This window comes from Triturus cristatus, chromosome 3_2, assembly GCF_964204655.1.
Source record: "Triturus cristatus chromosome 3_2, aTriCri1.1, whole genome shotgun sequence".
NCBI classification, from domain to species: domain Eukaryota; kingdom Metazoa; phylum Chordata; class Amphibia; order Caudata; family Salamandridae; genus Triturus; species Triturus cristatus.
Window position 1 is genome coordinate 347,331,453 of NC_140584.1, and position 72,089 is coordinate 347,403,541.

The window sequence follows — 72,089 nt, forward strand, 5'->3', positions numbered from 1 at the left end:
ATAAAGAGTCTTGCAGAACCCATGAGACATAAATGGGACATCTTACTACCATGCCTGTTGTTTGCCTATATGGACATACTGCAGAAATCCTTAGAGTTCATCCCTTTCAATTACTGTATGGGCACCCTGTGAGCGGATCTGGTGAAGGAGGGCTGGGAGAAAACTCCTTGTAAGACTCCCAAGATGTGTTCAGCTACATGTTGGCCTTCAGAAACCAGACTCAGTGCTTCGGGGAAACCTGGAAGCCAGCCAGGAGGAGATGAAACAATGGTACGACCAGAACACTACTCTGGTTGAGTTTCAGCCTGGCCAAAAAGTGTGGGTGATGGCACCAGTGGAGCATTATGCACTCCAAGAGAAGTGGACTGGTCCATTCGATGTGGTGGAGTGGGGAGAGGAGTTGGCCTAATGGTTAGGGTAGTCGACCTCGAATCTCGGGAACCGGGGTTGAGTCTCAGCAATGGCACTGAACATCCTGTGATTCTGGGCAAATCACTTAATCTCCCCGTGCCTAACAAAAATGAATGTGTCCTCATGTAATGCAACTGGTGCTATGTAAAGCGCTCTGATACCCGATACCTTCGGGTCAAGAAGTTGAGTATACGATTAAGCGGTTGCTGAAGAAGGGGCAGAACACGAGTATGTGTATCACACATACACGTTTACACCGGTGCCGCAAGGATGCGCGTTCTCTTCTCTTTCGAAATATGAGGAATACACACACTCGTGTTCTGCCCCTTCTTCAGCAATCGCTTAATCGTATACTCAACTTCGGCTCTCTTGACCTTGATGGTTTTAGTGTTACTCTACATTGTGGATCAGTATTCTTCCTCCTCTTGCGGCACCAGTCGTTCATACTTTGATGACTAAGCTTACCTACAGATATCCGTATTATTGACTGATGTTATGTGCTGATTGCTGTTTTGGATTTCTTCACCGGTTTTCCGATTACTTCACTTCCATGTGATTTCCTTTATACTCCAATTTTTATCTCTTCTATTGTGCACGTCACGCACCCAGCCGGGTCGGAATTATCACCGGTTTTGGGCCGTTTATGTCATCCACGCTACTAGCTTCAGCCCTGAAGAGTCGTGGGATTACCTTCCCTGACAAAATACGTGTCGGCTGGTTGTGTTTCCGAAAGGAATAAAGAACATCCATTATCACTGAAGATTTTGGTTTATCTTGTTTTCTCCACTACAGTAGCTACTTGATTCAACATATATGTGTGCACAGGATTATATTGTACTGTTTTGTTGTAGGGTTCGCCCTACACACATTAAGGGGTTATAAGGGTCTCCCCTTCCTGTTCAGCACCATATTTATTTGTCTAGTCAAAACACCCTACACGCACACTTGCTGAGCGCCACTACTTCTTACATACTTAATACCCTTTTCGCGATTTTGCAGACAGATGCCTCAGGGCACCGTGTGGGAGCAGTACTCTCACAGTTGAATGACGAGGGCTTGGATCAACCCTTTATTTTCATTAATAGGAGGCTACTTCCTAGGGAATAGAAGTGGAGTGCAATTGAAAGAGAAGCTTTTGCTGTGGTCTGTGTGATGAAGAAGCTAAGACTCTACTTGTTTGTGACTCAAGTCCGAGTTCAGACAGACCGCAGGCCCCACAGATGGCAAATGAGGGGTGAGAACCCAAAACTGTTGAGTTTGATCCATCTCCCTACAGAGAATGGACTTTACAGTGGAACACCACCCTGGTACAGAACATGACAATGCTGATGGTCTGTCCAGATTCTCCCACCCTAATGATGAGAACTCCCAAGAGGCTGGTTATTTCTCCCCAATTTTTCAGCTGGAGGAGACACGTGTTAGACTTGGCATCTTTGGCGTGGTTTCCCCTGACTGTTTGTCTCTACCTCCTGAATTTTTGATGCTGTTTTGGATTTCGTTTTTGCTGGCTTAGATGCTTTGTGCACTTTGCCACTGCTGCTCAGTGTCAAAGTGGAAGTTTTCCCTTTGTAAATAGTTGTTACAATTGGTTCTCCCTGATTGGCATATTTGATTTACGAGTAAGTCACTAGTAAATTACACTGACGGCGCCAGGGCTTGTAAATCAAATGCTACTAGTGGGCCTGCAGCACTGATTGCGTCACACCCTGAAAGGTACCTCAGACCTGCCGCTGCATTGTCTGTGTACAGTTGCACCCACGTGCCAAGCTCTAATCTTCCATTTTCTTACATGTAAGGCACCCCTATGTTAGGTCCAAGGTATCCCAATGGGTAGGGTGCAGTGTATGAAAATTTCAGAACATGTACTGGTGTGTGTGACATGTCCTGATAGCGAAATACTGCCAATGTTGTTTTCACTATTGAAAGGCTACCTGTCCCATAGGCTAGAATGGGAGAAACTTGGTAACATCTTACAAGTATAAATTCCCATTAGGGCAAGATGAAGAAATAAAGTTTAGGCTCTCTGAACTCAGAATTTAATAATACATCTTTTTAGTAAAGATGGTTTTTAAATTGTGTGTTCAAAAATGACACTTTTAGAAAGTAGGCATTTTCTTGTTTAACCATTCTGTGTGCCTCTGCCTGTTTGTGGATTGACTGTCTGGTTTGGAGTGATAGGGGCTGGGCATGCACATTCACTGTAGACAGCCACTGGGGGGTTGAGGTGTGCCTGGCCCTGCCTGGATGACTCAGAGCTGAGCTGAATAGACCTTGGCTGCATTTAGAGTGGTGGGAGGAGTTTTCCTTGCACCTGAATAGGGTCTGTCTCCCTTGCACAATGCTGCCTCCACCCACTGTGGTCATACTGCACCAGGACATAACTGGTTTGGACTGGGCTCAGAGGCTGTTGCACAAAGAGAACAAAGACAAAATTGTGTATACGTAGTAGACCTTAAACCCCAGAACTTTAGATTACTTCTGGACTCGAGGAACCTTTGCCAAGGAGAAGAGCAGGAGAGCTGTGACGAGGAGTACTGCCCCTCTGCTGTGTGCTGTGTGGGGTAGCCTGCAGTTGCTGCTTCTATCAAGGAAAGGACAACGACTAGAACTTTGCTGTGAACCTGCTTGAAGAAGACTCTTCAAGGGCCTGTGTGTGCTGGCCTCTTGTTCTGAGGGACACAAAGACTTCATCCTCAGCTCCCCTGAACTCTATTGCTGAGAGTTCTGACCTGCCAGGAGGTGCCTATTACAGTTTGGGGCATCTGGAGGTTGTTCCTGCTGTTGGGAGTTAGAACCAACTTGAAAGAAGCAAGAAAACCTGTCTCCAATACCCTCAGCCATGCTGCTGTGACGCCGCGATCTGCACCGAGGCCAGGGCCACTGCTATTGAAGTGCGCGATGCACCTCCCGGCCTGCACCGCATCACCGAGGCCCATCGATGCCTGCAATTATTGGCGTTCCCAACACCAGTACTAACACCAACTCCTTCATCGCCAGCACCTGTATCCTGTTATCATGGCACCGATAACCACCGATGGTGACTCCACGAACTTGCCATCTACGTATTGCCTCACCGGAACAGACGCTTCACCTCTGACGCAACCGACTTTCCATGTACTGAACTCAATATGTCGCCTCCTCACAAGCAGAAAGCCTCACCTCCCCCGTGGCAGCCAGGAAGCCAGCCGCGACCTCAGCACTGATGCCTCACCTCCCCGATGCTGTGCATTGTCAGAGAAATTAATTAACTAAAGGTACTGTTTGTTTAGGTGTTCGTGTGACCATGTGCCCGACGCTGGGCACCTCGCGGTCGGCACCGTACTTTAGATTTATTGCTGTCACGACCTTGTAATAGTGCTAGGTGGAGCTATTTGTTTTCTACAAGCTGTATTTTGGAAGTAACAGTTTTTAAGTGCTGTTTTAATGCATGTATGCTGGATGTTTGACGTTTTGGTCTTGTTGAGTTTAGATAAAGATACTTTATTTTTCTTAACTGGTGTGGTGTCCATTTGTGGTGTTATCACAGTATTACTGTGTGTTTTGAGTACAAATACTTTACACATTGCCTCTGGGATAAGCCTGTCTGCTCATGTCAAGCTACCAAGGGGGTGAGCAGGGGTTATCTGAAGTGTGTATCCCCTTACCCTGACTAGAAACAAGCGTCCCTATTTGGACAAAAGTGCATACCTCTGACAACTAGAGACCCCCATTTCCAGCAACATATTTGTATCCTTACAATTACACCAAAACAAAGAAAATACCCCTGTAGGGAACCAGAGATATGAATGTCTAAAGATTACACACTTTCTAGTGCTAAGAAACAAATAGTGCCACTTCTAGATGTTTGGTGCCTTTGACCGGGACATGGTCAAACCTGATCAGATACACTAAGCATGAGGCATCGGTCAAGGTTTTACCTTCACACTTAAAAACTTTTCTGGAGGATTTCTCATCAGACATCGTGCACCCTCCTCCAGCCTGCTGGATTCGGTGACGGTTCTCCGGATTGCCTTTCCGTGAGAATCGTTCACCCTCTGGAGCTTTTTCACAAAAGTTCACCAAACTTTCCCAAACTTCTTGAACTTCTTCCTGAAGTTCTTTTTGAGGGTACAAAGTGTCCAAAACACAACCCAAGAGTCTGGAATCTCCAATATGGTCCTTGATAGATTGGGACCCCAATTCCCACAATGCACTTGGACAACACCCTTAAAAGACCACTGGAGACACTCCAGGTAGGGAACTCTTGGTGGAGTTGATGCAGGTGAGCTCTGTTAACCTGTAGCTTGCAGGGAGCCCACTCTTTATTCCTCTTGAAACACAATACATCCAAAAGGCTGTAGTTACAGATAATTCAGCAGGCGCAGTCAGTCAGAATGCAGGGCCTGATGGTGCAAATTATGTTTCTAGCTTGGCAATCCTTCTTCTTCTCTAAGTTTCAAGTAGCAGCCCTGCGAGGCACTGCCTCTCTCAGATACTTATTCAGAGTCCTTTGGGGTCCCTCAGGAGGGTACTCCTGTCCAATGAGGTGCCGGACAACATCCCCGAGCATGACCATTTTGTCCAAAGTATGGCACAATGGTCTTCCAGAAAGCATTATTTCTCCAAAATTCAATATGGCTGAAGTCTCGGCAGAGAGGCAAGAGCTGGCTATATCAACCTCTCCCTGGCATCTGAACATTCCTTCCTTAAGCCTGCCATCTGGCTGTGTTCAAAGAGTAGGGGTGTATATGAAACTGGCTTCCCTTGCCTGTCTCCTCCCTCATAGGAAGATCGTTGTTTACGACCCTTCCCTCTTGCTCTGGCATTCCTATGTAACAGAACCCTCTCCTTCCAGAATGGCTCTTCCACCCCAGGGGCTACTTATCACCTCATCAAAGCAGTCTGGCTAATCCACTTAACTCTTACCAATCGGCAGATCACTGAAAGGGTGAACTTTGGCTTACAGACAAGAAAGTCTTATAGCTTATCCGTACATTTTAGGATACATTCAACAATAGCATAATGTTGGATTTAGCAATACCAATCTAGCTAGCCCTTGAATTATATTTTCTGGATTTTCCTGGTGGGAATTATTAATGAATACCTTCTGGCCAGTTAATCTATGTGGCTGGGGATCTGCAATAGGGAAATGCACTGGGCAATTTCTCCATCACCAGGGCGTATAAAACACCTTTTATAAGGACCCTGCCTGTATCTACAGGACCCCCCACCCCTGAAACACCTAGTGGAGACTTTAGGGGTTCTGAATATGTAAAGATATTGCAAAACCTCACTCCACAGTGCTCCTAGCACAAAAGTCAATTTTGGGAAGCACTTTACTGCAATGTGGGAAGTGAAATGTGCAATTTCACCAAACATAAAGCATATAAAACCTGCTTTATAAGGGTCCTCCTTATAAGTACCAGACCCCCCACCACTGGGACACCCAGGGGAGACCCTGGGGGTACCTAATATCTCAAAATATTGTAGTTTAATAATTAAATTAAACACAGGGCTGCTTTTAAACTGACCTCAGGCCTTAGCAGTGCACACATGCGAGTGCAGAAAGGGGTGCTGGCCTCTAAACTACCAAGCCCTATTATATACCAGGAACTTGAAGATAGTTTTGATCCCCTTGCCCTATTATGTACTAGGGCCTTTTAAGGGACGCCATGCCAATCATAGGGGTACCCTAACCCACAGTGTACCCTAGCGTATGTAAGTGTTTGAACTGTATTCTAAGAGTGTTTTCAGCATAGCACTGGCCCTGGGCCTGGTTAGGCAGAGCCCAGGGTCAGTCAGAGTCAGTTACCACCAGTACCAGTCAGCAAAAATGGGGGTTCCCAAGGCACAAGGATGACTTTGCAACATATATATATATTACCTACTGGCGGAAGCCAGTAGGTAGATATAGTTAGGACCTATTTTCCATAGGTAATCCGCAACATTCTATTTGGAATAACGTTGGCGCCGATTGACGAATCTTTGCGAAATTTTCCAAACTTTTGGCCAGCTCTGGTCCGCTCCTATCCTGAAAATTTCACGGTGATTCGTCAAGCGGGGGCTGAGAAAAAAGGGGACCTGTTGACGCAGCTACAGCCCGAACTGCTGAACGGAATTACACCAAATTTGGCAAAGAGGTAGTCCACAGTTCAGACTCGTGCCTTTTGCTTAAATGGTGTAAATCCGTTCAGTAGTTCCTGAGAAAATTAGAGTTAAAAAGATCGATATATCTATGGCCTCGGAGGATCCGCGCCCCCTCCCCGCACCCTCCCCGCACCCTCCCCGCACCCTCACGAGCACGAGCTGAATGCTAATTGGCTGCCAACACTCTGAATCAGGAAGTGTTGGCAGCCATCTTGTGCCTCGGTAGAACTTTTTTTATTTATTCTTTTAAATCGCGGGATGCGCTTAGGATCTGCATTCCCACTGCCGAAAAAAAACCGAAGCGCGGACTCCCGCGCTTCTATTTATTTAGCCCCTGGGGGGGCCATATGTATATTACAATGGGGGGCCCAGAGGGGCCCCCCAGCTCTGGGGACCGCCATCCCCCGGGGCTTTATTATAGATGGGTGGGGGGGCTCAAAGGCCCCCCAAGCCCCGGGGACCTCCACTCCCAGGGCTATAAGTCAATGTATGCGGGGGGCTCATGGCCCCCCTGCAGCCCCGGGGACCGCCACCCCGGGACTTGTTATAAAAAAAAACCTGTGTGGGGGGGGCTTGAGCCCCCCCACACGCCCCGGGGACCGCCACCTCCCCGGGGCACTAATTATTTAACATAGGGGGTCCGTTACGGCCCCCCAAGCCCCGGGGACCACCACCCCCCAGGGCTTTAAATTAAGTGGGATGGGGGGCCGCGCGGCCCTCCCCTGGAGCCAATGATGGCCCTGGGGACCACCACCCCCCCCAGGGCCGGCTCCTGCAGTGTCCCGGGGTGCCCACCCCCAGGACACTGCTGTTTGCAATGGCAGGGCGGGAGCCTCGCGGCTCCCACCCTGCCATTGCAAACTGCTTTGCTTCATTGAAGCGAGAGCAGGGAAACCTGCTCTCGCTTCAATGAAGCAAAGCAGATTGCTTTTCCACATGGGGAGCAGCATGTTAGGTGCTCCCCATGTGGAAAAGCAATGCCGGCTCCCGCAGGAAGCGGGAGCCGGCTGGGACTGTGGGGGGATTGGGACCCCCCCACGGTCCCCAATGAGGTGGCCAGGCTCAGGGGGATGGGGTCCCCGGGGCCAGTAGCGGCCCGGGAGGGGGGCCACGCGGCCTCACTCCTAAAAATAAAATACTTTTTTTTTTTAAACGGCCCCGGGGATGGGGTCCTGGGGGCCAAAAGGTGCCACAGGAGGGGGGCAAGGAACCCCCCTCCAAAAACAAACAATAATAAAAAGGGCCATGCCCTGGGGATGGGGTCCCCGGGGCAAATTATGGCCTCGGGAGGGGGGCCACGCGGCCCCCTTCCCGTTTTTTTTAAAAAGTTGGTGGCAGGCCCTGGGGGATGGGGACCCCAGGGCCAATAAATTGGAAAAAGAAGGGGGGCTACACAGCCCCCCTTCAAAAAATAGAAAAAAAAAAAAGAAGGGATTGGGCTGGAGGCCACGCCCCCTCCTTGCACCACTCTGCAAACGCGCCCCCTGGCGCGTTTGCAGAGGGGGATCTAATTCCCCTTGAATACTGGGGGTTCCTGGGGGCCAACTAGCCCACCAGGAACCTCCAGTATGCACCAGGGGGCTGCGTTGCAGAGAGGTGTAATGAGGCCACGCCCCTTTTTACACCTCTCTGCTACGCAGCTCCGTGGAGCTTACTGGAGGTACCTGGTGGGCTAGTTGGCCGCCAGGGGACCTCAGGATTCAAGGGGACTTAATCTCCCAACTTAAAACGTGCCACGGGGCGCGTTTGCACAGTGGTCAAGGTAGGGGCGGGGCCTGAGGTGATACTGTGCAAACACGCCATGTGGAGCGTTTTAACTTGGGGAATTCATTCCTCTTCAATCCAGAGGTCCCCTAGGGGCCAACTAGCCCACCAGGTACCTCCACTAAGCGCCACGGAGCTGCGTTGCAGAGTGTTGTAAAAAGGGGCGTGGCCTCTGAACACCTCTCTGCAACACAGCTCCCTGGCGCATACTGGAGGTACCTGGTGGGCTAGTTGGCCGCCAGGGGACCTCAGGATTCAAGGGGACTTAATCGCCCAACTTAAAACACCCCATGGGGCGTGTTTGCACAGTGGTGAAGGTAGGGGGTGGGGCCTGAGGTGATATGTGTGCAAACACGCCCTGTGGCACGTTTTAAGTTGGGGAATTAATTCCTCTTCAATCCAGAGGTCCCCTAGGGGCCAACTAGCCCACCAGGTACCTCCAGTAAGCGCCACGGAGTTGCGTTGCAGAGTGTTGTAAAAAGGGGCATGGCCTCTGAACACCTCTCTGCAATGCAGCTCCCTGGCGCATACTGTAGGTACCTGGTGGGCTAGTTGGCCCCCAGGGGACCTCAGGATTGAAGAGGAATTAATTCCCCAACTTAAAACGCGCCACAGGGCGTGTTTGCACATGTCACCTCAGGCCCCGCCCCCTTCCTTTACCCTTGTACAAATATTCCTCTAAAATCAGCCGAACTACGAATTCCGATTTACTCACCTGTTATCAGGAGAGAACCCAGGGCTGCATCTTTTAAACCAGCAGTGACCCTGAAAAGTAATTCTAAGCGTACTTACCAGTAACTTGTATTTCCTTCCATAGGAATCCATTGTGTGGTTTTCAGCAGAAAATTTTCTGTGTCCATTTTTGAAACGTACAAATATTCCTCGAAAATCCGCCGAACTACGAATTCCGATTTACTCACCTGTTATCAGGAGAGAACCCAGGGCTGCATCTTTTAGCCCAGCACTGACTCTGAAAAGTAAGTCTAAGCGTACTTACCAGTAACTTGTATTTCCTTCCATAGGAATTCATTGTGTGGTTTTCACCAGAAAAGTTTCCAAGTGTCCATTTTTGAAACGTACAAATATTCCTCTAAAATCAGCCGAACTACGAATTCCGATTTACTCACCTGTTATCAGGAGAGAACCCAGTGCTGCATCTTTTAGCCCAGCACTGACTCTGAAAAGTCATTCTAAGTGTACTTACCAGTAACTTGTATTTCCTTCCATAGGAATCCATTGTGTAGTTTTCACCAGAAAAGTTTCTAAGTGTCTATTTTCACAAACTAAAAATATTTCTAAAAAATCGTCTGTATGACTTACACACATTCTTTCAACTGTTTACAGGAGGTTGGGCAGTGCTGGATCCAGGTTCCACCACTGAGTAAGAAAAAGTAACGATAACACTACTTACCTGCTAAGTGAATTTTCTGCCATAGGATAACATTGGTGATTCTATGTGAAATGTTTTCCAAGTGTCAACTTTTAAAATACAATAATATTCCTTAAAAATAAAGACTGAATCTAGGATCCAGTCCTGTGGTTAGAAAAGTAATCTATAAAGCAACTAATTGCATTTGACTAGAAATTCACATTGAGCTCCATATTGCATTGTGTTTGAAATTATGTTGCCCATTGCAACAACTGTAACTACTGTACTTAAAAGTCTATTGCCTATTTGCAAAGTATTTAAACTAAAGTAATTCATTCTGAGAAAGTATATTTTGTATTGTAATGTATAATGTAATTATAATGTAATTAAAAAAAATATCTAAAAATAAATAGTTTAAAAAATGTTGTAAATCAGTATCAACAAAATCAGTATAACAATTAATACAGTAAAAATTGTCATTTACAAAACCTTTGAAATTCACTGAAAAAACCATAGGTTTCAGGCCTGATATAGTTAGGAATTAGCGTTTAAAAATCCTTTGAAATTCACTGAAAAAACCATAGGTTTCAGGCCTGATATAGTTAGGAATTAGCATTTAAAAAACCTTTGAAATTCACTGAAAAAACCATAGGTTTCAGGCCTGATATAGTTAGGAATTAGCATTTAAAAAACCTTAGAAATTCACTGAAAAAACAATAGGTTTGAGGGGTGTTATAGTTAGCTGGACATTTCACTCAAACAAAACCATTGAAATTCCTCCGATATAGTTAGTTGTACTAACTACATCTCGCGTGCCCGCAATCCACTGCTGATGATGTCACATATTACATAATTCATGACATGGTCAGTGACATCACTGAGGACATCTCAAATGACATATATATTATATATATATATATATATTATCTACTGGCGGTCGCCAGTAGATTTTTATAGTTAGGACCGTGTTTCCATAGGAAATCCGCAACATTCTATTTGGAATACCTTTGGCGCCGGTTGACGAATCCTCGCGAAATTTTCAAAATAGGTGGGGCGCTCCGCTCCGCTCCACTCCTACCCTGAAAGTCTCGGGGGGATTCGTCAAGCGGGGGCTGAGAAAAAAGGGGGGTCCCAAAATGCGTTTTCCCCATGCAATTTTCCATAGGGACATTTAGTCCAAGGTACAGCCCGAACGGCTGAACAGAATTACTTGAAATTTGGCAAGAGAGGTAGTCCTCAGCTCAGGGATGTGCCTTTTGCATATATGGAGTCAATCTGTTCAGTAGTTCCTGAGAAAATTGCAGTTAAAAGCACATACATATCTATAGCCGTGCACCGTGCGCGCACCATGCGCGCACCCTAACTTGCCTGAGCGTAATTCTGATTGGTGGTTACATGTTAGTCAACGTTCGAATCGGTCGAAATCAGGAAGTGTCGGCCGTCATTTTGTTTGTTTTCAGTGCGAGAGTGAAAAAGGAAGGTGGCGAACGTGAAAAGGGGGCAGGGTAGAGAGTTCCTGACCCCCTAGCCTTTGTCAGGGGGTCCCTGAAGGACCCCGAAGGCAGAAAGAAACATTTTAATTTTTTTATTTTTTAAATCGCGGGGGTGCGCGCACTCCCGCGATTGAAAAACGGTGAAATCCCCCCCCAAAAAAAAAAAATTAAAATTTTGTTTTTAATACATAGTTTATTGTAAAATAAATATATAAAAAAAATAATAATACATACATAACTTAGCATTTAAAAAACCGTACAAATTCACTGAAAAAACCATAGGTTTCACACACGTTATAGTTAGGAATTAGCATTTAAAAAACCTTGCAAATTCACTTAAAAAACCATAGGTTTCACACATGTTATAGTTAGGTGGATATTTCACTCGTAAAAAACCAATGAAATTCCCCCGTTATAGTTAGTTCAGATAACTATAACTCACGCGGCCGCCACTCTATCACAAGGATGATGTCATCAGTGATGTCATGAGTGATGCCACTGACCAGGTCATGAGTGATGTAATATGTGACGTCATCAGCAGTGCATTGCGGGCGCGCGAGTTATAGTTATCTGAACTAACTATAACGGGGGAATTTCATTATTTTTTTACGAGTGAAATATCCACCTAACTATAACATGTGTGAAACCTATGGTTTTTTAAGTGAATTTGCAAGGTTTTTTAAATGCTAATTCCTAACTATAACGTGTGTGAAACCTATGGTTTTTTCAGTGAATATATATATATATATAGTCACTGAAAAAAACATAGGTTTCACAGACGTTATAGTTAGAAATTAGCATTTAAAAAAGCTTTGAAATTCACTGAAAAAACCATAGGTGTCAGAGACGTTATAGTTAGAAATTAGCATTTAAAAAACCTTAAAAATTCACAGAAAAAAACATAGGTTTCAGAGGTGTTATAGTTAGCTGGCCATTTCACTCGTACAAAACCATAGAAATCCCTCTGTTATAGTTAGTTCTGCTAACTATAACTCCCGCGCCCGCAATGCACTGCTGATGATGTCACATATTGCATCTTTCATGACTGACGGTGTGCGACGGCTGCGTGTTTTTCAGTTACATCTTATACATTTAATATTACTTGATGTGCGCGGTTGGTATGCGACCAGTCCGCGACTCCTGCTCCCGCGCATTCGTGACACATGCGCATTCCGGTACGAGATGCTTGCGCGGTGGCGGGTCCCGCGTGACGTCATATGCATGCTGGGGCACGCTGGGTGCGCGACTCCCGCAAAAAACTTTTATGTTCCAAAATGATAGGTATGTGTCTTTAATATACATATTAGTGCAAGAGATTATCTAAGATATTCATAAAAATAATATATTTGTACTTATAATAAACGTATATTCTTTTTAAATATATTTTTGCGAAGTCGGGTGCGTGCATCGTGAGCGCAGAGAACCAGGTCAGCAGAGCTGCTGTAGAATCAGAGAAACCAGGTCAGCAGAGCGGCTCTAGAGCCTAAGAAGCAGGTCAGCATAGCTGCTCTAGAACCAGAGACCCAGGTCAGCAGAGCTGCTCTAGAGCCATAGAACCAGGTCAGCAGAGCTGCTCTAGAGGCAGAGAACCAGGTAAGCAGAGCTGCTCTAGAGGCAGAGAACCAGGTCAGCAGAGCTGCTCTAGAGCCAGAGAACCAAGTCAACAGAGCTGCTTTAAAGCCATAGAACCAGGTCAGCAGTAGAGTTAGAGAAACCAGGTCAGTAGAGCTGCTGTAGAGGGAGAGAACCAGGTCAGCAGAGCTGCTCTAGAGGGAGAGAACCAGGTCAGCAGAGCTGCTCTAGAGCCAGAGAAACCAGGTCAGCAGAGCTGATTTAGAGGGATAGAACCAGGTCAGCAGAGCTGCTCTAGAGCCAGAGAACCAGGTCAGCAGAGCTGCTCTAGAGCCAGAGAACCAGGTCAGCAGAGCTGTTCTAGAGCCTAAGAACTAGGCCAGCAGAACTGCTCTAGAGCCAGAGAACTAGGTCAGCAGAACTGCTTTAGAGCCAGAGAACCAGGTCAGCAGAGCTCTTTAGAGGGAGAGAACCAGGTCAGCAGAGCTGCTTTAGAGCCAGAGAACCAGGTCAGCAGAGCTGCTCTAGCGCCAGAGAACCAGGCTAGCAGAGCTGCTTTAGAGCCATTGAGCCAGGTCAGCAGAGCTGCTTTACAGCCAGAGAACCAGGTCAGCAGAGCTGCTCTAGAGGCAGAGAACCAGGTCAGCAGAGCTGCTTTAGAGGGAGAGAACCAGGTCAGCAGAGCTGCTTTAGAGCCTGAGAAACCAGGTCAGCAGAGCTGCTTTAGAGCCAGTGAACCAGGTCAGCAGAGCTGCTCTAGAGGCAGAGAACCAGGTCAGCAGAGCTGCTCTAGAGCCTAAGAACTAGGCCAGCAGAACTGCTCTAGAGCCAGAGATCCAGGTCAGCAGAGCTGCTGTAGAGCCAGAGAAACCAGGTCAGCAGAGCTGCTTTAGAGGGAGATAACCAGGTCAGCAGAGGTGCTTTAGAGCCAGAGAACCAGGCCAGCAGAGCTGCTTTAGAGCCAGAGAACCAGGTCAGCAGAGCTGCTTTAGAGCCAGAGAACCAGGTCAGCAGAGCTGCTCTAGAGCCAGAGAACCAAGTCAACAGAGCTGCTTTAGAGCCATAGAACCAGGTCAGCAGAGCTGCTTTATAGCCAGAGAACCAGGTCAGCAGAGCTGCTCTAGAGCCAGAGAACCAGGTCAGCAGAGCTGCGTTAGAGGCAGAGAAACCAGGTCAGTAGAGCTGCTTTAGAGGGAGAGAACAAGGTCAGCAGAGCTGCTCTAGAGGTAGAGAACCAGGTCAGCAGAGCCGCTCTAGAGCCAGAGAACCAGGTCAGCAGAGCTGTTGTAGAGCCAGAGAACCAGGTCAGCAGAGCTGCTCTGTAGCCTAAGAACTAGGTCAGCAGAGCAGCTCTAGAGCCAGAGAACCAGGTCAGCAGACCTTCTGTAGAGCCAGAGAAACCAGGTCAGCAGAGCTGCTTTAGAGGGAGAGAACCAGGTAAGTAGAGTTGTTTTAGAGCCAGAGAACCAGGTCAGCAGAGCTGCTCTAGAGCCAGAGAACCAGGTCAGGAGAGCTGCTTTAGAGGCAGAGAAACCAGGTCAGTAGAGCTGCTTTAGAGGGAGAGAACAAGGTTAGCAGAGCTGCTCTAGAGGTAGAGAACCAGGTCAGCAGAGCCGCTCTAGAGCCAGAGAACCAGGTCAGCAGAGCTGTTGTAGAGCCAGAGAACCAGGTCAGCAGAGCTGCTCTGTAGCCTAAGAACTAGGTCAGCAGAGCAGCTCTAGAGCCAGAGAACCAGGTCAGCAGACCTTCTGTAGAGCCAGAGAAACCAGGTCAGCAGAGCTGCTTTAGAGCCAGAGAACCAGGTCAGCAGAGTTGCTCTAGCTGACACTGCCTGACTGACACTGACTGACTGACACTGACTGATTGACACTGACTGACACTGATTGACACTAACACTGACTGAGACTGACTGACACTGATTGACTGACACTGACTGACACTGACTGACTGACACTGACTGACTGACTGACTGACACTGACTGACACTGATTGACTGACACTGACTGACTGGCACTGACACTGATTGACTGACACTGATTGACACTGATTGACTGACACTGACTGACTGACTGACAGTGACTGACTGACACTGACTGACTGACACTGACTGACACAGATTGACACTGACTGACTACTCTCTACTTCTCTACTACTCACTCTCTACTACTCTCTACTACTCTCTCTTTAGAGAGAGAGAACCAGGTCAGCAGAGCTGCTTTAGAGCCAGCGAACCAGGTCAGCAGAGCTGCTCTAGAGGCAGAGAACCAGGTCAGCAGAGCTGCTCTAGAGCCTAAGAACTAGGCCAGCAGAACTGCTCTAGAGCCAGAGATCCAGGTCAGCAGAGCTGCTGTAGAGCCAGAGAAACCAGGTCAGCAGAGCTGCTTTAGAGGGAGATAACCAGGTCAGCAGAGGTACTTTAGAGCCAGAGAACCAGGCCAGCAGAGCTGCTTTAGAGCCAGAGAACCAGGTCAGCAGAGCTGCTTTAGAGCCAGAGAACCAGGTCAGCAGAGCTGCTCTAGAGCCAGAGAACCAAGTCAACAGAGCTGCTTTAGAGCCATAGAACCAGGTCAGCAGAGCTGCTTTATAGCCAGAGAACCAGGTCAGCAGAGCTGCTCTAGAGCCAGAGAACCAGGTCAGCAGAGCTGCGTTAGAGGCAGAGAAACCAGGTCAGTAGAGCTGCTTTAGAGGGAGAGAACAAGGTCAGCAGAGCTGCTCTAGAGGTAGAGAACCAGGTCAGCAGAGCCGCTCTAGAGCCAGAGAACCAGGTCAGCAGAGCTGTTGTAGAGCCAGAGAACCAGGTCAGCAGAGCTGCTCTGTAGCCTAAGAACTAGGTCAGCAGAGCAGCTCTAGAGCCAGAGAACCAGGTCAGCAGACCTTCTGTAGAGCCAGAGAAACCAGGTCAGCAGAGCTGCTTTAGAGGGAGAGAACCAGGTAAGTAGAGTTGTTTTAGAGCCAGAGAACCAGGTCAGCAGAGCTGCTCTAGAGCCAGAGAACCAGGTCAGGAGAGCTGCTTTAGAGGCAGAGAAACCAGGTCAGTAGAGCTGCTTTAGAGGGAGAGAACAAGGTCAGCAGAGCTGCTCTAGAGGTAGAGAACCAGGTCAGCAGAGCCGCTCTAGAGCCAGAGAACCAGGTCAGCAGAGCTGTTGTAGAGCCAGAGAACCAGGTCAGCAGAGCTGCTCTGTAGCCTAAGAACTAGGTCAGCAGAGCAGCTCTAGAGCCAGAGAACCAGGTCAGCAGACCTTCTGTAGAGCCAGAGAAACCAGGTCAGCAGAGCTGCTTTAGAGCCAGAGAACCAGGTCAGCAGAGTTGCTCTAGCTGACACTGCCTGACTGACACTGACTGACTGACACTGACTGATTGACACTGACTGACACTGATTGACACTAACACTGACTGAGACTGACTGACACTGATTGACTGACACTGACTGACACTGACTGACTGACACTGACTGACACTGACTGACTGACACTGACTGACTGACTGACTGACACTGACTGACACTGATTGACTGACACTGACTGACTGGCACTGACACTGATTGACTGACACTGATTGACACTGATTGACTGACACTGACTGACTGACTGACAGTGACTGACTGACACTGACTGACTGACACTGACTGACACAGATTGACACTGACTGACTACTCTCTACTTCTCTACTACTCACTCTCTACTACTCTCTACTACTCTCTCTCTACTACTCACTCTCTACTACTCACTCTCTACTACTCACTCTCTACTACTCTCTACTACTCACTCTCTACTACTCTACTACTCACTCTCTACTATTCACTCTCTACTACTCTCTACTACTCTCTACTACTCACTCTCTTCTACTCTCTGCTACTCACTCTCTACTACTCACTCTCTGCTACTCTCTACTACTCACTCTCTACTACTCTCTACTATTCACTCTCTACTACTCACTCTCTTCTACTCTCTCTACTACTCACTCTCTACTACTCACTCGCTACTACTCTCTACTACTCACTCTCTACTACTCTCTACTACTCTCTCCTACTACTCTCTACTACTCACTCTCTACTACTCTCTACTACTCACTCTACTACTCTCTACTACTCACTCTCTACTACACACTCTCTACTACTTGTTCTCTACTACTCACATCTCTACTACTCTCTACTACTCACTCTACTACTCACTCTCTGCTACTCTCTACTACTCACTCTCTACTGCTCCACTTTTTTCTACTACTCTCTACTACTCACTCTCTACTACACACTCTCTACTACTTGCTCTCTACTACTCTCTCTACTACTCTCTACTACTCTCTCTACTACTCACTCTCTACTACTCTCTACTACTCACTCTCTATTACTCTCTGCTACTCACTCTCTACTACTCACTCTCTACTACTCACTTTCTACTACTCTTTACTACTCACTCTCTACTACTCTCTACTACTCACTCTACTACTCACGCTACTACTCTCTACTACTCCCTACTACTCACTCTCTACTACTCACTCTTTACTACTCTCTACTACTCACTCTCTACTACTACTCTCTGCTACTCTCTCTACTACTCATTCTCTACTCTCTACCTCTCTACCTCTCTCTACCTCTCTCTCTACTACTCTCTACCTCTCTACACCTCTAACTCTCTACACCTCTACCTCTCTACCTCTACCTCTCTACCTCTACCTCTACCTCTACCTCTCTACCTCTACCTCTACACCTCTACCTCTCTCTACACGCACACATATGCATATATATATATATATATTTAGCCCTTGGGGGGCCATATGTATATTACAATGGGGGGCCCAGAGGGGCCCCCCAGCCCTGGGGACCGGCATCCCCCGGGGCTTTATTATAGATGGGTGGGGGGCTCAAAGGCCCCCCAAGCCCCGGGGACCGCCACTCCCAGGGCTATAAGTCAATGTATGCGGGGGGGCTCATGGCCCCCCTGCAGCCCCGGGGACCGCCAACCCCGGGACTTGTTTTAAAAAAAAAACCTGTGTGGGGGGGGCTTGAGCCCCCCCCACATGCCCCGGGGACCGCCACCTCCCCGGGGCACTAATTATTTAACATAGGGGGTCCGTTACGGACCCCCAAGCCCCGGGGACCGCCACCCCCCAGGGCTTTAAATTAAGTGGGATGGGGGCCGCGCGGCCCTCCCCTGGAGCCAATGATGGCCCTGGGGACCACCACCCCCCCAGGGCCGGCTCCTGCAGTGTCCCGGGGTGCCCACCCCCGGGACACTGCTGTTTGCAATGGCAGGGCGGGAGCCTCGCGGCTCCCACCCTGCCATTGCAAACTGCTTTGCTTCATTGAAGCGAGAGCAGGGAAACCTGCTCTCGCTTCAATGAAGCAAAGCAGATTGCTTTTCCACATGGGGAGCAGCATGTTAGGTGCTCCCCATTTGGAAAAGCAATGCCGGCTCCCGCAGGAAGCGGGAGCCGGCTGGGACCGTGGGGGGATTGGGACCCCCCCACGGTCCCCAATGAGGTGGCCAGGCTCAGGGGGATGGGGTCCCCGGGGCCAGTAGCGGCCCGGGAGGGGGGCCACGCGGCCCCACTCCTAAAAATAAAATACTTTTATTTTTAAAATGGCCCCGGGGATGGGGTCCTGGGGGCCAAAAGGTGCCACAGGAGGGGGGCAAGGAACCCCCCCTCCAAAAACAAACAATAATAAAAAGGGCCATGCCCCGGGGATGGGGTCCCCGGGGCAAATTATGGCCTCGGGAGGGGGGCCACGCGGCCCCCTTCCCGATTTCATTTTTTTTTATTAAAAAAAAAGTTGGTGGCAGGCCCTGGGGGATGGGGTCCCCAGGGCCACTAAATTGGAAAAAGAAGGGGGGCTACACAGCCCCCCTTCAAAAAAAAGAAAAAAAAAAAGAAGGGATCGGGCTGGAGGCCACGCCCCCTCCTTGCACCACTCTGCAAACGCGCCCCCTGGCGCGTTTGCAGAGGGGGATCTAATTCCCCTTGAATACTGGGGGTTCCTGGGGGCCAACTAGCCCACCAGGAACCTCCAGTATGCACCAGGGGGCTGCGTTGCAGAGAGGTGTAATGAGGCCACGCCCCTTATTACAACTCTCTGCAACGCAGCTCCGTGGTGCTTACTGGAGGTACCTGGTGGGCTAGTTGGCCGCCAGGGGACCTCAGGATTCAAGGGGACTTAATCTCCCAACTTAAAATGTGCCACGGGGCGCGTTTGCACAGTGGTCAAGGTAGGGGCGGGGCCTGAGGTGATACTGTTCAAACACGCCATGTGGAGCATTTTAACTTGGGGAATTCATTCCTCTTCAAACCAGAGGTCCCCTAGGGGCCAACTAGCCCACCAGGTACCTCCACTAAGCGCCACGGAGCTGCGTTGCAGAGTGTTGTAAAAAGGGGCGTGGCCTCTGAACACCTCTCTGCAACACAGCTCCCTGGCGCATACTGGAGGTACCTGGTGGGCTAGTTGGCCGCCAGGGGACCTCAGGATTCAAGGGGACTTAATCGCCCAACTTAAAACACCCCATGGGGCGTGTTTGCACAGTGGTGAAGGTAGGGGGCGGGGCCTGAGGTGATATGTGTGCAAACACACACTGTGGCACGTTTTAAGTTGGGGAATTAATTCCTCTTCAATCCAGAGGTCCCCTAGGGGCCAACTAGCCCACCAGGTACCTCCAGTAAGCGCCACGGAGTTGCATTGCAGAGTGTTGTAAAAACGGGCATGGCCTCTGAACACCTCTCTGCAATGCAGCTCCCTGGTGCATACTGTAGGTACCTGGTGGGCTAGTTGGCCCCCAGGGGACCTCAGGATTGAAGAGGAATTAATTCCCCAACTTAAAACGCGCCACAGGGCGTGTTTGCACATGTCACCTCAGGCCCCGCCCCCTTCCTTTACCCTTGTACAAATATTCCTCTAAAATCAGCCGAACTACGAATTCCGAATTACTCACCTGTTATCAGGAGAGAACCCAGGGCTGCATCTTTTAAACCAGCAGTGACCCTAAAAAGTAATTCTAAGCGTACTTACCAGTAACTTGTATTTCCTTCCATAGGAATCCATTGTGTGGTTTTCAGCAGAAAATGTTCTGTGTCCATTTTTGAAACTTACAAATATTCCTCGAAAATCAGCCGAACTACGTATTCCGATTTACTCACCTGTTATCAGGAGAGAACCCAGGGCTGCATCTTTTAGCCCAGCACTGACTCTGAAAAGTAAGTCTAAGCGTACTTACCAGTAACTTGTATTTCCTTCCATAGGAATCCATTGTGTGGTTTTCACCAGAAAAGTTTCCAAGTGTCCATTTTTGAAACGTACAAATATTCCTCTAAAATCAGCCGAACTACGAATTCCGATTTACTCACCTGTTATCAGGAGAGAACCCAGTGCTGCATCTTTTAGCCCAGCACTGACTCTGAAAAGTAATTCTAAGCGTACTTACCAGTAACTTGCTTGTATTTCCTTCCATAGGAATCCATTGTGTAGTTTTCACCAGAAAAGTTTCTAAGTGTCTATTTTCACAAACTAAAAATATTTCTAAAAAATCGTCTGTATGACTTACACACATTCTTTCAACTGTTTACAGGAGGTTGGCCAGTGCTGGATCCAGGTTCCACCACTGAGTAAGAAAAAGTAACGATAACACTACTTACCTGCTAAGTGAATTTCTGCCATAGGATAACATTGGTGATTCTATGTGAAATTTTTTCCAAGTGTCAACTTTTAAAATACAATAATATTCCTTAAAAATAACAACTGCAACAAAAACGCTTCTCCTCAACTGTTTACAGGAGATGTCCAAGGACTGAATCTAGGATCCAGTCCTGTGGTTAGAAAAGTAATCCATAAAGCAACTAATTGCATTTGACTAGAAATTCACATTGAGCTCCATATTGCATTGTGTTTGAAATTGTGTTGCCCATTGCAACAACTGTAACTACTTTACTTAAAAGTCTATTGCCTATTTGCAAAGTATTTAAACTAAAGTAATTCATTCTGAGAAAGTATATTTTGTATTGTAATGTATAATGTAATTATAATGTAATTAAAAAAAATATCTAAAAATAAATAGTTTAAAAAATGTTGTAAATCAGTATCAACAAAATCAGTATAACAATTAATACAGTAAAAATTGTCATTTACAAAACCTTTGAAATTCACTGAAAAAACCATAGGTTTCAGGCCTGATATAGTTAGGAATTAGCATTTAAAAATCCTTTGAAATTCACTGAAAAAACCATAGGTTTCAGGCCTGATATAGTTAGGAATTAGCATTTAAAAAACCTTTGAAATTCACTGAAAAAACCATAGATTTCAGGCCTGATATAGTTAGGAATTAGCATTTAAAAAACCTTAGAAATTCACTGAAAAAACAATAGGTTTTAGGGGTGTTATAGTTAGCTGGACATTTCACTCAAACAAAACCATTGAAATTCCTCCGATATAGTTAGTTGTACTAACTACATCTCGTGTGCCCGCAATCCACTGCTGATGATGTCACATAGATATTACATAATTCATGACATGGTCAGTGACATCACTGAGGACATCTCAAATGACATATATATTATATATTATCTACTGGCGGTCGCCAGTAGATAGTTATAGTTAGGACCGTGTTTCCATAGGAAATCCGCAACATTCTATTTGGAATAACTTTGGCGCCGGTCGACGAATCCTCGCGAAATTTTCAAAACTAATGGGGCGCTCCGCTCCGCTCCTACCCTGAAAGTCTCGGGGGGATTCGTCAAGCGGGGGCTGAGAAAAAAGGGGGGTCCCAAAACGCGTTTGCCCCATGCATTTTTCCATAGGACCTTTAGACACAGCTACAGCCCGAACGGCTGAACAGAATTACTTGAAATTTGGCAGAGAGGTAGTCCTCAGGTCAAGGATGTGCCTTTTGTAGGTCTGGTGTAAATCTGTTCAGTAGGTCCTGAGAAAATAGCATTTAAATCAATATATATATCTGTAAGCGAGCTCCGTGCGCTTACCGTAAGCTTACCGTACGCGTACGGTGCCGTGTGCGAGCTCAATTCTGATTGGTGGTTACATGACTGTAAACATTCGAATCGGTCGAAATCAGGAAGTGTCGCCCGCCATTTTCTGTCTCTCGCACTGAGAAACAAAGGTGGGGAACGTGAAACGGGGGCAACGAAGAGAGTTGCAGACCCCCTAGTGTTTGTCAGGGGGTCCAAGAAGGACCCAAAAGTACGAAAAATAAATTTAATAATTTTTAAAAAAAATCACGGGGTACGCGTACGGTAAGCTTACCATACGCGCACGGCAAAAAAAATTACAAAAATAAAATAAAGAAGTAACAATCACATTTATTAAATAAATTAAAGGACCCACAAGGGAGAAAAAAACAAATGTTACTGCGTAAAAAAAGGCGAGGCGCGCACGGCATGGACTGCGCAACGTGGGCGCTCGGTGCGCGAAGCGCACCGAGCGCCCACAGCGCGCGCACGGTGCGAGAAGCGCAGCGTGCGCGCAGGGTGTGCGCATAGTGAAAAACCAGAAAAAGAAATAAAAAATAAATACATAACTTAGCATTTAAAAAACCGTACAAATTCACTGAAAAAACCATAGGTTTCACACACGTTATAGTTAGGAATTATCATTTACAAAACCTTGCAAATTCACTTAAAAAACCATAGGTTTCACACATGTTATAGTTAGCTGTACATTTCACTCGTAAAAAACCAATGAAATTCCACGTTATAGTTAGATCAGGTAACTATAACTTGCGCGACCGCAATCCACAATGTGTAATTTCAGATGTCATCATTGATGTCATGAGTGATGTCACTGACCATGTCATGAGTGATGTACTATGTGACGTCATCAGCAGTTTATTGTGGGCGCGCAAGTTATAGTTACCTGATCTAACTATAACGTGGAATTTCAATGGTTTTTTACGAGTGAAATGTACAGCTAACTATAACATGTGTGAAACCTATGTTTTTTTAAGTGAATTATATATATATATATTATCTACTGGCGGTCGCCAGTAGATATTTATAGTTAGGACCGTGTTTCCATAGGAAATCCGCAACATTCTATTTGGAATAACTTTGGTGCCGGTTGACGAATCCTCGCGAAATTTTCAAGATAGGTGGGGCGCTCCGCTCCGCTCCGCACCGCTCCTACCCTGAAAGTCTCGGAGGGATTCATCAAGCGGGGGCTGAGAAAAAAGGGGGTCCCAAAACGCGTTTTTCCCATGCAATTTTCAAAAGGGACATTTAGTCCAAGGTACAGCCCGAACAGCTGAACAGAATTACTTGAAATTTGGCAGAGAGGTAATCCTCAGCTCAGGGATGTGCCTTTTGCATATATGGAGTCAATCTGTTCAGTAGTTCCTGAGAAAATTGCAGTTAAAAGCACATACATATCTATAGCCGCGCACCGTGCGTGCTCCATGCGCGCACCCTAATGTGCGTGAGCGTAATTCTGATTGGTGGTTACATGTTAGTCAACGTTCGAATCGGTCGAAATCAGGAAGTGTCGGCCGCCATTTTGTTTGTTTTCAGTGCAAGAGTGAAAAAGGAAGGTGGCGAACGTGAAAAGGGGGCAGGGTAGAGAGTTCCTGACCCCCTAGCCTTTGTCAGGGGGTCCCTGAAGGACCCCGAAGGCAGAAAGAAACATTTTAATTTATTTTTTTTTAAATCGCGGGGGTGCGCGCACCCCCGCAATTGAAAAACCGTGAAAACCCCCCCCAAAAAAAAAAAAAAATTGTTTTTTATACGTAGTTTATTGTAAAATAAATATATAAAAAAATAATAATACATACATAACTTAGCATTTAAAAACCCGTGCAAATTCACTGAAAAAACCATAGGTTTCACACACGTTATAGTTAGGAATTAGCATTTAAAAAACCTTGCAAATTCACTTAAAAAACCATAGGTTTCACACATGTTATAGTTAGGTGGATATTTCACTCGTAAAAAACCAATGAAATTCCCCCGTTATAGTTAGTTCAGATAACTATAACTCACGCGGCCGCCACTCTATCACAAGGATGATGTCATCAGTGATGTCATGAGTGATGCCACTGACCATGTCATGAGTGATGTAATATGTGACGTCATCAGCAGTGCATTGCGGGCGCGCGAGTTCTAGTTATCTGAACTAACTATAATGGGGGAATTTCATTGTTTTTTTACGAGTGAAATATCCACCTAACTATAACATGTGTGAAACCTATGGTTTTTTAAGTGAATTTGCAAGGTTTTTTAAATGCTAATTCCTAACTATAACGTGTGTGAAACCTATGGTTTTTTCAGTGAATATATATATATATATAGTCACTGAAAAAAACATAGGTTTCACAGACGTTATAGTTAGAAATTAGCATTTAAAAAAGCTTTGAAATTCACTGAAAAAACCATAGGTGTCAGAGACGTTATAGTTAGAAATTAGCATTTAAAAAACCTTAGAAATTCACATAAAAAACCATAGGTTTCAGAGGTGTTATAGTTAGCTGGCCATTTCACTCGTACAAAACCATAGAAATTCCTCTGTTATAGTTAGTTCTGCTAACTATAACTCCCGCGCCCGCAATGCACTGCTGATGATGTCACATATTGCATCTTTCATGACTGACGGTGTGCAACGGCTGCGTGTTTTTCAGTTACATCTTATACATTTAATATTACTTGATGTGCGCGGTTGGTATGCGACCAGTCCGCGACTCCTGCTCCCGCGCATTCGCGACACATGCGCATTCCGGTACGAGATGCTTGCGCGGTGGCGGGTCCCGCGTGATGTCATATGCATGCTGGGGCACGCTGGGTGCGCGACTCCCGCAAAAAACTTTTATGTTCCAAAATGATAGGTATGTGTCTTTAATATACATATTAGGGCAAGAGATTATCTAAGATATTCATAAAAATAATATATTTGTACTTATAATAAACTTATATTCTTTTTAAATATATTTTTGCGAAGTCGGGTGCGTGCATCGTGAGCGCAGAGAACCAGGTCAGCAGAGCTGCTGTAGAATCAGAGAAACCAGGTCAGCAGAGCGGCTCTAGAGCCTAAGAAGCAGGTCAGCATAGCTGCTCTAGAACCTGAGACCCAGGTCAGCAGAGCTGCTCTAGAGCCATAGAACCAGGTCAGCAGAGCTTCTCTAGAGGCAGAGAACCAGGTCAGGAGAACTGCTTTAGAGCCAGAGAACCAGGTCAGCAGAGCTGCTTTAGAGTCAGAGAACCAGGTCAGCAGAGCTGCTCTAGAGGCAGAGAACCAGGTCAGCAGAGCTGCTCTAGAGCCAGAGAACCAAGTCAACAGAGCTGCTTTAAAGCCATAGAACCAGGTCAGCAGTAGAGTCAGAGAAACCAGGTCAGTAGAGCTGCTGTAGAGGGAGAGAACCAGGTCAGCAGAGCTGCTCTAGAGGGAGAGAACCAGGTCAGCAGTGCTGCTCTAGAGCCAGAGAAACCAGGTCAGCAGAGCTGCTTTAGAGGGAGAGAACCAGGTCAGCAGAGCTGCTCTAGAGCCAGAGAACCAGGTCAGCAGAGCTGCTCTAGAGCCAGAGAACCAGGTAAGCAGAGCTGTTCTAGAGCCTAAGAACTAGGCCAGCAGAACTGCTCTAGAGCCAGAGAACTAGGTCAGCAGAACTGCTTTAGAGCCAGAGAACCAGGTCATCAGAGCTCTTTAGAGGGAGAGAACCAGGTCAGCAGAGCTGCTCTCGAGCCAGAGAACCAGGTCAGCAGAGCTGCTTTAGAGCCATAGAGCCAGGTCAGCAGAGCTGCTTTACAGCCAGAGAACCAGGTCAGCAGAGTTGCTCTAGAGGCAGAGAACCAGGTCAGCAGAGCTGCTTTAGAGGGAGAGAACCAGGTCAGCAGAGCTGCTTTAGAGCCTGAGAAACCAGGTCAGCAGAGCTGCTTTAGAGAGAGAGAGAACCAGGTCAGCAGAGCTGCTTTAGAGCCAAAGAACCAGGTCAGCAGAGCTGCTCTAGAGGCAGAGAACCAGGTCAGCAGAGCTGCTCTAGAGCCTAAGAACTAGGCCAGCAGAACTGCTCTAGAGCCAGAGATCCAGGTCAGCAGAGCTGCTGTAGAGCCAGAGAAACCAGGTCAGCAGAGCTGCTTTAGAGGGAGAGAACCAGGTCAGCAGAGGTGCTTTAGAGCCAGAGAACCAGGCCAGCAGGGCTGCTTTAGAGCCAGAGAACCAGGTCAGCAGAGCTGCTTTAGAGCCAGAGAACCAGGTCAGCAGAGCTGCTCTAGAGCCAGAGAACCAAGTCAACAGAGCTGCTTTAGAGCCATAGAACCAGGTCAGCAGAGCTGCTTTATAGCCAGAGAACCAGGTCAGCAGAGCTGCTCTAGAGCCAGAGAACCAGGTCAGCAGAGCTGCTTTAGAGGCAGAGAGACCAGGTCAGTAGAGCTGCTTTAGAGGGAGAGAACAAGGTCAGCAGAGCTGCTCTCGAGGTAGAGAACCAGGTCAGCAGAGCCGCTCTAGAGCCAGAGAACCAGGTCAGCAGAGCTGTTGTAGAGCCAGAGAACCAGGTCAGCAGAGCTGCTCTGTAGCCTAAGAACTAGGTCAGCAGAGCAGCTCTAGAGCCAGAGAACCAGGTCAGCAGACCTTCTGTAGAGCCAGAGAAACCAGGTCAGCAGAGCTGCTTTAGAGGGAGAGAACCAGGTAAGTAGAGTTGTTTTAGAGCCAGAGAACCAGGTCAGCAGAGCTGCTCTAGAGCCAGAGAACCAGGTCAGCAGAGCTGCTTTAGAGGCAGAAAAACCAGGTCAGTAGAGCTGCTTTAGAGGGAGAGAACAAGGTCAGCAGAGCTGCTCTAGAGGTAGAGAACCAGGTCAGCAGAGCCGCTCTAGAGCCAGAGAACCAGGTCAGCAGAGCTGTTGTAGAGCCAGAGAACCAGGTCAGCAGAGCTGCTCTGTAGCCTAAGAACTAGGTCAGCAGAGCAGCTCTAGAGCCAGAGAACCAGGTCAGCAGACCTTCTGTAGAGCCAGAGAAACCAGGTCAGCAGAGCTGCGTTAGAGGGAGAGAACGAGGTAAGTAGAGTTGTTTTAGAGCCAGAGAACCAGGTCAGCAGAGCTGCTTTAGAGCCAGAGAACCAGGTCAGCAGAGCTGCTCTAGCTGACACTGCCTGACTGACACTGACTGACTGACACTGACTGATTGACACTGACTGACACTGATTGACACTGACACTGACTGAGACTGACTGACACTGATTGACTGACACTGACTGACACTGACTGACTGACACTGACTGACTGACTGACTGACACTGACTGACACTGATTGACTGACACTGACTGACTGGCACTGACACTGATTGACTGACACTGATTGACACTGATTGACTGACACTGACTGACTGACTGACAGTGACTGACTGACAGTGACTGACTGACTGACACTGACTGACACAGACTGACACTGACTGACTACTCTCTACTTCTCTACTACTCACTCTCTACTACTCTCTACTACTCTCTCTCTACTACTCACTCTCTACTACTCACTCTCTACTACTCACTCTCTACTACTCTCTACTACTCACTCTCTACTACTCTACTACTCACTCTCTACTATTCACTCTCTACTACTCTCTACTACTCTCTACTACTCACTCTCTACTACTCTCTGCTACTCACTCTCTACTACTCACTCTCTGCTACTCTCTACTACTCACTCTCTACTACTCTCTACTATTCACTCTCTACTACTCACTCTCTTCTACTCTCTCTCTACTACTCACTCTCTACTACTCACTCGCTACTACTCTCTACTACTCACTCTACTACTCTCTACTACTCTCTCCTACTACTCTCTACTACTCACTCTCTACTACTCTCTACTACTCACTCTACTACTCTCTACCACTCCTCTCTACTACTCTACTACTCACTCTCTACTACACACTCTCTACTACTTGCTCTCTACTACTCACATCTCTACTACTCTCTACTACTCACTCTACTACTCACTCTCTGCTACTCTCTACTACTCACTCTCTACTGCTCCACTTTTTTCTACTACTCTCTACTACTCACTCTCTACTACACACTCTCTACTACTTGCTCTCTACTACTCTCTCTACTACTCTCTACTACTCTCTCTACTACTCACTCTCTACTACTCTCTACTACTCACTCTCTATTACTCTCTGCTACTCACTCTCTACTACTCACTCTCTACTACTCACTTTCTACTACTCTTTACTACTCACTCTCTACTACTCTCTACTACTCACTCTACTACTCACGCTACTACTCTCTACTACTCCCTACTACTCACTCTCTACTACTCACTCTTTACTACTCTCTACTACTCACTCTCTACTACTCACTCTTTACTACTCAATCTACTACTCTCTACTACTCTCTGCTACTCTCTCTACTACTCTCTACTACTCTCTACTACTCATTCTCTACTCTCTACCTCTCTACCTCTCTCTACCTCTCTCTCTCTACTACTCTCTACCTCTCTACACCTCTACCTCTCTACACCTCTACCTCTCTACCTCTACCTCTACCTCTACCTCTCTACCTCTACCTCTCTACCTCTCTACCTCTACCTCTACACCTCTACCTCTCTCTACACGCACACATATGCACATATATATATATGCATATGCATTTATATATATGTATGTGTATATATATACATACATATATAAACATCCAAACCATGCTCCTTTGCTGTGGGCACAGAAGTCAAGCACACATGGGTTCGCAGGAAAGCAGCGCTTTATTGAAATCACTCGGCATGACGCGTTTCGTTCAATTGAACTTCCTCAGATGCCGTAATTACGTGAGTTACTCCAGCCCACACTTAAAACTACAATGTCCATCTACGATTGGCTGGGAACATTGCAGGCATTGCTGTAGGGAAAACCTGGCTCGGACTCAGACATGTAAGTCCGTGCGGAGCAGAAACCAGACGTAAGTACTTGCCCCAGTGGGCGGTGTCTGCTCCATTCCCCCAGATTGCCTAAGGTCTTTTGCGGGCGCGATTTTTCACTGGCAGCAGCTCACCCGATCCCTCACCTCACCTCACCGCTACCATCCCGGAGCAGGACCAGCAGGCACTTCCCAAGTGAGGAGCCACCTCCCACGAAGTCGTAGTCCATCAATAATGGCAAAATACACTGCTCCAGGTAAGCGGGGATTCGGCGTTTTTGAAAAGTTTTCAAATTGTCAACACTTTGCCACCTATTCCGCCGAATCACTTTCGAGGTTGGTACTCACAGGGTGCTAGTGGCTGCACCCAAAACATCCAAACCATGCTCCTTTGCTGTAGGCACAGAAGTCAAGTACACATGGGTTCGCAGGAAAGCAGCGCTTTATTGAAATCACTCGGCATGACGTGTTTCGTTCGATTGAACTTCCTCAGATGCCGTAATTACGTGAGTTACTCCAGCCCACACTTAAAACTACAATGTCCATCTACGATTGGCTGGGAACTTTGCAGGCATTGCTGTAGGGAAAACCTGGCTCGGACTTAGACATGTAAGTCGTGCGGAGCAGAAACCAGACGTAAGTACTTGCCCCAGTGGGCGGTGTCTGCTCCATTCCCCCAGCTTGCCTAAGGTCTTTTGCGGGCGCGATTTTTCACTGGCAGCAGCTCACCCGATCCCTCACCTCACGGCTACCATAAACATATATATAATCTGCATTTCTAGATCAATACAAATATAAATGCATGCATACATATACATATACATATATGCACACATATGCATGTTATGTACATGAAAGTTTGAAAAACACTAATACAAGCAAAGCTAAAAAGCCACCTAATTAGAAACAGAATTGCTTTAACTTAAACGAGGGCGAGACCTATTGCATTTTCAATGCTTGTTTACTTTGGTTCCATCAAGAAGGCATTCAGATGTGTCACACATGCCATAAATTCTGAATGTTAGCACTCTAGTTGTTCATTAGATCACTGTCGTAAAGCTACTGCTCACCAGGGAAGTCTACTGCTGGTATTCAAAGTGCATGTTTCAGTCTGCATGTCAGAATTTTTTAATGAAATAGAAGAGGATTTGAGAAGTCAAAATGTGCCCTAATTTTTCTTTCTGCAGCACTGATCATAATTTCTATGGCAAAATGACCCCCTCATTTTGTTCCTTTGCAAATTAAATGTTTTAAGTGTTACCACTTTATTCCAATCAAGATGGCTTCAAGTGTGCCATACTTTTGACATAAGTAAGACTGTTAGCGCTCTAGTTGTTCTTTAGAACACTCTGGGACATTCTGTCATTGGGCTATACTTGGGCTACATCTGGGTGATATTTGTGCTACATTTGGGCTCCTTTGTCTCTGGTGGCCATCTTGGTATCTCTATAACTTTAGTTTGTATTTTTCAATGTGTGTATCAAAGTTTATATTAGGATAAGAGGAGGTCTGCCACTCTTACACAGAGATGATGTCATCAGTGATGTCATCAGTGATGTCATTTGAGATGTCATCAGTGATGTCATGAGTGATGTCACTGACCATGTCATGAGTGATGTAATATGTGACGTCATCAGCAGTGGATTGCGGTCGCGCGAGTTATAGTTAGCTGAACTAACTATAACGGGGGAATTTCAATGGTTTTGTACGAGTGAAATGTCCAGCTAACTATAACATGTGTGAAACCTATGTTTTTTTCAGTGAATTTGCAAGGTTTTTTAAGTGCTAATTCCTAACTATAACGTGTGTGAAACCTATGGTTTTTTCAGTGAATTTGCAAGGTTTTTTAAATGCTAATTCCTAACTATAACGTGTGTGAAACCTATGGTTTTTTCAGTGAATTTGTAAGGTTTTTTAATTGCTAATTCCTAACTATAACGTGTGTGAAACCTAAGTTTTTTTTAGTGAATTTGCAAGGTTTTTTAAATGCTAATTTATAACTATAACGTGTGTGAAACCTATGTTTTTTTTTTGTGAATTTGTAAGGTTTTTTAAATGCTAATTTATGTATGTATTATTATATTTTTATATATTTATTTTACAATAAACTATCTATGTATATAGTTATAGATTGACTGTATCCTGTAATATGGAATGGCTCAGCTCTTTTTTTTTGAATTTGGATAAAGTTGAACAGCATAGTTAATATCTTCTATAAACTTATAAACAGTTTAAAATGTTTTTGTTTTTTTTAAGGGTTTTTCACGGTGCGCGCACCGGCAATTTTTTTTATTAAATGAAATGCTTTTTTTTTTATTTATGAGGTCCTTTAGGGACCCCCTGAGAAGGTCTAGGGGGTCAGGGAGTGTCTTCCCTGCCTCCTTTTCATGTTTTAGAAATCGGGTTAAAAGTAATTCATTTCTGATGCGTGCGCGCACCACGCAATATTTGTAACATTTTTTTTTTTTTGGGGACCTTAGGGGTCTTTCATGGTCCCCCTGAGAAGGCCTAGGGGGTCAGGGACTCTCTACCCTGCCCCCTTTTCACGTTCTCCACTTGTGTTTTCAGCTCTCTTCTGCCTCTAAAATTCAAAATGGCGGCTGGGAGGTGCGCGCACCATGCGCGCACCCCGCGATTTTTTGAACAAAAATAAAAAAAATGTTTTCACCCTTCGGGGTCCTTCAAGGACCCCCTGACAAAGGCTAGGGGGTCAGGAACTTTCTACCCTGCCCCCTTTTCACGTTCTCTACCTTTCTTTTTCACTGTCACACACAAAATGGCGTCCGACACATCCTGATTTCGACCGATTGGAATGTTGACTGACATCTAACCACCAATCAGAATTACGCTCGCGGACATTTGGTGCGCGCCCCGGGCGAGCACCGTGCGCGCATGGTGCGCGCATATAGATATTTATGTACTTTTAACTGCAATTTTCTCAGGAACTACTGTACGGATTGACACCATATATGCAAAAGGCACATGCCTGACCTGAGGACTACCTCTTTGCCAAATTTCAAGTAATTCTGTTCAGCCGTTCGGGCTGTACCTTCGACTAAAGGTCCTATGGGAAAATGCATGGGGAAAACGTGTTTTGGGACCCCCCTTTTTACTCAGCTCCCGCTTGACGAATCACCCCGAGACTTTCAGGGTAGGAGCTGAGCGGAGCGCCCCATTAGTTTTGAAAATTTCACGAAGATCATTCAACCGGCGCCAAAGTTATTCAAAATAGAATTTTCAGATTTCCTATGGGAACTCGTCCTAACTATAACTATCTACTGGCGACTGCCAGTAGATAATATATATATATATATATATATATATATATATATATATATATATATATATATATATATATATATATATATATATATATACCTACTGGCGGTCGCCAGTAGGTAGTTAAAGTTAGGACCCTAGGAAAACCGCAACATTCTATTTTGAATAACTTTGGCGCCGGTCAATGAATCCTCGCAAAATTTTCAAAATAGGTAGGGTGCTGCGCTCCGCTCCTACCCTGAAAGTCTCGGGGGGATTCGTCAAACGGGGGCTGAGATAAAAGGGGGGTCCCAAAACGCGTTTTTCCCATGCATTTTTCCATAGGACCTTTAGACACAGCTACAGCCCGAACGGCTGAACAGAGTTCCTTGAAATTTGGCAGAGAGGTAGTCTACAGGTCATGGAAGTGCCTTTTGTAGGTTTGGTGTAAATCTGTTCCGTAGATTCTGAGAAAATAGCCTTTAAATCAATATATATATCTGAGCCAGCTTACGGTGCGCTTACGGTGCGCTTACCGTACGCGTACGGTGACGTGCGCGAGCGCGATTCTGATTGGCTGTTCGATCTAAGTAAACATTTGAATCGGTCGAAACCAGGAAGCGGCGGCCGCCATTTTCTCTCTCGCACTCTGAGGGGGGCAGCATAAACAAAGTCAAAAAACATCTAAAGGGGTAGTATATTTAGTTCTTAACCACCCAGCATCGATATAGGTGTCCCCCAACAACCCCCAAGGCCAAAAAAACAATTTTAATTTTTTTCGAAAAATCGCCGATTACGTTTACCTTACGCGTACGGTTAAAATTATTAAAAAAAAAAAAATTAAGCACACTTTCCCCACCCCGTGTGCAAATGGTGCCTGAAGGGCACCATTTGTGCATGGCATTTGATAATCCAAGGAAACTAAAAATCAATACCTTTCACAACGAAGCACATAATATTTCCCCATGTGCACACGTGCGCGAAGCGCATCGTGCGTACATGGCCCATCCCGCGTAACGTGGGCACGCGGTGCGCGCAGCGCACCGCGTGACCACCGTGCGTGCACGGCACTAACTGCGTAAAGTGGGCGCGCGGTGCGCAAAGCGCACCGCGTGCTCACTGTGCGCGCACGGAACGAACTGCGTTAACTGGGCGCGCACGCCACGAATGGCGTAAAGTAACTTAGCATTTAAAAAAACGTACAAATTCACTGAAAAAACCATAGGTTTCACACACGTTATAGTTAGGAATTAGCATTTAAAAAACCTTGCAAATTCACTGAAAAAACCAGAGGTTTCACACAAGTTATAGTTAGCTGTACATTTCACTCGTAAAAAACCAATGAAATTCCCCCGTTATAGTTAGTGCAGGCAACTATAACTCACGCGACCGCAATCCTCTGCTGATGACATATGTGTCTTTATGAAAAAAAAATATTTGTAATATATGTATAGCTAAAATTTAATGGAAGAAGACATGGGCAAATAAGTGTCTAAATACAGTATTAGCATCAGCAGAGGATTGCGGTCGCGTGAGTTATAGTTGCCTGCACTAACTATAACGGGGGAATTTCATTGGTTTTTTACGAGTGAAATGTACAGCTAACTATAACTTGTGTGAAACCTATGGTTTTTTCAGTGAATATATATATATATATATATATATATATATATATATATATATATATATATATTTTTTTTTAGGGGGGTTCTAGAAGGCCCACTGGGGCTCTATAATTGAAATAATTTAAATAATCAATGTTCAAATTTGGCTTATGTTCCGGTTTCTGCAGAATTTACACTGTTTAAATTTAAATTTTTGTTAATCATGAATTTAATTGTAACACATTTTTTTCAGCAGTAGAGAACCTATATGTCAAACGAATTAGTCTGTCTTTTTATTCTGGGCTGAAACTACACAAGTTGTTGTTTTCCATGTCAATTGTATACTGTTGCCATGACGATGTTTTAGGACACACGGTACTTAATGGTAGCCATTGGTATTACCTGAGATATTGACAAAGGCGGCTTGCCGTCGAAACGCGTCTTGGTCTCTTAAACGAAAATAAAATTCCTTCATGCTTAATTCTCACGGAGTCTACGCCTGTTTTGAATCTTGACAGCAGGACTGGTTGCATATATATATATATATATATATATAGATATATATATATATATATATCCACTGAAAAAACCATAGGTTTCAGGCATGTTATAGTTAGCTGTTAGCATTTAAAAAACCTTAGAAATTCACTGAAAAAAACATAGGTTTCAGGGGCGTTATAGTTAGCTGGACTTTTTACTCATACAAAACCATTGAAATTCCCCCGTTATAGTTAATTCAGCTAACTATAACTCGCGCGCCCGCAATGCACTGCTGATGACGTCACATATTACATCACTCATGACATGATCAGTGACATCACTCATGACATCACTGATGACATCTCAAATGACATCACTGATGACATTACTGATGACATCATCCAGTGAATGTGTGTTTTTCTGAAAATTACATATGTTTTATATATGTATATCTCAAGGTCGATGGAAGAATAAATGGGTATATAAGTGTCTAAATGGATGATTTGTTTTTGAAAAATTGATTGTATAACTGACTGATTAAGTGTATCTTAGTGAATACTTGGCTTAGTGAGTAATGTTTAAATGTGTAAATATCTGTATCAGTCTCTCACTTTGTGTATAAGTGGCTGCATGGGTTGGTGAGTAGCTACATGAGTGTCTATATAGGTTATTAGTTGGTTTTTTGAGTATCAGTATGAGTGTCTGAGTGTCTGTATAGTTCGGTGGGGGTATTACGTAGTGCATAGGTGCATGAATGAGTGACTCACTGTTTGTGTGTGTTGAAAACAGCATGTGTGCAGGACTGTATGGGTGGATGAGTGTGTGCATGGGTGTGTTAGTGAGTGAATGACTGTCTCAATAGTGTCTTTATGAGTCACTACATATGTTTTAAACTAGTATATGTGACTATTGGTGTATATAAGTGAGTATATGTGAGAGTGAGAGATTGAAAGAGTTCCTGTATGAATAATTATGTGTTTCTATAAGTGATTGTTTAAAAGACTAAGTATGTGTAAGTTTCTGTAGAAGTAAGTGTGGTGGTGTGTGTATAACTGTATATGCAAGTAAATGGATGTTTGATTCTTTATTAGCATGAGTGACTGTGTGTGAGTAACTCTATGGATGAGTGGCGTTGTGTAACAGGATGTGTATGTGTATGAGTACATATGATGAGTGAGTACATGTATGAGTGACTGTATAGGACTGTTGGTGAATGAGTGGATGTGTTTGGGGATCTTAGAAATACTGAATAGGTTGTTGTATCTGGTATTGGTATGTCCATTGTTTTGAAAATTTTAGTTTCTATTTTTGAATGTGTGTATCAAAGGTTATATTAGGGGGAGAGGAGGTCTGCCACTCTATCACAAGGATGATGTCATCAGTGATGTCATGAGTGATGTCATCAGTGATGTCACTGACCATGTCATGAGTGATTAATATGTGACGTCATCAGCAGTGCATTGCGGGCGCGCGAGTTATAGTTAGCTGAACTAACTATAAGGGGAAATTTCAATGGTGTTGTATGAGTAAAAAGTCCAGCTAACTATAACGCCCCTGAAACCTATGGTTTTTTCAGTGAATTTCTAAGGTTTTTTAAATGCTAATTCCTAACTATAACGTGCCTGAAACCTATGGTTTTTCAGTGAATTTCAAAGGTTTTTTAAATGCTAATTTCTAACTATGCCTGCAGAGATAGGACATGTGAAGAAAGAAGAAAAAACGCACAGAAAGAAAAAAAAGAAATGCAGAAAGAAGGAACAGAAGTCTTCAAAGACGAAGAAAAGTGCAGGAAGAAGGATAACGTGCAGAAAGAACAAACAGAAGAGCAGAAAGAAGCCTTGTTGCAAAATCATCCTGTACCCTCAACTTTTTCAGACGGATACTGGTGGTAACTGAGTCTGACTAACCAGTCCTAGAGCCAGTGCTATGTTAAAAGACACTCACAATACAGTGAAAACACCTACATATGCTAGGGAACACTATGCGTTGGGGTCCCCCTGTGATTAGTATGACCTCCTCTGTAAGCCCCTAGTATATAATAGGGCAGGGGATTAAAACTACCTCTTAAAACGCGCCACAGGGTGTTTGCACACGTCACCTCAGGCCCCGTCCCCTCCCTTCCCCACTGTGTAAACACGCCCTGTGGCCGTTTTATGTTGGGAGATTAAGTCCCCGTGAATCCTGAGGGTCCCTAGGGTCCAACTAGACCACTAGGTACCTCCAGTAAGCGCCACAGAGCTGCGTTGCAGAGAGATGTAAAAAAGGGCACGGACTAGACCACCTCTCTGCAACGCAGCGCAGTGGCGCTTACTGGAAGCACCTGGTGGGCTAGTTGGCCCCCAGGGTCCCTCAAGATTGAAGGGGAATTATTTCCCCAACTTAAAATGCGCCACTGGGCTTGTTTGCACACGTTAACTCAGACCCCGTCCCCTCCCTTCATCACTGTGTAAACACGCCCTGTGGCCATTTTTAGTTGGGAGATTAAGTTCATTTGAATCCTGAGGGTCCCTAGGGTCCAACTAGCCCACTAGGTACCTCCAGTAAGCACCACAGATCTGCGTTGCAGAGAAGTGTAAAAAGTGGCACGGCCTGGACCACCTCTCTGCAACGCAGCTCAGTGGTGCTTACTAGAAGCACCTGGTGGGCTAGTTAGCCCCCAGGGGCCCTCAGGATTGAAGAGAAAATTATTTCTCCAACTTAAAACGCGCCATAGGGCGTGTTTGCACACGTCACATCAGGCCCCGTCCCCTCCATTCCTCACTGTGTAAACACGCCCTGTGGCCGTTTATTAAGTTGGGAGATTAAGTCCCCTTGAATCCTGAGGGTCCCTAGGGACAAAATAGCCCACTAGGTACGTCTAGTAAGCGCCATTGCAGAGAGGTGTAAAAAGGGGCACGGCCTGCACCACCTCTCTGCAACGCAGAGCAGTGGTGCTTACTGGAAGCACCTGGTGGGCTAGTTGCCCCCAGGGTCCCTCAGGATTGAAAGGGAATTATTTCCCCAACTTAAAACGCGCCACAGGGTGTGTTTGCACATGTCACCTCAGGCCCCGTACCCTCCCTTCACCACTGTGTAAACCTGCCCTGTGGCCGTTCTAAGTTGAGAGATTAAGTCCCCTTGAATCCTAAGGGTCCCTAGGGTCAAACTAGCCCACTAGGTACCTCCAGTAAGTGCCACAGAGCTGCGTTGCATAGAGGTGTAAAAAGGGGCGTGGCCTCAGAACACCTGTCTGCAACGCAGCTCCCTGGCGCATACTGGAGATACCTGTTGGGCTAGTTGGCCCTCAGGGACCCTCAGTATTGAAGGGGAATTAATTACCAAACTTACAACTGGCCAAGGGGCGCGTTTGCAGAGTGCTGCAAGGAGGGGGCGTTGCCTCCGGCGCGATGCCGGTCTTTTATTTATTTTATTTTTTTAAGAAGGAGGGCTGTGTGGCCCCCCTTCTTTTTCTAATTTATTGGCCCTGGGGACCCCATCCCCCAGGGCCTGCACCCTAATTTTTTTTGTTTAAAAAAATAAATTTGGCCCTCCCAAGGCCTTAATCGGCCCCAGTGACCCCATCCCCGGGGCCGGCCTTTGTTTTTTATTATTTAAAAAAATATATATATTTATAGAAACACCTAGGACATGCTGGACCATGTATGTACCTATCACCATGACGATTTGCGTGATATTTATTAAAAGGCGACTATGCATACAATGAATCCACGTGAAATGTATTTACACTGCTAGTGAAGCTCTGACGTGTCTGACGCCCTACCGTGCCTAATCCCGGCGCCCCCGCCGGTGGGTACTCTCCAAGTAGACACCCTTGTCGTTTATTTATACAAACATGGGTAGCTATTGACGGGCACATTTAATACACACGCACACCCAGCCATCCAAAGAGGATTTGACAACAATTCGACCAAACTATGAAAGAAACCCCCCTCATGGTTAATAAAACACACGTCCACCGCCGGATGTGTAATACTTTTTATTTTACTCTCTGGAAAGGAGACAAACCTCACTTGAGAGTCACAGCGTGCTCCTGGCTGAGCCCAATTCTGTGTTATACCCACCAGTGCCCCTTGAGTGCCACACACCTCTGTGTTGTATTCCACCAGCTAGTGCGTATGCAATGACACTCTCTAGCTCATGTGCACTGTAACACCACCCCGTGAATATGTCATGCCACACTTGCCTTCGCACGGGTTATATTGCCCCATCTAACGTGCCTTCCTCGATGCATATGTTATAATGCACAGCGCTATGCCATACATATTACAATCTGGGATCCATATCTTTGTCACAGTGCATATGAAACGTTACACTCCCCAGCACATATTTTATATTACAACTTTAGAGACTAGTTAGGTTACACAACACTGCCCTGTCCATATTACACTCCAAGTCGCATATCGCATAGCACGCACTAGTGCCTGTGCGATCTCGCGCTCTCCAATGAATCTGTCATTGCGCACAATGTATTGCATATTATATTTCACGCCCGGTTCATCTTATATCACACTTTTTGGTGCATAGTTTATACCATATACTATATCTAGTTTTCATTTTCAATCGTGCTCTCAGGACTATGTTCTATATAACACTGCGTCCACCTACCCTTTTCACGGGCATTACATTTTGTGATGGGGGTTGGAGGGTCAGGGGGTGTTTCTGCCAAGTGAGCCCGGAGTCACAGTCACAAACGTCCTCTTCTTCCTGAATAAAAGTGAGATTATGCTGCATACTTGTTCATATTTTAAGTAGTTCGCACAGACACACATTTTAAAAACAATAAAGTTCCTAATACCCACCTTCTCTGAACAGTTAGCATGCTGCCCCATCCATCTCCTCCCTATCCTCTGGTGTCTGAATCCATGGACTAGCCTCCTCCCTCCTGCCATGCAAGGTCTGATGTGCTGCCACTGCCCTCCATTTAGCATGATGTACCAGTCCCCTCCTCCTGCCCTCCATTTCCCAATTCTATGGCCCATCATTGACCTCCTGCTTAGCCTCTGTGCTTAGCTTGCTGCCCCTATTCTCCTTCCCCCTGCCCTCCGATGTCTTTGTGCATGCTCCTGCTCCATCCTTTTTGCCCACCATGTTCCATGGACCTGCCACTCCTATCTACTCTGAGTGTTCTGTTGAGCTGTCACTCCCCTCCCACCTGCCTAGCATTGTCAGATGGCTGTAACCTGTCCCTGCCACCTCCACCCTGCCTGTCCACATGCCATGCCCCTATCCCCTTCCTCCTGTCCTCCATGGTCCATTTTACTGCCACACCCTTCTGCCCTCCCTGGTCTGTTGTGCTGCAACTGCTCCTCCTGCCTGCCCCGCGGGGTCTGTTGTGAGGCCCCTTCCGCTGAACTCCCTTGTCTGTGCCCAGGTCCTGATCCTCCCTTCTATCCTCCATGGTCCTTTGTGCATGCCCCTGCACCCTCCTTCTTGCCCATCAGAGCCATTGTGCTGCCACTAAGCCTCCCGCTTGCCATGCATGGTCTTCTGTGCTGCCATGGCCCCTCCCACCTTCCCTGTGTGGTCAGCTAGCTGCCCCTGACCCCCTCCCACCTTCCCTCCATGGTCTGTGTCTATGTCATCATAGTGTCATTGTTGCTCTCCATGGTGTGTCTTGTTTCTAGTGCCCATCCTGCCTGACCTCCATGGTCATCTTGCTGCTCCTGCCCTGCCCCCTTGCCCCAGTTTCCATGTGCAGACCCCTGTTCCCTCCCTCCTGGCTTGTCTGTTCCATTGTAATGCCCCTGATCCGTCCCTCCTGCCCTTTATGGTCTGTTATGCTGCAGCTTTCTCTCCTGTCTGTCCATTATGGTCAGCTAGCTACCATTGCCTCTTTCCCCTCTGTTCTCCATTGTCCATGTGCATGGTCCTGTTCCCTCCCTATTGCTTTCTATGGATTGTTGTGCTGCACTCCCGTCCCGCATGCCCTGAGTGGTGTATTGTGCTGCTGCAAACCCTGATGCCTGCCCTGTACGGTCAGTTTGGTGCACCTCTCCATGTCCCTCCTGTCCTCTGTTATCCGAGTCCATGTCCCTACCCCAATTCCTCCTGCCTACCATGATCCAATGTACCATACTTGCGAACATTTTGAACTTGGTAAGAGGGAGATTTTGAAAAAAAACTCGGGTATTGATTTTCCCCTTTGAGTTACATTGAAAAAGAGGAGATTGTAGACAGGAGACAGATCAAATAAAGCCCATTTGAGCTTAAAAACATTGGACGTTTCCTGGCTGAAACAGGTCTGTTGGCATGTATGGTTGTACTACCACTGCCTCTTCCTTCTGCCCACAATGGTCTATTGTATTGCCACAGCCTCTCTTGCCAGTCCTGTATTGTTGGTTCGTTGCCCCTGCCCCCCTTTCCACTGCCCTCCATAGTCTGTTGTGCTGCCACTGCCCTTCCTGCCTGCCCAGTGTGGTCAAATTGTTGCCTCTGCACTCTCCTACCTGCCTTTAATTTTCAGAGTCCGTGCCCCTGGCCTCTGCCTCTCAACAGTATCCCAATGAACAACTAGATTGCTAACATTCTATATTTATTACAAAAGTGTGAAACGCCTGACGTCATCTTGATGTAATCAAAACTGTAATACCTAGAGCATTTCCTTTAGAAATTACATATATGAGAGGGTCTTATTTGCATCAAATTTATGGTTAGTGCTCTACAAAAATAAAATGAGGACATATTTTCTGAGTTTTCAAATAGCGACAAAGAACTTTTACATTATTTTTAATCTTTATGTTTTTTTATCCAGTTGACCACTTGATTAAATGTTGCACCTGGGGAGGGGATGTGGTGTTACTTCCGGAGCTGCAGACTTTGCAACTGGGGAACCAGGTTGGAGTTTCTGCTTCAGCTCAACATTCTGTGATTCTGGTCAAATCACTTAATCTCCCCATGTCTACAACCAAAATGAATTTGATCTTGTGTGATGTAGCCAATGCTCATGTAAAGCACTCCAATACCTGACAAGTCTGCACTATATAAAACTGCAAATACACACAAAATAAGTGTTTGCACAATTCTGTCATTGGGCTACATGTGGGCTACATCTGGGTGATATTTGGGCTACATTTGGGCTCTTTTGTCTCTGGTGGCCATCTTGGGAGATTTATTTGTTATGAAGTTTCCTAATTTCCACATTTACTGCAGTCTCCTCAGTAGGAAATACTTTCAGTTTTTTATTTTGGTTCCATCAAGAAGGCATTCAGATGTGTCCCACATTTGCCATAAATTCTGAATGTTAGCACTCTAGTTGCTCATTAGATCACTGTAATAAAGCTACTGCTCACCAGGGAAGTCTGCTGCTGGTATTCAAAGGGCATGTTTCAGTCTGCATGTCAGAATTTTTTTATGAAATAGAAGAGGATTTGAGAAGTCAAAATGTGCCCTAATTTTTCTTTCTGCAGCACTAATCATAATTTTTATGGCAAAATGAACCCCCTCATTTTGTTCCTTTGTAAACTAAATGTTTTAAGGGTTACCACTTTATTCCAATCAAGATGGCTTCAGGTGTGCCATACTTTTGTCATAACTAAGACTGTTAGGGCTCTAGTTGTTCGTTAGAACACTCTGGGACATTCTGTCATTGGGCTATACTTGGGCTACATATGGGTGATATTTGGGCTACATTTGGGCTCTTTTGTCTCTGGTGGCCATCTTGGGAGATTTATTTGTTATGAAGTTTCCTAATTTCCTCATTTACTGCAGTCTCCTCAGTAGGAAATACTTTCAGTTTTTTACTTTGGTTCCATCAAGAAGGCATTCAGATGTGTCACACATTTGCCATAAATTCTGAATGTTAGCACTCTAGTTGCTCATTAGATCACTGTAGTAAAGCTACTGCTCACCAGGGAAGTCTGCTGCTTGTATTAAAAGTGCATGATTCAGTCTGCATGTCAGAATTTTATAATGAAATAGAAGAGGATTTGAGAAGTCACTCAAAATGTGCCCTAATTTTTCTTTCTGCAGCACTTATCATACTTTCTATGGCAAAATGAACCCCCTCATTTTGTTCCTTTTTTAAATTAAATGTTTTAAGAGTTACCACTTTATTCCAATCAAGATGGCTTCAAGTGTGCAACACGTTTGTCATAAGTAGGACTGTTAGCGCTGTAGTTGTTCTTTAGAACACTCTGGGAAGCTGCAGTAGAACACAAAGGAATCAATTGGCAGTCTCTGCCCTTGTTGGATGTACATGTTTTACTGAGAATGTCAGACTTCATTCTCACATGACTGAGAAAGATAATGTGAATTTACAGAAAATATGCTCTCAGTTTAGCTTATAGATCACCTTCCAAACCTCTGTGGGAAAAGCATGAGAAAATAGTTTTCTCTCAAACATGATTCATGATATCACAGCAAAAGGCTTTTTCACATGGTAAAATCACCTTAGAACACACCACAATACCTAAAACGAGTATGGTACCATCAACAAATGATTTATAATGTAACTAAAGTCTTAAAACCTTCTATTAACTACAATGCTTTTTAATGAGGTGCTATCATGTATATTGGTCCCAAGATGGCTGCCAACACTTCTTGGATGAAGTACTGACAGCCAATCAGATCTCACGATGAGATGTGTGGTTAGGCTCCGCCCAGATATATCTATCTTTTTAACTCTAATTTTCTCAGGAACTACTGAACGGATTTACACCGTTTAAGCAAAAGGCACGAGTCTGAACTGAGGACTACCTCTTTGCCAAATTTGGTGTAATTCCGTTCAGCAGTTCGGGCTTTAGCTGCGTCAACAGGTCCTATGGGAAAATGCATGGGGAAAACGCGTTTTGGGACCCCCATTTTTTCTCGGCCACCGCTTGACGAATCACTGTGAAATTTTCAGGATAGGAGCGAACCGGAGCTGGCCAAAAGTTTGGAAAATTTCGCGAAGATTCGTCAATCGGCGCCAACGTTATTCCAAATAGAATGTTGCGGATTTCCTATGGAAAATAGGTCCTAACTATAACTACCTACTGGCGACTGCCAGTAGGATATATATATATAGTCTTCAGTTGTGGCAGGGGGTTATTGATATGGCCATTAGACCCAGAATAGAAAGCGATCATAATCCCCTTTGTGTGACTCATAGGTGGTGGAACCCAGGAGTGGGAAATTTGTTTTTAAAGAACGATCAGATCTCAGTCATGAGTAACGACGAACGCAGGTTGAAATGGCCAAGGGTATTGGCTAACGAAGAAAGAATAACCTACATCAACAATGTGGTTGATAGCGCAATTACTGCTATGGAGGCGGTTGACCCAACAGTTCCCGGGGTTAGAGACATCACCGATATCCATAATAAGTTATTTTCCCTTCTTAAACCATGTTTTTTGACAAAGAGTAAGAAAGGGAATAAAACCCAGGAAGTGGGTAGGTGGTTCAATCACCAATGTAGATCAGCACGTCTAGTACTGGGACAAGCTATTAGGAACAGGGACCGCGTCGCAATAAAAGACGCAAGGAAACAGTACAAATTGGCCATTTTCCAAGCAAAAAAGAAATGGGACGAAGACCACTGGGCCGAGTTGAAAGAGGCCTCTAACAAGAAGGACTCTTGGTCCTTTTGGAAAATCCCGAGATCCTAGGGGGTCCGCAGCTGTTCACAGTGAAGGCATGGCGTGAGCAGGTGGCAGGTCGTGTGTAATGCAGGCGCACAGGAGCGCGATGGTTTTAGTTCCTCAAAAACATTTCAGTAGCAGAGATGGCGGCGACCCACTGGGGGTTTATTGAACTTCAAGTCCCAGAATTCCAGCAGGATACTCACCTGTTTGCAATGGCTAACTAATAAAAGGGGATGTACTTTGAAGTTACCTGTTTGCCGTTTCTGCTGCTGTTTTGCCCAGGAAGAAGGGCGCCAAGCCCGAAACGCGTAGGCAAGTTTGGAACCTGTGTTGTGCCCCCAAGCGCTTGACTCTACGACTATTTGCCGCCAGCGAGTGCAGCTCATCGGTGGGGCAACCCTCTTTGCATAAATGTTTGTGGCCAGCCCAGGTCACGAGCTGCACCACCCCGAGATCCTAGGGGGTCCGCAGCTGTTCACAGTGAAGGCATGGCGTGAGCAGGTGGCAGGTCGTGTGTAATGCAGGCACACAGGAGCGCGATGGTTTTAGTTCCTCAAAAACATTTCAGTAGCAGAGATGGCGACGACCCACTGGGGGTTTATTGAACTTCAAGTCCCAGAATTCCAGCAGGATACTCACCTGTTTGCAATGGCTAACTAATAAAAGGGGATGTACTTTGAAGTTACCTGTTTGCCGTTTCTGCTGCTGTTTTGCCCAGGAAGAAGGGCGCCAAGCCCGAAACGCGTAGGCAAGTTTGGAACCTGTGTTGTGCCCCCAAGCGCTTGACTCTACGACTATTTGCCGCCAGCGAGTGCAGCTCATCGGTGGGGCAACCCTCTTTGCATAAATGTTTGTGGCCAGCCCAGGTCACGAGCTGCACCATCCCGAGATCCTAGGGGGTCCGCAGCTGTTCACAGTGAAGGCATGGCGTGAGCAGGTGGCAGGTCGTGTGTAATGCAGGCGCACAGGAGCGCGATGGTTTTAGTTCCTCAAAAACATTTCAGTAGCAGAGATGGCGGCGACCCACTGGGGGTTTATTGAACTTCAAGTCCCAGAATTCCAGCAGGATACTCACCTGTTTGCAATGGCTAACTAATAAAAGGGGATGTACTTTGAAGTTACCTGTTTGCCGTTTCTGCTGCTGTTTTGCCCAGGAAGAAGGGCGCCAAGCCCGAAACGCGTAGGCAAGTTTGGAACCTGTGTTGTGCCCCCAAGCGCTTGACTCTACGACTATTTGCCGCCAGAAAGTGCAGCTCATCGGTGGGGCAACCCTCTTTGCATAAATGTTTGTGGCCAGCCCAGGTCACGAGCTGCACCACCCCGAGATCCTAGGGGGTCCGCAGCTGTTCACAGTGAAGGCATGGCGTGAGCAGGTGGCAGGTCGTGTGTAATGCAGGCGCACAGGAGCGCGATGGTTTTAGTTCCTCAAAAACATTTCAGTAGCAGAGATGGCGGCGACCCACTGGGGGTTTATTGAACTTCAAGTCCCAGAATTCCAGCAGGATACTCACCTGTTTGCAATGGCTAACTAATAAAAGGGGATGTACTTTGAAGTTACCTGTTTGCCGTTTCTGCTGCTGTTTTGCCCAGGAAGAAGGGCGCCAAGCCCGAAACGCGTAGGCAAGTTTGGAACCTGTGTTGTGCCCCCAAGCGCTTGACTCTACGACTATTTGCCGCCAGCGAGTGCAGCTCATCGGTGGGGCAACCCTCTTTGCATAAATGTTTGTGGCCAGCCCAGGTCACGAGCTGCACCACCCCGAGATCCTAGGGGGTCCGCAGCTGTTCACAGTGAAGGCATGGCGTGAGCAGGTGGCAGGTCGTGTGTAATGCAGGCGCACAGGAGCGCAATGGTTTTAGTTCCTCAAAAACATTTCAGTAGCAGAGATGGCGGCGACCCACTGGGGGTTTATTGAACTTCAAGTCCCAGAATTCCAGCAGGATACTCACCTGTTTGCAATGGCTAACTCATAAAAGGGGATGTACTTTGAAGTTACCTGTTTGCCGTTTCTGCTGCTGTTTTGCCCAGGAAGAAGGTCGCCAAGCCCGAAACGCGTAGGCAAGTTTGGAACCTGTGTTGTGCCCCCAAGCGCTTGACTCTACGACTATTTGCCGCCAGCGAGTGCAGCTCATCGGTGGGGCAACCCTCTTTGCATAAATGTTTGTGGCCAGCCCAGGTCACGAGCTGCACCACCCCGATATCCTAGGGGGTCCGCAGCTGTTCACAGTGAAGGCATGGCGTGAGCAGGTGGCAGGTCGTGTGTAATGCAGGCGCACAGGAGCGCGATGGTTTTAGTTCCTCAAAAATATTTCAGTAGCAGAGATGGCGGCGACCCACTGGGGGTTTATTGAACTTCAAGTCCCAGAATTCCAGCAGGATACTCACCTGTTTGCAATGGCTAACTAATAAAAGGGGATGTACTTTGAAGTTACCTGTTTGCCGTTTCTGCTGCTGTTTTGCCCAGGAAGAAGGGCGCCAAGCCCGAAACGCGTAGGCAAGTTTGGAACCTGTGTTGTGCCCCCAAGCGCTTGACTCTACGACTATTTGCCGCCAGCGAGTGCAGCTCATCGGTGGGGCAACCCTCTTTGCATATATATATATATATATATATCAAGAACAGAGTTTGCCTGTCGAAGAGAAAGCCACGCTACAGGTAAGTTTTTCGCCCAACCATCTTTATTGAAGGATGCTGCGAGGAAATCAGCTGGAGCAGCACAAATCTTCGATTGTCCAAGGCCTGACGCGTTTCGTGTAAGAACACTTCCTCAGAGGTGTGGACTTGCAACCTCAAGGCACGGCAATTTTGGCTGAAATACATCTTTTTCCCGCCCAGAGTGGGCGTGGCCACAACCGTGGCTTTCTGGTCTTAGTAGTGCCATTGCTTGCTTCAGTGAGCTGGCATGCCAAAGGTGCAAAATGAAAGTTCAATAATACCACAGTGGGTTGTGGAGTCCGCCTCAAGTCTTCGCTGCATGTATTTACCCTTCAACAACAGGCACCTGCTCCCAAAGCAGCGGCGTCGGTTGGCGTCGCTGCAGGAATGCAAACTGCATCGGAGCTTTCTCGTGGCTCAGGCGGGGCCACTAACATCAAGAACAGAGTTTGCCTGTCGAAGAGAAAGCCACGCTACAGGTAAGTTTTAGTGCCCAACCATCTTTATTGAAGGATGCTGCGAGGAAATCGGCTGGAGCAGCACAAATCTTCGATTGTCCAAGGCTTGACGCGTTTCGTGTAAGAACACTTCCTCAGAGGCGTGGACTTGCAACCTCAAGGCACGGCAATTTTGGCTGAAATACATCTTTTTCCCGCCCAGAGTGGGCGTGGCCACCCCCGTGGCTTTCTGGTCTTAGTAGTGCCATTTCTTGCTTCAGTGAGCTGGCATGCCATAGGTGCAAAATGAAAGTTCAATAATACCATAGTGGGTTGTGGAGTCCGCCTCAAGTCTTCGCTGCATGTATTTACCCTTCAACAACAGGCACCTGCTCCCAAAGCAGCGGCGTCGGTTGGCGTCGCTGCAGGAATGCAAACTGCATCGGAGCTTTCTCGTGGCTCAGGCGCTGCAGCATATCGCCAATTGAAAGCCCGAATCCCAGGAAGAAGTGCTGCAGGGCACGAAACGCGTCGGATGGACTTTCGAATCTGTGTTTGTCACTTTGCTGATTTGCCTGTCTTCAGCCATCAAATTAAAAGCTTTATGAACACTCACCTTTTGGGGGCCTCTCTTCACAGGCAAACTTTGGAGGTTTGATGTTAGCGGCACCGCCTGAGCCGCGAGAAGAGCCCCGCTGGGCCTTGGGTGCAGCCCTGCCGACACGCCAATCGTCGTTCCGGCTTGAGGAAAAGGTTAAGCTGATGGAGGATGTGAACGGCTTGCAAACGACAGTCTGCCATCACAACCCACTGGGGATTTTACTGAGAAAGGTGAAAAGCTGCGCAACTCACGGTAGCAACACAAGGCACAACAAAGACCAACAGGCCACGCGAGTGGCCACGCCCACCTGGGCGGGGTATGAATTGTTTAATTGTGGAGCCAACACAACGCTGCAGCATATCGCCAATTGAAAGCCCGGATCCCAGGAAGAAGTGCTGCAGGGCACGAAACGCGTCGGATGGACTTTCAAATCTGTGTTTGTCACTTTGCTGATTTGCCTGTCTTCAGCCATCAAATTAAAAACTTTATGAACACTCACCTTTTGGGGGCCTCTCTTCACAGGCAAACTTTGGAGGTCTGATGTTAGCGGCACCGCCTGAGCCGCGAGAAGAGCCCCGCTGTGCCTTGGGTGCAGCCCTGCCGACACGCCAATCGTCGTTCCGGCTTAAGGAGAAGGTTAAGCTGATGGAGGATGTGAACGGCTTGCAAACGACAGTCTGCCATCACAACCCACTGGGGATTTTACTGAGAAAGGTGAAAAGCTGCGCAACTCACGGTAGCAACACAAGGCACCACAAAGACCAACAGGCCACGCGAGTGGCCACGCCCACCTGGGCGGGGTATGAATTGTTTAATTGTGGAGCCAACACAACGCTGCAGCATATCGCCAATTGAAAGCCCGGATCCCAGGAAGAAGTGCTGCAGGGCACGAAACGCGTCGGATGGACTTTCGAATCTGTGTTTGTCACTTTGCTGATTTGCCTGTCTTCAGCCATTAAATTAAAAGCTTTATGAACACTCACCTTTTGGGGGCTTCTCTTCACAGGCAAACTTTGGAGGTTTGATGTTAGTGGCACCGCCTGAGCCGCGAGAAGAGCCCCGCTGTGCCTTGGGTGCAGCCCTGCCGACACGCCAATCGTCGTTCCGGCTTAAGGAGAAGGTTAAGCTGATGGAGGATGTGAACGGCTTGCAAACGACAGTCTGCCATCACAACCCACTGGGGATTTTACTGAGAAAGGTGAAAAGCTGCGCAACTCACGGTAGCAACACAAGGCACCACAAAGACCAACAGGCCACGCGAGTGGCCACGCCCACCTGGGCGGGGTATGAATTGTTTAATTGTGGAGCCAACACAACGCTGCAGCATATCGCCAATTGAAAGCCCGGATCCCAGGAAGAAGTGCTGCAGGGCACGAAACGCGTCGGATGGACTTTCGAATCTGTGTTTGTCACTTTGCTGATTTGCCTGTCTTCAGCCATTAAATTAAAAGCTTTATGAACACTCACCTTTTGGGGGCTTCTCTTCACAGGCAAACTTTGGAGGTTTGATGTTAGTGGCACCGCCTGAGCCGCGAGAAGAGCCCCGCTGTGCCTTGGGTGCAGCCCTGCCGACACGCCAATCGTCGTTCCGGCTTAAGGAAAAGGTTAAGCTGATGGAGGATGTGAACGGCTTGCAAACGACAGTCTGCCATCACAACCCACTGGGGATTTTACTGAGAAAGGTGAAAAGCTGCGCAACTCACGGTAGCAACACAAGGCACCACAAAGACCAACAGGCCACACGAGTGGCCACGCCCACCTGGGCGGGCTATGAATTGTTTAATTGTGGAGCCAACACAACGCTGCAGCATATCGCCAATTGAAAGCCCGGATCCCAGGAAGAAGTGCTGCAGGGCACGAAACGCGTCGGATGGACTTTCGAATCTGTGTTTGTCACTTTGCTGATTTGCCTGTCTTCAGTCATCAAATTAAAAGCTTTATGAACACTCACCTTTTGGGGGCCTCTCTTCACAGGCAAACTTTGGAGGTTTGATGTTAGCGGCACCGCCTGAGCCGCGAGAAGAGCCCCGCTGTGCCTTGGGTGCAGCCCTGCCGACACGCCAATCGTCGTTCCGGCTTAAGGAAAAGGTTAAGCTGATGAAGGATGTGAACGGCTTGCAAACGACAGTCTGCCCTCACAACCCACTGGGGATTTTACTGAGAAAGGTGAAAAGCTGCGCAACTCACGGTAGCAATACAAGGCACCACAAAGACCAACAGGCCACGCGAGTGGCCACGCCCGCCTGGGCGGGGTATGAATTGTTTAATTGTGGAGCCAACACAACGCTGCAGCATCTCGCCAATTGAAAGACCGGATCCCAGGAAGAAGTGCTGCAGGGCATGAAATGCGTCGGATGGACTTTCGAATCTGTGTTTGTCACTTTGCTGATTTGCCTGTCTTCAGCCATCAAATTAAAAGCTTTATGAACACTCACCTTTTGGGGGCCTCTCTTCACAGGCAAACTTTTGAGGTTTGATATATATATATATATATATATATATATTAAAGCTCCAAGTTGCCCAAAGGGTTGGGAGCACTCCAGGACCAACAATGCCCCATAGGCTCGGCAGCTCGCAAGTCGCAGCCTGACGCGTTTCGCTATGCAGCTTTCTCGAAGGCTGTGTCAATCTGTCACTCAGCAATGCGCGCCTCATTAGAAATCGAAGATGCCGCCTTCTGATAGGCCACAGGTTCCCACAGGATTGTGGTATTCGTAGTGAAGCACTAATTAACCCATGATGGGTGCCAAGTTATGAAAGTCACTGATGCCTACCCTGAATGGGCCTTGTGAGCTGGAGAGTCATTATTCCGGCGTTGTTCCTTCCGAAATGAGCTGGGAATATACACAACTCGTCGGCCCGCTTGGATTACAGCAGTGGTGCCTCCCACGCGGCAGGGCCTGCCGCGGTGTAAATTAAAGCTCCAAGTTGCCCAAAGGGTTGGGAGCACTCCAGGACCAACAATGCCCCATAGGCTCGGCAGCTCGCAAGTCGCAGCCTGACGCGTTTCGCTATGCAGCTTTCTCGAAGGCTGTGTCAATCTGTCACTCAGCAATGCGCGCCTCATTAGAAATCGAAGATGCCGCCTTCTGATAGGCCACAGGTTCCCACAGGATTGTGGTATTCGTAGTGAAGCACTAATTAACCCATGATGGGTGCCAAGTTATGAAAGTCACTGATGCCTACCCTGAATGGGACTTGTGAGCTGGAGAGTCATTATTCCGGCGTTGTTCCTTCCGAAATGAGCTGGGAATATACACAACTCGTCGGCCCGCTTGGATTACAGCAGTGGTGCCTCCCACGCGGCAGGGCCTGCCGCGGTGTAAATTAAAGCTCCAAGTTGCCCAAAGGGTTGGGAGCACTCCAGGACCAACAATGCCCCATAGGCTCGGCAGCTCGCAAGTCGCAGCCTGACGCGTTTCGCTATGCAGCTTTCTCGAAGGCTGTGTCAATCTGTCACTCAGCAATGCGCGCCTCATTAGAAATCGAAGATGCCGCCTTCTGATAGGCCACAGGTTCCCACAGGATTGTGGTATTCGTAGTGAAGCACTAATTAACCCATGATGGGTGCCAAGTTATGAAAGTCACTGATGCCTACCCTGAATGGGCCTTGTGAGCTGGAGAGTCATTATTCCGGCGTTGTTCCTTCCGAAATGAGCTGGGAATATACACAACTCGTCGGCCCGCTTGGATTACAGCAGTGGTGCCTCCCACGCGGCAGGGCCTACCGCGGTGTAAATTAAAGCTCCAAGTTGCCCAAAGGGTTGGGAGCACTCCAGGACCAACAATGCCCCATAGGCTCGGCAGCTCGCAAGTCGCAGCCTGACGCGTTTCGCTATGCAGCTTTCTCGAAGGCTGTGTCAATCTGTCACTCAGCAATGCGCGCCTCATTAGAAATCGAAGATGCCGCCTTCTGATAGGCCACAGGTTCCCACAGGATTGTGGTATTCGTAGTGAAGCACTAATTAACCCATGATGGGTGCCAAGTTATGAAAGTCACTGATGCCTACCCTGAATGGGCCTTGTGAGCTGGAGAGTCATTATTCCGGCGTTGTTCCTTCCGAAATGAGCTGGGAATATACACAACTCGTCGGCCCGCTTGGATTACAGCAGTGGTGCCTCCCACGCGGCAGGGCCTGCCGCGGTGTAAATTAAAGCTCCAAGTTGCCCAAAGGGTTGGGAGCACTCCAGGACCAACAATGCCCCATAGGCTCGGCAGCTCGCAAGTCGCAGCCTGACGCGTTTCGCTATGCAGCTTTCTCGAAGGCTGTGTCAATCTGTCACTCAGCAATGCGCGCCTCATTAGAAATCGAAGATGCCGCCTTCTGATAGGCCACAGGTTCCCACAGGATTGTGGTATTCGTAGTGAAGCACTAATTAACCCATGATGGGTGCCAAGTTATGAAAGTCACTGATGCCTACCCTGAATGGGCCTTGTGAGCTGGAGAGTCATTATTCCGGCGTTGTTCCTTCCGAAATGAGCTGGGAATATACACAACTCGTCGGCCCGCTTGGATTACAGCAGTGGTGCCTCCCACGCGGCAGGGCCTGCCGCGGTGTAAATTAAAGCTCCAAGTTGCCCAAAGGGTTGGGAGCACTCCAGGACCAACAATGCCCCATAGGCTCGGCAGCTCGCAAGTCGCAGCCTGACGCGTTTCGCTATGCAGCTTTCTCGAAGGCTGTGTCAATCTGTCACTCAGCAATGCGCGCCTCATTAGAAATCGAAGATGCCGCCTTCTGATAGGCCACAGGTTCCCACAGGATTGTGGTATTCGTAGTGAAGCACTAATTAACCCATGATGGGTGCCAAGTTATGAAAGTCACTGATGCCTACCCTGAATGGGCCTTGTGAGCTGGAGAGTCATTATTCCGGCGTTGTTCCTTCCGAAATGAGCTGGGAATATACACAACTCGTCGGCCCGCTTGGATTACAGCAGTGGTGCCTCCCACGCGGCAGGGCCTGCCGCGGTGTAAATTAAAGCTCCAAGTTGCCCAAAGGGTTGGGAGCACTCCAGGACCAACAATGCCCCATAGGCTCGGCAGCTCGCAAGTCGCAGCCTGACGCGTTTCGCTATGCAGCTTTCTCGAAGGCTGTGTCAATCTGTCACTCAGCAATGCGCGCCTCATTAGAAATCGAAGATGCCGCCTTCTGATAGGCCACAGGTTCCCACAGGATTGTGGTATTCGTAGTGAAGCACTAATTAACCCATGATGGGTGCCAAGTTATGAAAGTCACTGATGCCTACCCTGAATGGGCCTTGTGAGTTGGAGAGTCATTATTCCGGCGTTGTTCCTTCCGAAATGAGCTGGGAATATACACAACTCGTCGGCCCGCTTGGATTACAGCAGTGGTGCCTCCCACGCGGCAGGGCCTGCCACGGTGTAAATTAAAGCTCCAAGTTGCCCAAAGGGTTGGGAGCACTCCAGGACCAACAATGCCCCATAGGCTCGGCAGCTCGCAAGTCGCAGCCTGACGCGTTTCGCTATGCAGCTTTCTCGAAGGCTGTGTCAATCTGTCACTCAGCAATGCGCGCCTCATTAGAAATCGAAGATGCCGCCTTCTGATAGGCCACAGGTTCCCACAGGATTGTGCTTCACTACGAATACCACAATCCTGTGGGAACCTGTGGCCTATCAGAAGGCGGCATCTTCGATTTCTAATGAGGCGCGCATTGCTGAGTGACAGATTGACACAGCCTTCGAGAAAGCTGCATAGCGAAACGCGTCAGGCTGCGACTTGCGAGCTGCCGAGCCTATGGGCATTGTTGGTCCTGGAGTGCTCCCAACCCTTTGGGCAACTTGGAGCTTTAATTTACACCGCGGCAGGCCCTGCCGCGTGGGAGGCACCACTGCTGTAATCCAAGCGGGCCGACGAGTTGTGTATATTCCCAGCTCACTTCGGAAGGAACAACGCCGGAATAATGACTCTCCAGCTCACAAGGCCCATTCAGGGTAGGCATCAGTGACTTTCATAACTTGGCACCCATCATGGGTTAATTAGTGCTTCACTACGAATACCACAATCCTGTGGGAACCTGTGGCCTATCAGAAGGCGGCATCTTCGATTTCTAATGAGGCGCGCATTGCTGAGTGACAGATTGACACAGCCTTCGAGAAAGCTGCATAGCGAAACGCGTCAGGCTGCGACTTGCGAGCTGCCGAGCCTATGGGGCATTGTTGGTCCTGGAGTGCTCCCAACCCTTTGGGCAACTTGGAGCTTTAATTTACACCGCGGCAGGCCCTGCCGCGTGGGAGGCACCACTGCTGTAATCCAAGCGGGCCGACGAGTTGTGTATATTCCCAGCTCACTTCGGAAGGAACAACGCCGGAATAATGACTCTCCAGCTCACAAGGCCCATTCAGGGTAGGCATCAGTGACTTTCATAACTTGGCACCCATCATGGGTTAATTAGTGCTTCACTACGAATACCACAATCCTGTGGGAACCTGTGGCCTATCAGAAGGCGGCATCTTCGATTTCTAATGAGGCGCGCATTGCTGAGTGACAGATTGACACAGCCTTCGAGAAAGCTGCATAGCGAAACGCGTCAGGCTGCGACTTGCGAACTGCCGAGCCTATGGGGCATTGTTGGTCCTGGAGTGCTCCCAACCCTTTGGGCAACTTGGAGCTTTAATTTACACCGCGGCAGGCCCTGCCGCGTGGGAGGCACCACTGCTGTAATCCAAGCGGGCCGACGAGTTGTGTATATTCCCAGCTCACTTCGGAAGGAACAACGCCGGAATAATGACTCTCCAGCTCACAAGGCCCATTCAGGGTAGGCATCAGTGACTTTCATAACTTGGCACCCATCATGGGTTAATTAGTGCTTCACTACGAATACCACAATCCTGTGGGAACCTGTGGCCTATCAGAAGGCGGCATCTTCGATTTCTAATGAGGCGCGCATTGCTGAGTGACAGATTGACACAGCCTTCGAGAAAGCTGCATAGCGAAACGCGTCAGGCTGCGACTTGCGAGCTGCCGAGCCTATGGGGCATTGTTGGTCCTGGAGTGCTCCCAACCCTTTGGGCAACTTGGAGCTTTAATTTACACCGCGGCAGGCCCTGCCGCGTGGGAGGCACCACTGCTGTAATCCAAGCGGGCCGACGAGTTGTGTATATTCCCAGCTCACTTCGGAAGGAACAACGCCGGAATAATGACTCTCCAGCTCACAAGGCCCATTCAGGGTAGGCATCAGTGACTTTCATAACTTGGCACCCATCATGGGTTAATTAGTGCTTCACTACGAATACCACAATCCTGTGGGAACCTGTGGCCTATCAGAAGGCGGCATCTTTGATTTCTAATGAGGCGCGCATTGCTGAGTGACAGATTGACACAGCCTTCGAGAAAGCTGCATAGCGAAACGCGTCAGGCTGCGACTTGCGAGCTGCCGAGCCTATGGGGCATTGTTGGTCCTGGAGTGCTCCCAACCCTTTGGGCAACTTGGAGCTTTAATATATATATATATATATATATATATATATATACTGCAGTCCTCGCTGTTGACTCTGCTTCGCCTGTGAACAAGGGCGTGGAAGCCTGAAATGCGTCACATTTTTTGGCTGTAATTCATAAGGTATCCTGTCGCTGCTGTGCTCTTTGCACCTTCATTAAAGGAATTTGAATCCACCTGAGAGGTTTTTCCGCATGGGGCACCCCTTTGTGTTGTTGGATATAATATGGCCGGCCCGGTCGTGGGACTGCCCACCGCGGAAGTGCGGATCTGTGAACCACGAGTGCGTGGTACCTGGGACTTGTAGTTTTCCTGATGAAGGCTACAGGTATTGGCAGGGAGCAGGTTGGAGTCATGAATGCCAACCCACTGTGGTAATAATTTGTGCATGAGACTGTGAGCAACATCGAGATCCACTGGGGTTTTATTTTATTTTGCAGCACTACAAACACTACAATGCTCAGAGGCCCATTGGGGCGGGCATCTTTGAAATATGAACATGTGACTGCAGACCTCGCTGTTGACTCTGTGCTCAGCCTGTAAACAAGGGCGTAGAAGCTATATTACCTACTGGTGGTCGCCAGTAGGTAGTTATAGTTAGGACCACGTTTCCATAGGAAATCCGCAACATTCTATTTTGAATAACTTTGGCGCCGGTCGACGAATCCTCGCGAATTTTTCAAAATAGGTGGGGCGCTACGCTCCGCTCCTACCCTGAAAGTCTCGGGGGGATTCGTCAAGCGGGGGCTGAGATAAAAGGGGGGTCCCAAAACCCGTTTTTCCCATGCATTTTTCCATAGGACCTTTAGACAGGGCTACAGCCCGAACGGCTGAACAGAATTACTTGAAATTTGGCAGAGAGGTAGTCCTCAGGTCAAGGCAGTGCCTTTTGTAGGTTTGTTGTAAATCTGTTCAGTAGATTCTGAGAAAATAGCCTTTAAATCAATATATATATCTGAGCCAGCTTACGGTGCGCTTACGGTACGCTTACCGTACGCGTACAGTGGCGTGCGCGAGCGCGATTCTGATTGGCTCTTAGATCTTAGTAAACATTCGAATCTGCCGAAACCAGGAAGCGGCGGCCGCCATTTTCTCTCTCGCACTGAGAGTGATGATGAAAATACAAAGCACAAAAACATGTAAAGGGGCTGTTTAGACAGCTCCCACACACATAGCCATGTTGAGGGAGTCCCCAAAGATCCCCCAACGTCAAAAACGGAATTTTTTTTTTTTCGCAAATTTCGCCGATTACGCTTACCGTACGCGTACGGTAAAAAATGATATAAAAAAAAAAATTATCCACACTCTCCCCACCCCGTGTGCAATTGGTGGCCGAAGGCCACCAATTGTGCATGGCTTATAACAAATTGAGGTAAACTATAATATTTTAAAAAAAAAATAATAAATTATCCACACTCTGTCCACCCCGTGTGCAAATGGTGCCCGAAGGGCACCATTTGTGCATGGCTTATAAAAATTACGAAAAATTAAAATATTACCTTTCAAAACGAAGTGCATCATATGTCCTCCATGTGCACACGGTGCGCAAAGCGCATCGTGCGTACATGGCCCATCTAGCGTAACGTGGGCACGCGGTGCGCGTAGCGCACCGCGTGCCCACCGTGCGTGCACGGCACTAACTGCGTAAAGTGGGCGCGCGGTGCGCAAAGCGCACCGCGTGCTTACTGTGCACGCACGGTGCGCGAAGCGCACCGTGCGCGCACGGAACGAACTGCGTTAAGTGGGCGCGCATGCCACGAATGGCGTAAAGTAACTTAGCATTTAAAAAACCGTACAAATTCACTGAAAAAACCATAGGTTTCACACACGTTATAGTTAGGAATTAGCATTTAAAAAACCTTGCAAATTCACTGAAAAAACCATAGGTTTCACACATGTTATAGTTAGCGGAAATTTTACTGATAAAAAACCAATGAAATTCCCCCGTTATAGTTAGTGCAGGCAACTATAACTCACGCGACCGCAATCTTCTGCTGATGACATATGTGTCTTTATGAAAAAAAAATATTTGTAATATATGTATAGCTAAAAATGTATGGAAGAAGACATGGGCAAATAAGGGGGAACAACCTTTACAACGCAACTTTTACAACGCACTACCATTACAACGCATTTTTTACAACGCATAATCCATTACAACGCATGATATTACAACGCATGACACTACAACGCATTTTTAAAAACTACCATTACAACGCATTCCATTACAACGCATACTACCATTACAACGCATACCATTACAACGCATAATATTACACTATACTATCCAACACTTACCCTACTGATGCACCCCCTGGAGTTAGAATAGTAATTTTTACCCCTATACTATCCAACACTTACCCTACTGATGCACCCCCTGGAGTTAGAATAGTAATTTTTACCCCTATACTATCCAACACTTACCCTACTGATGCACCCCCTGGAGTTAGAATAGTAATTTTTACCCCTATACTATCCAACACTTACCCTACTGATGCACCCCCTGGAGTTAGAATAGTAATTTTTACCCCTATACTATCCAACACTTTCCCTACTGATGCACCCCCTGGAGTTAGAATAGTAATTTTTACCCCTATACTATCCAACACTTACCCTACTGATGCACCCCCTGGAGTTAGAATAGTAATTTTTACCCCTATACTATCCAACACTTACCCTACTGATGCACCCCCTGGAGTTAGAATAGTAATTTTTACCCCTATACTATCCAACACTTTCCCTACTGATGCACCCCCTGGAGTTAGAATAGTAATTTTTACCCCTATACTATCCAACACTTACCCTACTGATGCACCCCCTGGAGTTAGAATAGTAATTTTTACCCCTATACTATCCAACACTTACCCTACTGATGCACCCCCTGGAGTTAGAATAGTAATTTTTACCCCTACACTATCCAACACTTACCCTACTGTTGCACCCCCTGGAGTTAGAATAGTAATTTTTACCCCTACACTATCCAACACTTACCCTACTGTTGCACCCCCTGGAGTTAGAATAGTAATTTTTACCCCTATACTATCTAATACTTACCTTAAATGTAATTTAATATTATGCGTTGTAATGGTATGCGTTGTAAAGGTAGTATGCGTTGTAATGGTAGTGCGTTGTAAAGGTATTTTTTTAAAATGCGTTGTAGTGTCATGCGTTGTAATGTCATGCGTTGTAATGGATTATGCGTTGTAAAAAATGCGTTGTAAGTGCATGGGTTGTAATAGTGTGCGTTGTAACGTCATACATCCGCAAATAAGTGTCTAAATACAGTATTAGCATCAGCAGAGGATTGCGGTCGCGTGAGTTATAGTTGCCTGCACTAACTATAACGGGGGAATTTCATTGGTTTTTTTATCAGTAAAATTTCCGCTAACTATAACATGTGTGAAACCTATGGTTTTTTCAGTGAATATATATATATATATATATATATATATTCACTGAAAAAACCATAGGTTTCACACATGTTATAGTTAGCTGGACATTTTACTGATAAAAAACCAATGAAATTCCCCCGTTATAGTTACTGTAGGCAACTATAACTCACGCGACTGTAATCCTCTGCTGATGCTAATACTGTATTTAGACACTTATTTGCCCATATCTTCTTCCATTAAATTTTAGCTATACATATATTACAAATATTTTTTTTTCATAAAGACACATATGTCATCAGCAGAGGATTACAGTCGCGTGAGTTATAGTTGCCTACAGTAACTATAACGGGGGAATTTCATTGTTTTTTTATCAGTAAAATGTCCAGCTAACTATAACATGTGTGAAACCTATGGTTTTTTCAGTGAATTAGCAAGGTTTTTTAAATGCTATTTCCTAACTATAACGTGTGTGAAACCTATGGTTTTTTCAGTGAATTTGTACGGTTTTTTAAATGCTAAGTTACTTTACGCCATTTGTGGCGTGCGCGCCCACTTAACGCAGTTCGTTCCGTGCACGGTTTTTATCAACTTTAATAAGCCCTGTACATTTGGTGGCCTTCGGCCACCAAAAGCACAGGGGGTGAGGTCAATGTGGATAGTGTTTTTTTTATTTCGATTTTATAATTTCATGTTGCCAAAATTACGTTTTTTTTCTCTATTAATAAGCCCTGCACATTTGGTGGCCTGCGGCCACCAAAAGCACAGGGGGTGGGGTAAGTGTGGATAGTGTTTTTTTTATTTTTATTTTTTTACCGTAAGCGTACGGTAAGCTTACGGTAAGCGTACGGTAAGCGTACGGTAAGCGTACCCCGCGAAATTGCCGAAAAAAAAATAAAACCGTTTTTGCTCTTGGGGGATGTTTGGGGACTCCCTCAACATGACTATGTGGGAGGGAGTTGTCAAAACAGCCCCGTAACATGTTTTTGGCCATCATGTTTGATAAACAACACTCAGTGCGAGAGACAAAATGGCGGACGCCGCTTCCTGGTTTCGGCCGATTCGAATGTTTACTAAGATCTAAGAGCCAATCAGAATCGTGCTCGCGCACGCCACCGTAAGCTTACGGTAAGCGTACGGTAAGCGTACGGTAAGCGTACCGTAAGCGGGCTCAGATATATATATTGATTTAAAGGCTATTTTCTCAGAATCTACTGAACAGATTTACACCAAACCTACAAAAGGCACTTCCTTGACCTAGGGACTACCTCTCTGCCAAATTTCTAGTAATTCTGTTCAGCCGTTCGGGCTGTAGCTCGTTCTAAAGGTTCTATGGAAAAATGCATGGGAAAAACGCGTTTTGGGACCCCCCTTTTATCTCAGCCCCCGCTTGACGAATCCCCCCGAGACTTTCAGGGTAGGAGCGGAGCGTAGCGCCCCACCTATTTTGAGAAATTCGCGAGGATTCGTCGACCGGCGCCAAAGTTATTCAAAATAGAATGTTGAGGTTTTCCTATGGAAACGTGGTCCTAACTATAACTACCTACTGGCGACCGCCAGTAGGTAATATATATATATATATATATAACTATCAATGAAAACACCTTAGTACCCTAGTCATAGAGTTAGTGAGTTTACAGGTATGAGTTGATGACATGAAAATAAGGTAAGCCCTTGAAACAAGTGTAACTGTCCATTTTAATAGCTAAACAAGGCAAAGGTTGATTGCACCTGACGTGTACTGCAGAGGTATGTTTGAAACTAGGTTGTGTCTTAAAGCCAAAGCCTGTTCAAAAAACTCTTCTAGAAATGACAAAGCTGCTGTTGACAATACATGAAACACCTATGGATAGCCAGACATCTGCCCATTTTAAATAGTTGTAATGCAGTGGTATAGTCAGGTTCTATAAACTGTGCATGAGTATTTCTAAAACTTCACTAAAGAGTCATTGCATATTGTTGAATAATGTAGAAGTTACAGGTGTCTCAATTAGACGTGGTTTATCTCATACTGGTGTTGTAAGCATGACTCTAAGGATATATGCCATTATGCCCATGTCAGGAACATGTGTGGTGTATTTTTCTAAACTACATAGGGGCTGACAGAAGGTGTCTTTACAGTGGAAAATGTAAACCTATCAATCACTTGATGTAAAATTGTCAGTCATATGAAGTTTTTAAGAGGGTAGTCTTATTAATGTACTGAAATGAAATGTGCCCACAGGTGCATCGTGTTAAATTACTTCAAGTTCATAAACCCTATAGGACAGTGTCACAATTACTGTATAATGATCAGTGATGTCATTTGAGATGTCATCAGAGATGTCTTCAATTATGCCTTTGAATATGTTATGAGTAATGTAATATGCAAGATCATAAGCAGCGCATGACGGGGCGCTAGTCATAGTTAGCTCACGTAAATTATAACTTGTAAATGTCTACTTTTCTTTGTTTTTAAAAATTAGTTTTTCATTATTTCATCGCCTATTATGCCACTTTAAACTTTGTTTTTTTATTGAATTACTTAGGGAATTTTAACATCATGTAAGATCTTATTACCATACCTAACTATAAGGTAACTTTACGCTTTTGTTTTTTCAGTGAATATTTCGATTTTTTGACGATATTCACCCAACTCCCATGCTGAACATGACATTTGGCTGTGCGCAGCTGTGGATTGGCTGCAAGGCCTGACCTCCGGCCAGGCCCTGTGCCTATCCCCTTGCAGGTAACCAACCCCCCAAGGAGTAATGAAGTGGGTGATTGATGGTATACTGGATGAGTAAAATCCCTTCACTCTCCAGTAGCCTTGCCAAGGTTTGGGTGATTTTCTCTGGCAGTTAGTGCTTGGAAGCAAAGTGTTTTTTCACTTTGTCTACTTCTTGTCCTCCACAGTGTGTAAAGTTATGGTCTTTTCATTCTGTCAATGCATTGTTTTTTGTTGAAATTCATATTTTTTATTTGTATAGTTGTACATAGAATGCTGACATCTCTTCAAGAGTATTGGAGTGCTTTAAACATAACAATGAAACAGCATTGAGAAAAGAGGTAGAGTTGATCCCTTGGTTTCAAATAGAAGTAGCCTCGACTATGGTACCACTGGCATTGCCCCTGCCACCTCTAATCTCAATGGTTATGAAAACAACAAGAGAAGAAAGTGAAGAGTGCTTTAAAATGCCTGTTCATGGTCTTCACATTCCACTCCTTGCTTTTCTTGTTGGTCGAGAGCATCCAATAGAATTCTGTTGAGGATGTATGGGTGGGACAGTGGCGGAACCCCATGAAAAAGAGTCCATGAAACCAATACTGCTGCCTCTGGCATTTTGGTGAATCGATGTCCTTGATTAGATGCAAACAAATAAGACGAAAGTTTTCATTGGGTGCGATCATTGGCACTAGGGAAAGCCCTTCTTAAATGCAAAGATATTTCATTAAATATATTTATGTATGACATGCCACAATTATTTCTCTAAGCTGAATATCCTTTTAGCGTTAGGTCAAAATAATTGAAGGTTTGCAATTAACACTTAGCTCACAACAGAGGTTTATCTGGCTGATAACACACTATTAGACTTCTAGAAACATACTTAGATTAACTTTCTCCTAACTAAACTATGCAGTTTCATCTCAGATGTATCACTGGAGGCCAGCCACGTTGGCAACTGGCCCATTTAATTGAGGCTTCGATTTGTACTGAAATTCTTATGATGTTTAATTGGCACGTTTATGTATTTGAATCCAATATTTATCAAAGGATTGTCAATAGATATACCGTTCACATTAAGCAACATACATCACGATGAAGAGAATCCCATGTAGGCCCGGATAGGTCAGATCTATGCAAGACTTTAAAATATCTACATAAAATGTATTTACATACAATACAATTTAATGTAAATCGTTTACATAGTCACTGATTGTTCTTAAACGATTGCATTGATCTAGTCCTCCTGAATTTACGCTGGATGCCTAGATATAGATATGAATAATTTGGGTTCATGGAGTCATTTCCTATCCTTTTGACAATATCAGAGACCTTCTATGATCACTAACTGTTGACACCAGTGTCTATTTAAATATACATGGAATCATTTAAAGCGTTTATCGCCTCCTCTTCTACGGTCTTGTTGTTCCATTTCTGGATATATCATTCCCTGGAGCACATTTCCAGTGCTATCTCAGAGCCTCTCAACGCCACACCCTTACTAGCACCCTCAGTCCTTCAACTAAAGTTTTACAAGGAAAACTTTCGTCATATAGAGTCTCTGTTAGATTGCAGCAGTAGTGCTGAAAGAGGAACTCATTGTATCCGTGCCAATCTTAGCTCTAGTCCTGCCTTATATCAGAGTTCGTACTTCAGATCAGTTTTAAGCTGGTGGCAGCTACAAGCAGAAAATGGTAAGAAAGATGAAATTACACTGGCAAAATACATGAAACCACACTGCGCAATGTATTCTGTTTTTTAGGATAATGGTAAATTGCAGAAATCTGTTTGACATCCTAGTCCGTTTTTTATTTCCGTAGAGGCTCTCTGCCTCCGGTATTTACACCACAAATGAATGAGTATTTGAGTATATTGTACCTGTACTTTTCTCCTTCTCCCTCCTTTTCTTCAGTGCATTCATTGTTAGAACTTTGGGCTACTCCTTAAAGTAATTGTGGTGTAAACCACACAGCTTTGCAGTGGCCTCCCTGTGGGTTGTGACCTCCCAGCTTCATCCGAATTCTCCAGGTGAGGCCTCACCCTTTTATTCATATTGCACCACCACCATGGGCGCTAACATTCATCTTGCCTCTCCCACTGCTCCGATATAATGATTTTGAACTTTGTAGGCTATCATATTTAATAATCCCGTAATCCCTCTCCTCTTTGGTGGCAATATCATTCTCATAGTTCATTCATTTATTTAGCATATTCTTAGATTGCTGCATTCTTCTTGTCTCTTGCACCGGAGACCATAAATGTTTACTTTAGATACATAATTCCCATCATGTTGCTTTGAATTTTATTTTCTGGGTCACAGGTTACACTTTGAGCTTTTGAATGTAATTCTTACTTTTTCACCTCTCACTCTCGTGGCAACCGTGGTAAGAAAGTCAATCCCCTTACAGTACATCACTTGTATTAAGGAGTCTGTTCCCAGTGGATGTGCAGTTGACCCCTGTGTAGCCTAATCCGGGTGGAAATTCCAGTTTGCCAGTTACAAATGGTTTAGACTGCATGCTTTTCATGGCATATAGGATAAGGAGCATATAATGAACTGCCAAGAGGAAGATTCCAGTTGGTTGCCTTTGCATGTTTGAACTAGTTACTAATGTCTAATGTTGTTTATTAATCACAGTTACCGATTTTTGCGCAGTAGAGCTTTATTTGATTTTTCTGCTAGGCACATATTGTAAACTATCCAAAATCTCTGATTCCTCATGTAGCTTGAGTGGATACCATTTGAAATTGATCCCTTAAAATTTCCAATAGGCCGAAGGCTAGAAAAGGGGGCTGTGTGCAAGGAGTCAGAGAACCTAAAGTTCCTTACAGAAACATCAGCAGCAGCAAATTTAAAAAAAACAAGTAAACCGGTGGTTCTAATCAGAGCTCCGGATTATGATTTATTAGTAAATCTCGGTCTTTCTCTCCAGAGTTACCTTGTTCTGTGGTTGCCCATGAAGCACTTGTGGTGCTGTTCGTGGTCCTAAATGAACCCAAATACAGACAAACTCTACATGGAAAGGTTTACAGCGAGTTTCTGCCCTTGCCTCAGCCTGGTGCAAATCAGTCAAAAAGCGAGAAAGAGGTTACACACTGGCTGTAGTCTTCTGAACATGAAGCATGACTGACTTGACTTATCCTTGGCTAATAAGCATTCTGTTTACCCTGCCAGATGTGCTGTGATATCACAAATAATCCTACCTCCAGTTCCTTTTCAGTACCTGCTAGACCTGGGATCCCTGGTTGGCTGAGGTAGGTACCTTAGGCCAGATAGGGACCCGCGTTCCCACGTCAGGGAAAGGAAGAGCACCTTCTGAGATAGCTCCCGCTCACCCCCTTGGTAGCTTGGCACGATCAGCCAGGCTTATCTTCAAGGCAAATGTGTAAAATATTCACAGCCACGCACACAATAATCCAATGATGACACCACAAATAGACTCCACATGAGTTTTATAAAAACGAGTATTAACTTTATGTAAAAAGATATACGATAAGACCACACAATATAGTACCAACAATTGAGGTTGTGTAATATTCCTCCTGGCTGGTTGTTACGCCAGCCAGCCCTTGTAAGTTCTGGTGATATTAATGAGCACTTCTAAACATTCCACCGTAGTCCTAATACAATGTTATGCAGTTTGTAATGCTAGAATCAGGCACTTTGCAATGGAAAAGTTATGCAATGCGTAACGCAACAATCAGGCACTTTGCAATGCAAAAATAATGCAATGCGTAACGCAACAACCAGGCACTTTGCAATGTAGAAATAGTGCAATCCGTAACGCAACAATCAGGCACTTTGCAATGTAGAAATAATGCAATGCGTAACGCAACAACAAGGTACTTTGTTATGCAGAAATAATGCATGCGTAATACTCTAATCAGGTAGTTCGTTATGCAGGAATAATGCAATGCGTAATACATTATTCAGGTAGTTCGTTATGCAGAAACAATGCAATGCATCATACGACAATAAGTAGTTTGTTATGTAGAAATAATGCCATGCGTAGTACACTAATCAGGTAGTTTGTTATGCAGGAATAATGCAATGTGTAATACACTAATGTGGTAGTTCGTTATGCAGAAATGATACAATGTGTAATACGACAATCAGGTACTCCGTTATGCGGAAATAAGGTAAAGCGTAATACACTTCAGCACCGATCACGGTGCCTTAGGTGGTCTCTCCGCCACTCGTGCTGACTCGCTTTCAGCTTCTGTCAACAGTTGCCCCCAACTCGGGTATGGTATAACAAAAAGTGCAGCTCCACACTCCGGCCCCGGTACTGCCACCCCCTTGGTCAGTACAGGCCGCGATATGAGCCGAAGCAGAGGCTCGCGCTGCCGGAATGAGAGAGAGGCCGAGAGCGTCTCCCTCCGAGCCCGCACCCTGCCCCAGGCATCAACACATGTTACCTGGGGGGTGCGACCTCACTCTCCTCTTCCAGCGACTCGGGCCTCCGATGCAATCTTTGTGAATTGGCAACGGCGGGCTCGAGCCGGCGGCTTAGCTCCTCCGTGGCTGCCAGTCAAGCCCATTACTGCTACGAAGATCTCAGGCTGCCACAGGGCACATGCAAACAGCGTCGCTGAGACTCACTTGAGCTTTGGGTGCACGATCTCCTGGCACTCCTCACGAAGGTCTCAGGCTGCACGAAGAACAATCACACAGCGTCGCTGAGACTCATTTTAACTCCGGGTGCACGATAACAAGGCAATCCTCACGAAGGTCTCAGGCTGCACAAAGCACACGCACACAGCGTCGCAGAGACTCACTTGGATTCTGGGGGTGCACGTTAACAAGGCAATCCTCATGAAGGTCTCAGGCTGCACAAAGCACACGCACACAGCGTCGCTGAGACTCACTTTAACTCTGGGTGCATGATAACAAGGCAATCCTCAAGAAGGTCTCAGGCTGCACAAAGCACACACACACAGCGTCGCTGAGACTCACTTTAACTCCGGGTGCACGATAACAAGGCAATCCTCAAGAAGGTCTCAGGCTGCACAAAGCACACGCACACAGCGTCGCTGAGACTCACTTTAACTCCGGGTGCACGATAACAAGGCATTCCTCACGAAGGTCTCAGGCTGCACAAAGCACGCGCACACAGTGTCGCTGAGACTCCCTTGGATTCCGGTGCACACATTAACTAGGCAATCCTCACGAAGGGCTCAGGCTGCAAAAAGCACACACACACAGCTTCGCTGAGACTCGCTTGGACTCCTGGCGCCCACTATCACAGGGCACTCCTTATGAGGGTCTCAGGCTGCAAAACGTGTCGCTGAGACTCTCCTGGAAACATTTGTGTTCCTGAGTTTCTGCAAAAGGGAGCCAGCTCACCTCGGGCCCTTGGGGATAAGTTACTTCAGGACACAGCACAGCAAAGTCCTTTCAAGCAGGGGGACACAGCACATAGCAAAGTCCCTTTAGCCTTTCCTTGGTTAAAACAGCAAACTGCAGGCCAGCCCCAGAACACACAGCAAGGGACAGTCCTTTCCTTCAGTCTCTTCAGTTCTTTCTTCCTTGGCAAAGGTTCCTCTTGACCACGAAGTATCTCCAGTCTTGTTCAATCTTGTTCAAGCCATTCTCCAAAGTTCAGGGGCTTCAGCTCACATAGTTATACCCCTCAATGGCTTTGAAGTCTTTGTGTTCAGGGGGCACCGGCCCCTGTTCAAGCCAGTTCTGGGTGCCTCCCTGCCAGTGACACCTTCTTCCTTTGATTAGTGGGGGTCTGGATTCTCAATCACTCAGCAGGAGATGGGACAATTGTTTTATACCAGCAACCTCTTCACCTCTAGGGGCTACTCCTACCCCTACACTCCAGATGCAGGTCAGCCTGTTACTGTCTCACCTCCTCACCTGGGTCAAGACATTCCCCAGATCCTATCGCTTTCAAATCCAGACAGTCAATCCACAACCAGGCAGAGACACGCAGCTATGTTAGAGCACAAAAACACAGCCACTTCTAAAAGAGTGGCTTCTAAACATATAATGCACAAACCACCTTCATAAAAAGATGTGTTATTACATTGTGAGTTCAGGCACACTAAACTTCACCTCTCCATCTTAAGCCTTTGGGAAGATAGGCTGGAAAACATATTACACAGCCTCCCCATTCTGTCCTAAGGGCAAGATGGCTTTTCCACAGTGAAAAACGAAATGGAGATTATTTCACTGTCAGGACATGGTACACACCTTAGTACATGTCCTACCTTTCACATGCACTGCACCCTGCCCAGGGGGTACCTTGGACCTACCATAGGGGTTTTTGATGTGCATATAAAGGGAAGGGTAAGGTCTGGCAAGTGGGTGCACTTGTCAGAGCAACATGGCAGTTTAACAAACTGCGCGTAGACACTGCAATGGCAGGCCTGAGTTTCCTCTTTAAGGCCTGCCATTGTGGGTGGCACAATTAGTGCTGCAGGCCCACTAGTAGCATTTGCATTACCATCCCTGGCACACATAGTGCACTTTACTAGGGACTTTACTAGTAAGGCAAACATACCAATCATGCACAACCAATTACCATTATACATTATACAGGGAGCACTTGCACTTTGACACTGATGCAGTGGCAAAGTGTCCAAAGCATCTACGTTGGCAACACCAAAAAAGGTCTAGGGGTAAGGCAAAAAAGTTTGGGGAACTTTAGCCAAAAACGGGCAAGTCCAACGGTACCCTTTCAGTTTCTTCACTGGATAAAAAATTTCATTTTAGAAAGGGATAATATGAACAACATGATAATAGGGTAATAGTAGTATATCATAGTGACGGCTTAACAGTCATTGGGAAAAATATATGTTTTTCCCAATTTTTCGAGATAAAATAAAGGGGTGCCCAATTTCTATTTCCACCATTTATAAAATCATGGGGACCACTATAGAAGGCTTGAGTGTCTGCATGGAGATACTGAATCTAGAAATCAGGCATAAGAAAATGGCTGAGACTCTTTCACTCTGCGTAGCCACACTGAGGGACCTCTTTTATCATGAAGTAAGATCTAGAGAGAACAAACAGATCATTCCAACTTGGCACAATGGGCACTGTAGGAAAGCTAAATGTAGCTTGGTACTAGAAATAAAATCTAAGGATAAAACCCAGATTTCTGGTGCTAGAGCCAAGTAAATGGATGCTATTAAACAGGCAAAAATAGAATGGGATATGGCCAAATGGGAGTTCCTCTTACAGGCACTCAAATCCAAAGATCCTAGCGCATTTTGGAATATAATTACCTTTGGTAACCGGGAAGGGAGAAACAATCTAGAGACAAACACCACGGCCGAAGTTTGGAATGGTGACTTTCGCTCTCTCTATGATGCCCAGGATCGCTCTGAGGAAGAGGTAAACAAAAATGCAGATCCAAAAACCTCAGACTGGGACGGTACAATGGATAAAGAGATATTTCCTATTGTCTCCCTTGAGGAAGTATGCTACGCCATTTCTAATATAGCCCAGAGCAAGGCGCCTGGTATTGACAAAATCCCTGGGGATCTATATCTCTCAGAACCCGAAGTTTGGGGCCCCTACTTGCTAGTTATGCCATACTGGGTGGTATGCCCATCCCGAGACATGGGCCGGTGCTGAAATAATCCCTGTGTACAAGAAAGGGTCACCGCTCTTACCGGGAAATTATAGGGCCAGTAGCCTTATAGATGTGATGTTGAAGGTCTTTGCAAGGGTTATCTTAGATCAGCTTCAAGAGTGGATATAAGCCCATGATGCCCTCAGTACCTTACAAGCAGGTTTTAGAAACCAAACTTTCACCATTGATCAGGTATGCTGCATCCTACTCCTCTACTGGAAAGCAGTGGTGCTTGAAGGTGATAGTTTATACTGATCTTTGTCGATTTAAAATCTGCCTTTGTCCTAGTTCCCAGGTCTAAACTCTGCTATGTTATGTCTAAAACGGGGGTCCCCACTTTCCTCTGTAATATTCTTAGGAGGTTGCATGAGAAGAACTTTGCACAGGCTCGATCAGGGAAATTAGGAGAGCTCTCTGAACCATTTCCATAACTAGGGGCGTCCGATAGGGCTGTGTATTGCCTCCTACCCTCTTTTGTTTGTACATTAATGGGCTGGTTGATACCTTGAACGGGGTCAGTGACAACCACGTCCTAAGATATGCTTGGCCAAAATCCCAGCACTGATGTTCGTCGATGATACCTTCCTTCTCTCAAAATCTCCCATAGGGGTCCAAAGGATACTTGATGGCTTCAATACCTTTTTTATTGGGCGGGGACTCAAGTTTAACACTGCTAAGACAACATTTATGGTTTTTAATTCTGCACACTCCACCAGGACCAATACTGTGCTGACTGGAATTCCCCTGGAGAGGATCGCCATCTTTGAGTACCTGGGGATCACACTCATTGAGCGAATGGATTGGGCATTTCACATAGGGAAACAAAGGTTGAAATTAGCACAGAACACAGGTGGACTTGCTAAGCTTTAAAGGTCATCTTCTTCAAAGCTTCTCAGCCCCCTGTTGAAAATTTACAAAACCCAATCCCTTGGAGCCATTACTTATGGGGCAGAGCTATGGGGACATAAAATTGTTAAAAACATCGCATCTGTAGAAAACAAATTTATTAGGGATCTCATGAATCTTCCCTCCTAGTACTCCCCTGACTCCGCTCCGATTAGATCTCGGAGGTCATAGCCCTAAGACCTCTCCTCTTTTGGAGGAGAATTTGGTCGACCCATGAGATAACCCCATATAGGCAAGCATTAGAAGAACTTCTGGAGATACCAGGGGCTAAAAGTCTTCCCTGGTTATCCCATTTCAGGGTTACTCTCACTAGCATAATTTGGCTTCTCTATGGAAAGACCCTTTAGCAGTCTCTTCTGTAATCTCCAGGAAGAAACTGGTGGATTGCTTCAGAGCCTCAAGCCTTCCCTCTATCATGATGAGTTCAACTGCATGCACCCTAACTAGGAATTTCAAACAGATTAAACATGTCTATAGATATGAGAACTTTCTGGACGAGATTCAGCCAGCACTAGGCAGGAAGCTATATTTGCAGTTCAGACATGGTTCGCTCCCCTTGCCCACCATTACTAGTGCCTGGGCAAGGGAAACTGATAAAAAATGTCCCACCTGTGGAGCAGAAGAAGAAACTGAGGCACATGCTTTTTTTTGTTCAATTTATAACAGGGAAAGACAAAAGTGGATAGTGCAGACTTGTAGGAATATAGGGATGTCTAACCATCCTGCGGTGCTTACAATTCTGAAATATGGTCCCCATCCTGCGACAGTATTCACGGTATCCAGATTTATTTTCTCTATATGGTGTGTTAGGAAAAGGCTCCTTGGATAAGGGACGGAGATATCATATGAACTCTGGAAGTAGGAATGGAAAGCCAGGCCTTAAGCAGCTATGGCTTTTGATTTTGATATTAGGTCTTAGAGGATAAGAAAGTAATACATTATGTTTTATGACTGCACATTTTGTTATGTTATGTTATGTTAATATAACTTATTGAGCGCACAAATACCCGGAGGTGTCTTGGCGCTAAAACTAAAGTACGCCCAAAAATGTCAAGAGCCTAGTTCTGGAATAACCATGTTTCTGATGGATACATCTGCTAGTGGATTCCTCACCTTGTGAATATCCCCTGCGCCAGCATTCCACTGAACTTTTTTCCCCAGCTCTCTACGCCGACGTGGAAGTCATAATGCTTCGGCTCCGCTCGCGACTCCGTATGATGTCACCGGAGCCATAAGAGAGCCACGTCGGCGTGATGACGTCAGTTCCCTTTTTTCCGCGCCGTCGACGCGTAACGGTTTTCCAGCACTCTCCTGCTACTTTGTAGTCTTTTAGTGGGTTACTGTTGTGAATTCACCATGTCTTCGACTAGGAAGTCAGGTTTCAAACCTTGTAAGGAATGTGGGGCCCAAATGTCAATGACTGACCCCCATGAAGATTGTTTGTGGTGCCTTTCTTCTGACCACGACATGGAGGACTGTTTCAGCTGCAGAAGAATGAACCCCAAGGCCTTGAAGGAAAGAGAGGCAAAGCTCTTCATGGCCAAGGCGAAGAAGGAAAAGAGGGGTAGGAAGAAGGAGAGATCGAGGCCGGAGTCATCGACTTCGCACTCTTCGAAGTCAAAGAAACACCACAAGAAAAGAAAGCATAGCTCTCGGCGCCGGTCTTCGAAGAGCAAGGCTTCGAGGTCGCCGTCGCCTCGACGTCGAAGTAAGGATGTTGTATCTCCTTCTCCATCTCCTAGGAAGTCTCCAGAGAGGTCACCTTTCGCCGAAGCGGACTCCGGCGCGGTCCCTGGCGCAGTCACCGGTGCAGTCTCCGGCGCCAGTGGAGTTCTCTGCTTCTGACGTCGAGCAAGAGCAAGAAAAAGAGCTTTCTCCAGAGCCGGCTGATCATGTGGCTCATGTTGAGGACTTTTCGGCTCCGGTTCCAGGTACTCCTCAGCCGGATCCGGGATCAATCCCTTATCCGCAGTTCCCGACTCCGGGTGCGGATTCGACGCATTTTCTTAATGCGATGTATGGGATTTTTCAACGGGCTGCCTTCTCATCCGGTGCACCATCTGGGCCCATGGGTCCTATGGGATACACCTTGGGAGTGCCGCAGCATTATGCTCAGGCCCCCTTTATGCCCTTTTTGCCGATGGCTCCTTCGTGGCAGTTTCCGGCACCATCTGGGGATCCATCTCGGCTTCGTTTGGATCGGCCTTCTTCGAAGCCCTCCTCGACGCCGTTGCCGACTCCCTCGGCTCCATGTCCGGCGCCGCCGACGCCGCCGACTCCACGTTCGGTTCCACCGACTCCGCGTACAGCGACGCCGGCGCCGGTTCCTCGGATCCGTTCAAGGAGAGAGGCCCAGAGAGTCTTAGAAGAGGAACGTTATAGGGAGGATGTGGAAGAAGGTGAGGTGGATACATCTTCGGACGACTTTGAAGGCATTCAAGATGCTAGTGGTCTTGATACAACTCCGGAGTGGGAGCATTCTTCTTCTAGATCTTCGCCACCGCAAGAACTAGCTCCCTATCATATAGTTATTAAGAAGGCAGCAGAGTTGCTGGACTTGCAGTTACCCTCAGCTGAATATAAACCAAACCTTCTCACTGAGGTTCTACATTCGCCAGCTTCAACTATTGAACCCTTGTTGCCTTTTAATGAGGCTATCTTGGAGCCTGTTATGGACGTCTGGCGTAAGCCACTCTCTTCGCCGGCAGTCTCCAGACAGGTGGCAAGGAGATATAGGGTGGCTCCTGGGGATCCAAGTTTTCTATCTTCGCACCCTTCTCCAGAAAGCCTGGTGGTGCAGGCTTCATGCTCGAAGCATGCTTCAGGAGCCTTCCCTCAGACTCCTACGGATAGGGAGTCTAAGAAGGCTGATAAGGCAGCTAAAAAGACCTTTTCT